The 53,504-nt window shown below is 33.9% G+C and overlaps 3 protein-coding genes across 6 annotated transcripts; 2 read left to right on the top strand and 1 right to left on the bottom strand.

Moving 5' to 3' along the window:
• Nucleotides 1-6,754: 6,754 nt before the first annotated feature.
• On the top strand, nt 6,755-15,025 carry LOC142637377 (uncharacterized). 2 transcript variants are annotated; one of them, XM_075811657.1, is made up of 10 exons: nt 6,755-6,994; nt 8,231-8,367; nt 8,477-8,611; nt 9,514-9,624; nt 10,318-10,602; nt 11,022-11,221; nt 11,966-12,263; nt 12,746-12,856; nt 13,452-13,643; nt 14,653-15,025. In XM_075811657.1, the coding sequence occupies exons 1-10, from the start codon at nt 6,808-6,810 to the stop codon at nt 14,998-15,000; spliced, it is 2,004 nt and encodes a 667-aa protein (XP_075667772.1). In that variant the 5' UTR covers nt 6,755-6,807; the 3' UTR covers nt 15,001-15,025. The 2 variants fall into 2 exon arrangements, with proteins under 2 accessions (XP_075667772.1, XP_075667773.1); XM_075811658.1 differs by lacking the exon at nt 10,318-10,602 and having other exon boundaries at nt 6,756-6,994.
• Nucleotides 15,026-23,298: 8,273 nt separating this feature from the next.
• On the top strand, nt 23,299-31,134 carry LOC142636602 (protein MEI2-like 5). 2 transcript variants are annotated; one of them, XM_075810873.1, is made up of 14 exons: nt 23,384-23,428; nt 23,476-23,523; nt 25,220-25,262; nt 25,352-25,495; nt 25,574-25,995; nt 27,268-27,426; nt 27,522-27,638; nt 27,749-27,900; nt 28,671-28,762; nt 28,854-29,814; nt 29,919-30,003; nt 30,126-30,194; nt 30,422-30,601; nt 30,860-31,134. In XM_075810873.1, the coding sequence occupies exons 3-14, from the start codon at nt 25,232-25,234 to the stop codon at nt 30,986-30,988; spliced, it is 2,541 nt and encodes an 846-aa protein (XP_075666988.1). In that variant the 5' UTR covers nt 23,384-23,428; nt 23,476-23,523; nt 25,220-25,231; the 3' UTR covers nt 30,989-31,134. The 2 variants fall into 2 exon arrangements, with proteins under 2 accessions (XP_075666987.1, XP_075666988.1); XM_075810872.1 differs by having other exon boundaries at nt 23,299-23,523.
• A 1,683-nt stretch (nt 31,135-32,817) lies between these two features.
• Nucleotides 32,818-42,330, bottom strand: LOC142636601 (phytochrome E). 2 transcript variants are annotated; one of them, XM_075810870.1, is made up of 4 exons: nt 40,130-42,330; nt 38,621-39,428; nt 36,954-37,250; nt 32,818-33,344 (listed from the first exon to the last, which is right to left on the bottom strand). In XM_075810870.1, the coding sequence occupies exons 1-4, from the start codon at nt 42,174-42,176 to the stop codon at nt 33,116-33,118; spliced, it is 3,381 nt and encodes a 1,126-aa protein (XP_075666985.1). In that variant the 5' UTR covers nt 42,177-42,330; the 3' UTR covers nt 32,818-33,115. The 2 variants fall into 2 exon arrangements, with proteins under 2 accessions (XP_075666985.1, XP_075666986.1); XM_075810871.1 differs by having other exon boundaries at nt 36,954-37,247.
• Between the last annotated feature and the right edge of the window lie 11,174 nt (nt 42,331-53,504).

The raw sequence follows: 53,504 nt of genomic DNA, 5'->3' as shown, positions 1-53,504 counted from the left end.
AATATTTTATTAGTTGGAAGGTCAGGAAGGATCATATCAGTCACCCTCTTAGTGAATTTAATAATTTCTCAAATCTAGCTAAAGACCTTGTAGCTGAATTAGCATATTACCATGTATAAAGTGTTTGGGATCTAGGGGAAGGGGTTCGAATTGTGGGGGTTAGCAGCATGTTGTAATTATTTTTCAAAAAAAAAATTCTCAAATCTAAGACCATTAATATCAGTGTGTAATAGAAAAATGTGTAAAATTTACACAGTTTTATTTAAAAATAATCAAAATTAGTCTATATATAATTATATAAATTTACAAGTTTACTATAATAACGGTGTAAATTTCATTAATATTATTCATTTTGTATTAAGTTCTTTATTCTTTCTTTATGTATTTCAAAGATGAAGAAAAAAAGTAGATAATGATTATTGTGTGTGAAAATAATAATAATAATAAAATATAGTGTCAAATAAAAAATTTGATATAAGATATTTTAAAAAAGTGAGTGTGTATTAAAAAAAAAATCTTATGAAATATAGATAATAATTTTTGCCCCGATGCAAATGCTCTGAGAGTGAGGCCAGTTACTCATGATCATACGGAACGAATAAAACCTGAAACTATGTCAAGTGAAGTGAATGCAATCCGATGGGCCCATCACCATCCGATGATTTACGTGATCCAATAAATTTAAAAAATCCTAGGGGCTTTAAAAGGCATGGCCTAGATAGGGTTGAGTCAACCAAATTGACCCAAAAAACTAAGAAACATATTGAAGTTTGAACCAATTGCTTTGTTTTTCTGTATGGTCGAAGGCCTTCACTAGATCTAGGAGAATATCGAGAGCACTGGTATGAAAGGGTATGAAGTAATCTAGACTCTAGAGGCTGACCCCTGCATATGGTTGTATACTTGTATTTTGTTTAGAGCACAAGTATAAAACCAAATAGATGCATAATTAGGTGGATGGTACAAGAGCCAAATGTGAATTTACAAGCCAATGTATTTTTCTTTCTCTTACACCTGCGATCAACTACCACCCACAGCCATTGGTTTCAACAATTTAAATAATACTAGTCTCTAACGCGAGTGTCCACAAAAAATAATTTACATTCATTATAGTTTGAAATACTATATTTTTCAATCACAAAAAATTCTTAGGGGTGTGATGAGTAATATGTATTTGTGAGTTACAATGCATTTTTTTTTATTGAAGAGTTTTTAAATGTGTAGTTATCCACAAATTTATAAAAAGAAATGGTCAGGGTAGGCTTTTTTGGATAGAGGGTCTGTTTGGATAGAACTTATTTTGCTAAAACTGAAAACTGAAAACACTGTAGCAAAATAATTTATAAAGGTGTGAATAGTTCTATGGGACTCATTTTTAATGAAAAAGTTGTTGAAAAGTGAAATTTGTGGGACCCGTGAACAGTGCATTTGTGCACTGTTCATGGCTGAAAAGTCAATATATGCTGCTGGGTAAAAAAAAAATCAAAAAAAAAAAAAAAACGAGACGTGGACGCACAAACGCGGATCCAAACGCCCTCAGAATGTGAGATAGTGTTTTTTTTTTTTTTCAAATTAAAAACGTGGGTTTTTTTTATTATTAGGTTTCTTGTTTTTAATTTTTAAAAAGAAGTTAAAAGCAGTTTAAATTGTAATCAAACTTGTATATATTTATTTAGTTTTTATTTTTTGGATAAACTTGAGGATGTTTAAAAAAAATGATTTGAAAATAAAGGTGAGGATTATTTTTTTTTTTATTTAAAAAAACAACAAATGTATAGTTGCTTTAAAGAAGTATGTTAGTGGGAGAGTGATTATGTTTTGTAGAAAATGTTTTAGGTGAGAGTTAGAGATATATTTTTACAGTGTTATCTTTCAATTTTACCCCTACTTAAACGTAAATTGTAGGGGTAAAATAGTAGTATAGATAGATACACCACCTTTCTTGAAATTATGACTAAAAATATGGGCAATGCTTCAAATGAGAGTTTGCCACCTCATTTTACATAAATCTCCAATGATTAATAAAAGGTGTAAGTAAGATCTTAACCATTGGTTTCCATCTTAAAATGCCAAGACCCACCCACATAAACAGATAGCCAAAAACACTAACTAATAAGTAAGCAAAAAAACACACTGTAACATCAAATAGCAAAACCCACGTTCCTATTCAAAAGGGAACTGTCACACCTATTTTTATTTACGCTACGTTTGTTTCGATGTAAAATATTTGCAAAAGTAAAATATTTTACATGTAAAATATTTACAAAAAAATATTTTTATTTTACAGTGTTTGGTATGAAAATGTTGTGTAAAATATTTTCCGTAAAATGAAAAAAAAAAAAGGGGTAAAAATTTAAAGTTGTACTGAGACATCACCAATGCCTAAATGAATGTACTCAATTACACACATCATCTACTCAATTACATATCCAGGTATTGAACATGTGTCAAAGAATGTACTAGATGAATCATTGATAACAACAAAGATTCAACATATCGATATATGAACGTGTCAAAGAATGTGCTAGATGAATCAATATATAACAACAAGGATTGAAGACCATAGCTGGCACCCAACGTGTCTGGCCCCATGCAGATATCTAGTGAGTTCACTTGTTGTAATAATCATGACTAATGCAGCTACATAGAGTTTAGCAAAGCAAAACATCATTTTGCCTTCTTCTAATAGCAAAATGTCCATTTGGGTCATGCAACATGTCCACAGTACTGAATTGAAGCCAAAAATTCTATAAAGCATTTGAGATGTCAGCGATCATGCTTTCTCTTTTTCTGGCCCTTGCCAAATGCCAACGGAGAAAGAATCAACTGCATACCGTGAATTAACAAAATGAAAGAACCTGCAGAATAGTTAGAAACCAATACTGCAAAACTTGCAAAAATATATCTGGACAAAATATAACATTATCATAATCCTAATGAATCCAATTATCCAAAATATAACACTATTCCATAATAACTCCAAAACATGTCAATCAGTGTTGCATAACCATCCATAAGCACACTTATAATAACAAACCCAAAGACTGACAATATAGCTAACATTAACACATAATCTTCCAAAACATGGAATTGTTCCATAATTATTAATAACCTAAAGAATACCATGATACCACTAACATGTTTCACATAACGTATCCAGCAACCTCAAGTTATAAGGTTTTGTTGAAAAATTTCTCCAACCAAAGCTTTCTCATCCTATCATTTTTAGCCATAAAGGTCCTTCCTGCCTTTTCATCATTAACCAAATGATTAAAAGCTTCATCAAGTATGTCTTCTTCAAAGCCTTCAACATTCATCACTATTTTATGAAGCTCATTTGTATTAACTGGGCCATGACTCAGAGCTGTGACAGCTACTACAATCTATTTGAGTTATTCAGTCATCTCACTAAAAGGACTATCTTCATTCATAGTTGTATAAGTTATCTTTCTATGGCTCCTTCCCTTAGATGAAGTTCCATTGGAAGCTTCATGGGCATCTTTTGGCTATGTATCAGAGTCACCTTCAAATTTTGGATTTTGGATGTCATTTTGTGGGGTCTCATTTTCAACCAATGGAAAGCATTCACTCCATTGCTTTGAAAAGCCACCAGTTGCCATGTCCTTACCAACAACAATAGCCATCTCATCACACTGTTCAATTTTTTTTATTTAAATATAGTGCATGAGTGGGATGAGCATGTTCAAAGAAATACGACAAGATCAATAAATTGGATGATTTAATATAATAAATGTATAAATCATTATTGATCCTAAAAAAAAAAATGCAGCTCAATTATATAAATTTCATACTAGCACTTTAGCATCATAAGTTTGCTTGTCACATGTGATCATTTTCAAATTATCATCCCAACCAAATCCACTTTTTTTCGAATCTCCTGAATGAGTTTCCACTCTTTTCTAACAATACGAAGACGGTTAAGCACATTTGATGCATGACACTTTACATTAAACTTCACACCAATTTCTTTTGCCACTTTGTCAAGGGATTGCGGCTTATATTTGTTTGAGGGCTTGTTGCCTTATTCAGCCTCAACAACCAACATTTTAAACAGCATGTCACACATTGGTTGTGTCCACCTAAGTTGAGATCCTGGTTCTTTCCCCTTGTTCTTGGACATTGCTATAACCAAAAGGACAGTCTAATGAATCCCAACCATTATGATAATAACAATATAAAACATTATTACAAAAATAAAACCTGAAACTATGGAACAAAAAATTCATTATCCAAAAACAATGCAAAGCCATGTTGACTTGAACTTGAGGAACCAAATAACAATTTTAAGAGCAACCATATCAGTTCTTTCATTTTATACATTCATTTTTACACTAAAAACCTACTTTTTTTTATTTTACACATCCAATTTTACAAAACACCTACATCAGTTCATCTATTCTACACATCTTTTAATTAAATAATCAATTTCTTCACATTTTTTATTATTTCTCTAACTACCCGGATATATATACGCGCCTCTCTCTCTCTTTACCCATTTCTGTTTATTGCTCTCTCTCTCTCTATACCCATCTCTCCCTTGAAAAACTCTCCCTCTCCCTTGAAAAACTCTCCCTCTCGATCAACTCTCCCTAGCTCCGATCCGCAAGCTCTGAGCTCCGATCCACGAGCTTCGATCTGAGCTCCGATCCACAAGCCATGAGCTTCGATTCGAGCTCTAATCCACGAGCTCTGAGCTCCGATCCAATCAAGCACCGATCTGTGTTTGTGTATCTCTGTTTTTTTTTTTTTTTTTGAGCAAGTGTATTTTTGTGTTGATTTGTCTGTGTGGATGTGTTTGTGTGTAGGTGTGTTTGTGTGCATTTGAGGAAAAAGAAGAAGATGAGCAGTTAACTGGGTTTGTTGAGCACGGAGAAGAGAGAAAAAAAAGGAGCGAACGGAAATTAATAAAATAATGTATAAACGAGCTACAGTAATCGTGTAAATATACACAGTTACTGTAGCTTGTGGATGGATTTGCATAATTTTGCATATTTTTACACCCACTAATGTGAATGTTTTTTTTGCTCAAAATGTGTAAAATTTGTAGTTTTTTATTTTTATTTTAGAAGATTTTAGAGGGACTGATGTGGTTGCTCTAACTATTTTCCCACAAATAGAGCATTATAAATTTTCAATGCCATTTCTCTTTGATTTATCGGGGCCAAAAGGTGTTTCTACTTCGTTTAGCTATCCAAACGCCCTTTCCCATTCTCTCTCACCAATCTACATTCTCTCTCACCAATCCAAACTAGAATACTAATAAAATCACCCAGGACACAAAAACATCATCTTTAACACTTTAGCCTGCACCAACCCTGTCCCGGTTACACCTCATTTCCCTAGCAAATTACTCATATCCGTCTTTAACATTATGCTTTTGTGTTGATTATCATATTTTTCTTGCTTTGCATTATATTAGTAAACATGATTGCTTGTAGATTGATTATGCAATAATGGCGAGTCGCAAGTCCAACCATAAAGGGAGGGTTAGATCCGACCAATACTCAGAAAAGTGAAGCTTTAAACGTCTAATTTAACCCAAGCTCTCCACGTCAAAACTCATCCGCAACCTCTTTCTGTTGTCCTGTTGAGTTCTCATTAATGGGTTATCTCTGGTTGTACAAGGTTGCCATTGGATGAGTACTTTGCCACTTTTTTTTTTTTTGAGAAGAAAGTACTTTGTCACTTAATAGGTAAAGCCAAATTTTATTGCTACAAAATGCACTGCTCCACCCCTAAATGATGCTTTCTTAATGATTTTTATTTTTATTTACGGGAAGCATGCTTTCCTAATGATTTAAAGGCTATAGCTAAACTGCTTTCCACAAGTTGCTAGCGCCCTATTTGGTAGAGTAATTAAAACACACTTTTTTAATTTTTAAATAATGTTACATATTTTTTCACTTATACGTATTTCAAAAAATTACAAATAACATTACTCAAACTCCTCTACCAAATGAGCTCTAGATATCGTACACCAAAGCTTGTCAACACACATAAAATGCATTATTAACATTAGTGCCAAAATGCACCTAACCGGTATATTTGGTATATAAACTTAAAAACATGTTTTCAATTTTTAAACAATATTACACGTATTTTTATACACTTTGTCACCTATACGTATTTCTAAAAAAACTAAAAATTATGGTTTAGATAAACAAGTACTATGACTTTTTTAAAATATGATATATTAAACTTGTGTCCAATGCATCAATGTCCTGAATATGTTGAGATTCCGACACTTGTCTAGTGTATTACTTTACTGAACATAGATTTTTTTTTTGATAAACCTGAACATAGATATATTATTTCAACCACCTCAATCTTTTAAATCTATCCAACAATTTGGTATAAGTATTTTAAATTATTTTCCTCACATTTACTAAATAGAAATCCTATTTTCGTTAGTGGACAAAATAATAGTCTTTCTCAGAGCGCTCGACATCAAAGGAATTTCGATCTCGAATCAAATAATTTATTAACTACATTTTTTTAAAATGAGTTTCCAAGTAATTATCACATAAGGTAGAGGGGTGGACGTAATTAAAGAAAATATATTATTCTAAAACTGAAAAAAAATACCAAAAAAAAAAAATCTTATAAAAATCTTCTCTTATCACCCAAAAAAAAAAAAGAAAAAAGAAAAATCTGTCCACTCAGAAAATTCAAAATTCTAAAAAAAAAAAAAAAGTACAAAAAGTTAACTAGTAGCAGTAAATCAAAATAGCAAGTGACAGTGTGACACACACTGCTAAACTCAGACCAAGCAAAAAAAAAAAAAAAATGATGCAGAGAGCTTCTTCAGCTCTCTGTTCTTCAAACCCACTTCCCTCTTTACCAACCACTATTCCGACCCGTCATCTCATCGGAGCTCCGTTCCATAATCGAACAACCCGTCCCTACTATGTTCAATTGCCCTTCAAACCCCACCAAAATTTCCGACTTGCCATCCCTGCTCCACACTCCACTGGTAATTTCTACTTCTTCCTTTTTTTTTTTCTTTTTTTTTTTCTAATTTGCCTATTCTCTTTGGGTTATTATGGTCTTTTGCAGAGTGGGTTCGTTTTTCTGTTCTATTTATTTGTGTGTTTAAGTTGGAACAATAGTCCGTTGTGTTTGTGAATTGGCTGTGTTTTAAAGTTTTGTTGAACATTCACTGCTGTATTTAAAATACTTTATTTTTTGATAAGTACTACGTAGAATACTTCAAAATGTAACATAAATTAAGAATCTTGTTTGGTCTGTTATCTATGTGGTGGAAGCTTCTTAAATGATTGTGTCAAAGTTTTTCATGTTTGGAATGAGAAAGTGGGTTCCAGGTAAAATCTTCTAACTGGTAAAATCTCTTTTTGTCGGATAAGAGATTTGGTTTTCAAGTTTGGAATGAGAAAGCGGGTTCCAGTTAACTCAGCCAGTAAAATCTTCTAACTGGTAAAATCTCTTTTTGTCGAATAACACCATAGGTTGAAACTATCTTTAAAAAAAAGTTTGGAATGGGAAAATCCTCTTATTGGTACAAATTGGTATGATGGGCTTGAATTATAGTTTGTTTATATTCAGCTTTACATACCCAAAAAAACACAAATAAATTCAAATCAGCAAGATTGTTCAGAACTCTTTGTGATTGGACACGTACTTAAATGAATCTTCCTGATTGATTTGGATTCTTTGGTCTATTTTGTGCTGGTTTCGTGGCATTGTTTGTTTAGACTTAAAGGTCTTTCTTGTAACACATTTATTGTTCATGAAACTGTTCTTTTGAGGGGATTGATTATTTTAGCTTTTGTCTAGTATTTCATTTATTTGTAGCTTTTTCCACTGCATGATTTGTAGACTACAAAGAATATGTATTATGACCCGTGTAGTTTTTTTTTGTGTCTTGAGTTTGTGAATTCTGATTTATTTCACTTGGGCATCTTAACCCTTTGAGACATTGTTTAAATTAGTTAATCTAATATAGAACTTATCCATTTTAGATATGTATGCAATGCTTATAGAAATATTATTGCCATTGATGGTTTTTGAGTACCTTTTTTTTGTTTTTGTTTTTTTGGTTTCCTAATGCAATTTTGGTGCTATTATGTTATTGTTTACAATTCCGCTTCAGCTACTAAAAGTTTGTTAAGATCAATATTCAAATCCCATGATGAGTTTGAAATAGTCGATGATATAACGGGTTTATTTTATTGTTTGTTTCCCACTTCAGCTACTCAAGAGACATTGGAAACCTCCAAGACTGAATCTGGATTTGTTGAAATTGGATACATATCTAATGTTCATGGACTTGAAGGAGAGATTCGTGTCAGAACCAGCACTGGTTTTCCTGAATTGCGATTCTCTAAGGTAAAACAAATATTATTTTTCAGAATACTTCTGGAACCTTTTGATATGGTCACTTGTCACTGAATATTCTGTATAAATATATTATAAATAATAATTACTATTATCTTAGCCTGGGATAAGATGGTTGAAGCAACGAGTTTCAAGTGGAGAAACAGTTCGGGAAGTTGAGCTGGTAGAGGGAAGAGGACATGCTGGTCAGAAGAGTTGGATACTTAAATTAAGAGGAATTGACACGGTGGACCAGGTGAGCTTTTCTCTTGCAATTTTTTTTCTTGCGTTGCTTGTGTGCTAATTTATACTCACATTCACTTCTCTTAGTTTGTGTGCTTCTATTGTTTTGAATACGTATAGCGGGGTATTTGGATGACCTTGTTTAGAGGACTCTTGATGAAATTTTGCAATCTGTTTGAAATGAGGAATAGATACAATTTTGAGCCTTCTTCTGAGAAAAATTAGTAAAAACCAATTTGGATCCGTTAGATTGTTGAATTTTACTCTTAGTCTTCCCTCGATACATTTATTCAAAACTGTTGGAAGTTATTTGCTTTGATTAAAAAAAATTATGGGTTAGTGACTTAATAACCATTCAACTTCCAAGTTATGAAAGAAAAAAAGAAAAAAAAGAAACAACTGCTTCAAGTGGAAACTTGATTATTAGTATATTTACAGAAAGATTGAGTCTTTTCCAAATCAAGAACCTATATGTTGTGTTCAGTTTCATGGAAAGGTTTTGTAGAAGCTTAGAGCAACTTTCAACTTGGATGGTGTAAGGATGCATTGTGTTATTCAAGCTTCTATAGAAAGGGGAAGTCCCTTTAAGATTCTGAACTTACCTGGCTTCATAGTAACAAGCTTCATTCTAATCAAACTCAACTTGACTCAATAAATCCTATCCCAAGTGCTTCAGGTCAGCCATGATATTCTTTCCAAGATTCTTGCTCTTTTTGTTATGAATAATTAAAATTTTGGTACTTTTTTATTTAAAGAAAGTTTTGGTAATTTTTATTAAAAAAATGGTACTTTTATTGAGACACTCACAGTATTCATGTAGTGGTGACTTGTTTTATCATATTAACATGCATGCCTTTTCTTTATTGTTAATATTAACATTCATACCTGTTCTTCTGATTTTTGAAATATGTTCAGGCTAAGCAGCTTGTTGGTTCTACTTTACTTGTGAGAGAAGAAGACAGGCCAGAATTGGATGAAGGCGAATTTTATACTCCTGATCTTGTTGGCATGAGAGTTGTTCTTAAGGTTTGTGCTTATTATGATGTTTGGAAGATACATTTTCATGTGTGCTTTTAACAAGGTGGTTTTTGTTTGTTTGTTTGTGTGTGTGGTGATAAATTACCGATTGGGCCAAAAGCTTAATCTATTACGAAATGGTGAATTTAATCACTTAATCATTATTCTAATGTTCCCCCTCACATGTGGATCCAGACTCCCTCTTAAAAAATTGGGCCCAATGTGTGAGATTTTTAACTTTTTAAATGGGGAGTAGAGTGGAGGCAAGGCTTGAGCTGAAGATCACTTGTTCTAATACCATAATAAATTACTGAGGTCCCAAAAGATTAAGCAGTTAGGAAATGGTGATTTAATCAATTAACCATTATTAGTCCAAAATGTCTGTTTTAAGAAGTAGTAGGACAAAGGTTTCTTCCACATATAACTCGGAATTTGGGATTGTTTTTGGTTTGTGGTACAATCAACAAGGTGTGATCTTCTATAGTGTTTAAAAGATGATTTTTTACATGTCATATGTGTGTGTGCGCGCACACAAATATTCATTATGATATTTAGTCTGATACTACTGTGTATCCTTTCATTTGAAAAAATATTATCTTCTATATTTTTTTGGCAAATCTCCCCCCCCCCCCCCCCTTTTTAATCTGTTACCTATGGAAAGCTATGGTTTTTTCAAGTCATCAATTGTGATTCTCCTTACAGGAAACTGGTGAATCCGTGGGAACTGTCGTTAATGTTTACAACAGTGGGGCAAGTGATCTTTTACATGTTAAGCTTGATTCATCTGTCAATTTTCTGCCTAAAACCAGAGAGCTAAAGACAACAGAAACACGTGTTTCTGATCACCTAATCTATGTACCGTTTGTTGAAGCAATAGTTCCATATGTTGACATTAATAAAAGAGAAATGCAGATTACACCTCCCAAGGGACTTCTCGAGTTAAATTTACGTTTGGATGAGAGGTCCAAGAAAGAAAGGCGGCAGCTTGTGAGGCATACTCTTTTGTATTCTACTATTAATTCATTAAAGTTATTGGTTGATATCAACTTCATCTGAAGATTAGATACATGCAATCATTATGTCCATGTTACATGATATTTACTAGGCTTCTTTTGTGGTTATCGTTTTAATTTAGGGGTTTTGGGGGAAAAAAGAGTTGGGGGGGGGGGGGGGGGGGGGGCGTGTTTGGTAAGTGGGTTGAAATGATACTCTATATTTTAAATTGTTTCATATATACTTTTGCAAATGCCACTATCAATAACCTACAAATCAACAATCATATTATTTTGCATTAAATGGAGCTATGGTGCTTGATCCCATGTAGATTATTTGTTCCTTTTTTCTCATATACTTGCACATATTGGTTTGTGTACAATTAAGGTCATTCATCTTTTGATATATTTCAGGAATGGAAGGAAAGGAAAAAGTTCCAAAGGCGCCTCATAACAGCGAAAAAGAAATTATGTGAAATGGAGCAACAACATGTATTTCATGGGTTTAGATTTGGGGAGAAAGCCCAAAGGAGCTTGCTTGCTGATCAGATTGTTGGTGTCAATTCCAATTTGCTCCAACTGGCATTGCAAAATATTGAGATACCCTCTAAGAGGTGAAGTTGATATGAACTAACTACATTTTGTTAGTAGATCATTAGATTTATGTAGGAGTTGGAAAGGATGTTAATGTTGATCTTTCATATTTGATTTGGAGTTCATGGGAACTAAGCTGTTCTATAATTATATCATCATATTAGTCATTTCTAACATGACCATCCTGTGATTCGCCTGGTTGAAATAATCTATTACCTGTGTGACGCCTTTGATTGAGTAGAGTTATTTAGACTCTTCTTTGTTTGCATGCCTGGTTGATTGGTTGATTCAGCCTTTTTTTATTTGATAAGTAATAATGCTTCATTCAGATATATATATATATATATGAAAAATACAAAAAAACCCTTAGTTCTCAGGCAGTATACTAAGGGCAAAACAAAAATCAATCAAAAGTACATATCTCTGAAATGGTACATTTCAATTACGAACCTCATCTTGCCAATTCATGTTATCTGCCACCATGGCCTCTTTATTTTGAGCTATACTGAACAACACTGGGAAGCATCCTTCAAAATAGTATCCCCACACTAAGGATCAAACCAAAATCATACTTGACCGTGATTATCCACCCCATATTTTACATATTGTGAGAATCTTCCCCATCCTCTCTGAATTGCTTCAATATTTGGAAATAATTGATATAGTTGCTAGTTCATTACAATTTGTAGGACCAAGGGTGTTTTCTTTTGCCTACTCTGTCATAAGTGTTGAACCTATTACTTTCATCTTACATCTTGAATCAGATGGAATGCAACTGAGTTGTTCAGAGCCACAGAAGCCAAGCTAACAAGTACTCTGAAAATATCGGAGGAATGCCTCACTTCTTGTGCAAGTAAAGAAAAGCTGGGTACGAATTCAACTTTTCGAGAAAAGGGACTCCAGATCCTGTCTGAAGGAAAATCAGCCATTGTTTTAGTTGTGAATGAAAGTGACAGGCAAGGATGGGGCTATGACCCTGATCTGGTTGACTTTGAAAGCTTTGAGACTTCACCATCTTCCCTCATTCAGACATTGCTTTGTGATGATCAGAGATTTGTAAAGGTTTGTACTCATTTTTAGGTTTTTTTTAAAAAAATTTAAATTTGAAAAGTTCTTTTCTAATCAGATTTTATAAGGTTGAAGAATCTTTTAATCATAAGTTCTTTCTTATAGTGGTGTTTGTTACCAAATTATGATCACTTCACGTCCTGTCTATTGAGTTATTTATTGTATGTGAAGGGGGACTTATATTATATAACAGGAAGGCTATAAGTACTTCATACGAAAAATCTGGCGAGCAATTGTTGGAGACCCAACTGACTGAGCTCTCAAACCAACTGTGTCTTTAAATGGGTTAATGTGAAAATAAAACCAATTTTTAGCACTAAAATTAGAATTTGATAAATTTGAGGTCCCACTAATGTAATTCTTAGTTCTCTACTAATGTAACTAATTTCGTTTGCATTTTAAAAAATAAAATAAAAAGTGTGGTATTGTTTAAAGAATTTTATTCAACATAATCTAATGAACTGTGTCCTTTACAGATGGAAGACCGTGCATCTGTGCCCTTGATTTTTGTTTGCTCGGCTCCTGGAATCCGAACTCTAAGAAAGCTGTTCTTAGAGAACGATTACTTTGCGTTTGACTCACAAAAGGTCACCATTTACAGCCACATGAAGAATACCTCTTTTATTTTGAGATTTGCTGCTCCAGGAATGAACTAAATTGTATATTGAGAGTATCATTTTCATTTTGGTTTAGGTAATTTGAATGTTTTAAAATCATGGAACTATGTCAGTTGTTTCTATGGTTACTTAAGTTAATGAGGATATGGTTATCAGTTAACATGGAGAGCCAATGTTAAGCAGCTTAAGTTTGATAAATATCCAGGATTATGACATTATAAGGCATTCTATATTTTAGATTCTCAAAACTACAGAATTTCATAAATACTCTTGACAGCTTTTGACAACCTTTTGTGGCATGGCCTTGAACAAACATGGTGTGTGTGGTTCAGTCTGATGTTGTGCCAGAGTCAAGGATCCTGTGACCTCCTAAATAGGATGAATGTTTGATATTTATGGAGGGGAAAAAAAAGAAAAAGAGAGATAGCTGTCCTACTTCTATATAGAATGTATCTTTGTTCTCTAAGACGTCCATATTGACAGCAATAAATCACATTTCTTCTAATATTAATGATCTATTTTCAATATGCTGCTTACTTGTCCTTTATATATATTTCTCTCATAGGTCTGGTTTCTCGAAGAAGAGATGCTCCCGGTTGTTAGCAGTTCACTGGAAGATCAGAACAAGCATAAAATTCTGATGAAATCCCCATGGGAAATTCTCCAATCACCTGTTGGTTCTGGTGGAGTTATTAGCTTGCTTTCATCACACAACATTCCTGATAATCTTAGCGAAATTGGTGTGGAGTATGTTGAGGTTAGACATTCATTGCATTGTTCAGATTGTGTGTTGCGACACTATCTAAATTTTATATGTTGAGGGTGCTATGCTACACTAGCCTGTTGTTAAATTCTCTAAGACTGCTTCATTAGGCAGGGGGAACGCTACCCCTGTAGTGTAGCATATGGTCATATTGGGATCCATAACTTTTCCCAAGTCAGAGATAAAATGAGATATAATTTCTAGAATTTGCATTTTGTAGAGTAATCTCTCTCTCTCTCTCTCTCTGTCTCTCTCTCTTTAAATATTATTTTCTGCCCTTTTTCTCTGTTGCTGAAAGCACAGAAGAAATACTAATGAATTGTGAAAATGTCATTTATGCATCTAACTTCCCTCTGGCTACTGTAATGTCTAGGGGTTTATGAAATTTATATTGCTAAAGTCACATGTTTTTCATGCCTTCTCTCTTCTTTAGCGTCTAACATTCAACCACCAACACATGTAACCATAAAAACATTTTCCTATGAATGGTATAACAAAGGATGTGCACATGCAGTGTTACACCTTCTGTTTATATGTGCATGGAGAGAAAAAATCCGTATCTTGAAAATGATATGCACCATTTATATGGTCAGCCCTTTTATTATGACTCAGTGCAAATCAAAAACCCTATGTAGCTGCTTATCAAAATAAAAAACCCAAACTACTGTGTGCATTATCATTTGTCAAATTGCAAAATATTAGAACAATAGAGAAAGTAACCTTGAATTTTTGATGAAGTAATGGGTTTCCCTTGTCAAAGTCTGTGCCCTTAGTCATGTTGGTTGGTGACTCGGGTGATATAAATATAAAACTTTGTGCTGAAGGGAATATCAATTTATTAGTTTGGATGTTCTACTCTTACATGTTGCCTTGAGACAATCTGGAATTTGTGGTATGGCTACATATCATATCATGTAATATTTCTCGTGCGGTGTGCTTTCCTGTGTGCCTCTTTCCTAGTTTCATACCTCAATTGATTTATTGATGCTTTATGTTGTTGCAGATATGCAGTATCAGTCAAAGATGCATTGGTGCCAACCCGCTTCTTCTTGGATTTGTTAATTCTCATGAAGCAGATATTGGGATCCAAATATCAAAAGATGTAGAAAATTTTGAGGGAAATTTTGACATGATATTCTCAATGAACTTTATGAAGAAGTTGATGAAATGGATCAATAAGCTCCAGTTCTTTGTACTCCCAAAGCCAAATTCACATGTTGAGTTGATTGACAAAGAGTGGGTTGATGTTACACCCTCATCTCCCAACTCATTTGAGCTTTGTTGTACAATTTACAGTTCCTTAAATGCCTGTTCTTCTGAAAAGGTTTGTATAATGGAGATCACAGAGTAATATATTGATAAATTAAATTTACAAACTTCTCCCGTTACAACAAAGCATATCATTGGCCTTTTTTCTTCTTGGTGTGAAGTATAGGAAGCCTTATATTTTCATTATTTGTGAAGAGATAACATACAGAATTAAAATGTGTTAAATCAATCTCTGGCGCTGTGGTATAAATGGGTTATATGCAGAATAGACTGTAGGTTCTTATGTTTTTCCTTTTTCTCTTTTAGTTTTCTGAAAAGTTAATCAAATGTTTGTTCATCCATTTTGTTTTGTTGGGTTTGTAAATCTCTTTGGGAAGAATATACTACTAATTACCACTGTGGATTTCACAACAATTAATTCCTATAAGATACTGTTTTATGTGTAAACCATTAATTGTGTAATACTTAACTCCTTTAGAGGTTTTGAGTGTAACACAAGTCCTCCTATGATAATAATTTACGAAAAAATAATATAAATACGTGTCATCACAAATAACTCATGGTCTAATTTTACAAATGTTTGATAGTTTACGCATAATGCAATATTATATGAGGTTTTAACTTATAAAATTTACATTTAAAATTTCGGGCGAGTTTCGTTTTTTACGTAGAAACCTCGAGGTTTTGATTCTATTTTTCTTCCCTTATTTTTTGTTGTTGCTTTTGAAATTTTTTAATTGGAAAAAGACAATAATGTCAAAGTGCCAAAATTTTATAAACTTATTTTTGGAGGGGAATATGCACCAGAAATAGTCATATTTAAAATTAGCATTTTCTTAAAAAAAAAATATGGTCAACTGTTGAAGTTGAACTTTAAAAAAATAAAAATTAATATAATAATTTTTTTTTTTTGAGAATGAAGTATAATTAAAACTGGTTATATTGTTTCTAGTTGGCCAGATTATACTAAAGCAAATCCTAAGTTTTTTTTTTTTTTTTAATTTAATTTTTTTGAACCAACATCCTAAGATTTAATACATGGTGGGAACCCACGTGAGAGGAAGACATGTTTCATGCATTCAGTTTAGAACGTACCCATATGCTGCTATGCATGATGTGATTTCCTGGATAATATGCTTTATATAATCTGATAGACTATTTTAGCTGCCTTTGATAATAAACTAGTATATTAACTCTTTTTTTAATAGGATTTCAAACTATGGTGTCTATTTTTAATGATTTTGCTCTTTATCATCAGCTAAAAGTACCAATCAGTTTTTGGTGTAGATGAGAATTGAATCTCATATTTCTTATTCAACTATCAAAGATTTTATCAGTTGAATTAACTAGAACTCACTATATAGTATACTTAATGTTCATTTTAAAATAGTGTAAGAAATGATCTTTATAATCCATATTTGAAGAATTGGGGTTAAATTATAAGGCATGGTTTAAGTGATAATTCAGTGGTAATGTCATTTTCTATGATGTTCATCCATTCTTTATAAATTGATGATAATTCCGATTTTATTAATATTTTCAATATATTAACAAATTCCTTATATGAACTAATAAGTCTTTTTATGTATAATAATTTTTTTAAGTACTCAATTTTATTTTATTTTTTGAGAATCATATAATTAGTCTTTTAATAAATATTATAAAAGCTATTAAGTCTTTTAATTTCTTTCAATAAATAAAAAAATTCTTTTCATAAACTAATACGTAAGTCTTTTTATGTAATACTAATTTTGTAAGTACTCAACTTTCTTGATTCCGGTACCGTGTTTGAGATTAGAAGGTGTAAAATGTGCAAAGTGTGAATGCTAAGTGAGAAGGTCTATCAATTAAACCAGTTGATAATGAATGGCATATTCCTTTTTTGATAATCATGAATGGCATATTCCTTTTTTGATAATCATGAATGGCATATTCCTAGTATACGTAAAAGGCTCCCATTTTATCTTTTGAAGACTTTATTTACTCCCAGCCAACAACAAACAAACAAAGATACACGTATGAAAAAAAAAAAAAATTTCTTTTTAAAAAAATTATAAAAAAAAGGTTTAATACCTTGTAGCATATCTGGTATGGATCTAGGAAACAGGAATTATATCACACATCACTCCTGACATCATTAGTTTCATATGATGACCAGCATCAAAGAGTATTATCCGTATAATTTTTAATTTTTATGGTTATTTTCCATATAATTGAACTTTGTCGGTTGCTGCCATAAATTATGGCTCAAAACTTAAATTCAAGTTGGTTTGGTTCTACATTAAGAACTGTGGTTAGCTCTTTACTAATATCAATTCAGTCCAAATTAAATATTTGGGATGGTAAGACTCGATTACACAAGTTTCTTTGGCGTTTTTTTTTCAGAGAAGAGAAAGATATAAAATATATAAAAAGAACATAATTTCTTAAGAGATACAAAGTTTTCCTTATTAAATGTGATGCACCTATAAATCATTTCATATTAGAATGGAAGTTGAAAGAAAGTTCAATCAATAATCCAAGTTAGATTCTAATTTTGTGCCGAATGTTTTTTAATCATCCTATAATTTGATGCTGAGTGTTTTTAAATTTTAAATACATTTTAAGTGTTTGTTCAATTATGCTCTAATAATGTATAGTTATATTTACATGCAAATTCATTTATCTATTCTAAACTAATTTTGTTCACGGGTCAATTTTGGACTCAACTTTGATCCGACCCACTTAAGTCGGGTGGAAGATGTCAAGTCAGATCAGGCCCGACCTGCTTAAGACGAGACTTGCCACTGACCGCCAATCATCACAACTATCAGGCTCTAGAAAATGATAGGTCAGTTCAATTAAAACCGATGAAGGAGCAGCGGTAGGTGAATAAGAGAAAAACTTGGCTAGATTTGAGTAGAGGAGAGCAAAATGTCATCGAGTATGAGTTGAGGAGTACCAAACATTGTCGGATTTGAGCTAAAGGTCACTGAATTTGAGAAAATTATAATTGAATTTGAGTGGAGGAGGGCTGATTTGAAGAGCTAGTTAGTCGAGTAGGGTGGCTTGAGTTTAGAGGAGGAAACTCATCATTCAACCCGCAGACTTGGGTTTTGAAGGCTAAGACCCAACACTGACAGCTAGAGTAATTGGATTAGGCGGTGAACAAGTTGGTTCGAGTGGTTTGGTTGAGTATTCGGGTTGCTTGGACACCCTTAATCTAAGCTTCGAAAAAAAAATCCAATTTATTATTATTTTATACAATACTATGAATATATACAATCCATTATATATTTGTTCATAATTGTACTAGTATATATGCATTGACTAGTATACCATCTGGTTTTTAACTTACATGGTGTATCACTTATTTACTTTAAAAGGGGCTTATGCATGATGCCAAATTTAAAACGTACAAAGAGTTTACTATTCATTTTGCACATATCACATGAAATTATTTTTAAAAACTCAATATATGAAACAATTATATGAAATTGTTTTTCCAAGCAAATTTACAATAAAAAAAGAGAGACATTTTAGGGTTCTAGCATCCTAGCATGGGAAGAAGGAAAACTAATTAAAGAAAAAGCCAAGGAAATAGTGTTCCCTATTATTTAAAAAAAAAAATAGTATACTAGTACAAATAATCAATCCATCTGGTCTTTAACCTGCATAGTGTATCATTTATTTACTTTAAAAGGGGCTTATGCGTGAAGCCAAATTTAAAACGTACAAAGAGTTTACTATTCATTTTGTACATATCGCATGAAATTATTTTTAAAAACTCAATATATGAAACAATTATATGAAATTGTTTTTCCAAGCAAATTTACAATAAAAAAAGAGAGACATTTTAGGGTTCTAGCATTCTAGCATGGGAAGAAGGAAAACTAATTAAAGAAAAAGCCAAGGAAATAGTGTTCCCTATTATTTATTTGTTGCCCTTGCCCATACTCTCACACATTCTCCATGAATTAGTATTGACACTCGATAAGCATCATATTCTTTCAAAAAAATCTTCTTTTTTGTTGTTGTTGTTGTTGTTGAGTATTTAATTTACAACATAATCACCTTTTTTCATCAATAGAGATTAAGGGATTCTAGTTTACTTGCTTTTCTAGGTCAAAATGAGAATATATCCCGTTCGGCAAAAAGTTCTAGCAAAATGCCCAATTTCTGAAACTATCTAGTTATATGTCCCTGTTTTAAAACTCGATTTTTAGAAATTTGAGTGATAGGAAAATTAAACTTAAAAAAAAATAAATTGTGGAACTTGAGTTCCATTCAAGGAACTTGAGTTCATTGAACTCGAGTTCCACTTGAAAATTTCCAAAAAACTCGAGTTCTACACTGAAACTTGATTTTGATAAAATCGAGTTTTAAAACAGGGGCATTTCCGTAAATAGTTTCAGAAATGAGGCATTTTGCTAGAACTTTTCTCAAAAGTGACATATCCCCATTTTGTCATGCTTTTGCCAATACCACACATTCCAAACATGAAAGAATATTGCATTTTCTCTTCCCATGGCCAAATAAATCCATTGTTCCTCCTCGTAATCTTCATATGTGGCATATCAATCATACTTATACTAGAAAAAAAAGTGTTTTATACTACTAAAAAAATTACAAGACCAGGTGGTGCAACCTATACTTGAGGAATCATAAGTTGAAGTTGGTTGTGTTTGATATTGGTCTTCACGGCCTTGGAGAGGTGGTTGTAGACCATGGCCATTGGTGGAGAAAGGGATGGAGTAGAAGGTGATGTGTGGCTATCGTGAGGAGGGCAAGGCCAATCAAATGGCTTAGGTGAAGACTAATGTGATTGTCCTGTGTGATTGGTGAAGATTGATTGTCTTCTCTTCATTTCTCTTAGGTTTGAGTGAAGAAAATAAGAAAGAGATGCAAAGTTATTTACATGGTATAAAATAGACTGTTGAGAAGTTGTTAGAACTTGCAAGGTGAATTTGTGAAAATGATTAGTGAAAAGAAAAACAATCATGTAAGGGGGCATGATAGTTCTTCATAACTTATAGGTGTCAAGTTATAAGTGATGCAACATCACTTCACAAGATTGTACTATAACATACAATTTTTTTTATGCATCAATTGAAATATATTAATTTAACTATTATGAAACAAAATTGTGAAAATTGTGTGTCCCTTGACTTTATTCATATCGTTAATGTATTGATATTACATACTATCAGTTTGTGACCCTTATATTTTTATATAATTTAGTTGAAGGCTTGTGCATTGCCTAATATTGGTAATAAACTTATAGAATCACACACACATACACACACATAAGAAGCACAATCAAAATCCAAAATAGTTTCTAATTGCTATCTAAAATTGTTTCACATATCCAATTTATTTTTCTTAATTCTGGTGCCAAGCAAGATGACAACCTCACTCACCAAAGTAAGATCATCTCATCATCACTACTGCTGAAAATTTCTGTATGTGAGCACATGTTACAACCCAGAATATAATTGATTTTGGGGGAAATTTCACTTTTCCACCATAAACTATCACCCCAATTATACTTCATCCTATGAACTATCACAATGCACAATCAACTCCCTAATTTCAAAAATACGTTACACTTAACCCCCTGAAGTTTGTTTTGTTATTAACTCTAATGTAATTTAGCATTGAAAACCCAATTTATCCTCAATTATAAGTTGTAAATGGGAAGAGGTTTAAATTTAGTATTGTTATAGCCTAATTTCTTTGTTGGAGAGATGTAAATTGGTCTTTTAATACTAAATTCTGCTAGACTTAACATCAAAACAAATAGTAGGGGTACATTGAAACAAAGATAACTTTGGGGGGTCAATCATGTTTTTTGATAGTTTAGAGGGATTAGGTGTGATTGGGGTGATCGATTAGGGTGAAAAAGTATAATCTGCTATTTATTTTGTAAACAATAACTCTATGAATGATTATTGCATGATTTAAGAATTCTCATCTAATACTAATAGTCTCATAATAACATTTGAAGTTGCTTGTAACAAAGTGTATGCATCTAAATTGTGTATGTAATTGCGATAAAATTTTGGTTCTACAATAACTTTGATTATATATACATGTATGTAAAAGTCTTATTATTAAGTTAGATGAGACATAATGTGATGCATCTAGATGTTTTAATTTGGCAAATGAGTGAATGACCTAGCAAAATAATAAAATGTATTATATTTTGTGTGATTACATCTAGCAAAATAATAAAGCTGACATATATTTGAAGAGAAAAACTATGTCTATAACATTTTCACAATACTTTAACAACAAATCATAGGTGGCAGGTTGTTAGTTGCTGTAACTAGTGGGCAAAAAAGTAATGTCCATGATATGGTTTTAAGTAAAACAAGTAATAACCTATAACCTATAATTTGTTGTAAAAATATTGTGAAAATATTATGGACATAACACTTCTCATTAGAGATGGTAATGGGGTGGAGCGAGGCCAAAGGATGAGGTCTTTGCCCCCGCCTTGCATGATTTTGTCTTACTCCATTCCTACCATGCCCCTCATGACGGGGAAAATTTTGTTGCCCATCCCTAACCCTGGGGGCTTCGAGAAGCCTTGCCCCTCTCCATAAAACCTATTTCATTAATAAAAATATACTTAAAATTACAAATAAATTTATCCCATCAAATCAAATTAATTTTTAGCAAAAATTAAATAATATTATCCAAGTGTTTAACAAAACAATATCACAACAAAAACAAAAATCCCATAGTACAAAATCAATGATTCAATAGTATATAATTTTGTTTCTAATAAAGATAAAAGAAAACTTTAAAATTGGTACATTATTTACAACCTTGCTAGAGAGAAAAAAGAGGTAGAGAGCCAGATTGGACAAAATAAAATAAGTTGATAATATATTTGTTTAAATAGTAGGGTTTTAGGGTATGAAAAAATTTACAATTTAACTTTTATCAATGCAGGCAGGGCAATATGGGTTTAAAAAGTCTTAACCCATCCCCGTCCCACCACTTTTGTAGAATGGGAAAAAACCCACGTGGGGCAAAGCGGGGAGGGAAAAATTTTCATCCCTACTTCTTATATTTGAATATAAATTAGGTGCATGCAAGTGTAAAAAAAAAAAAAAAAAAACACCAGCTTGGAGCTTAGTGGTGGTGGTGGTGGTACTCATCTATGGTGATGTAATTCTTGTTTATATTGCAATACAAATTTGTTGTTGCTTATATTACATATCATTAGGGTAATTGATGCCCTAATTATATGTAACAACCTTCATAAGATGAAAAAAAAAAAGAAGAAGTAGAAAACCTATTCTTAAGCCCGAATTTCTACTCTATAGTTTTTTTAGTCTACCTTTCAAGTATTGAGATTGATACTTTTCTCTCTCTTCAAATTTTTGTAGAAAAAGTGTGATCTCTTATGCAAACTAGGTGGACTTTCCAAATCTAAAAAAATAGGGTGGACTTTCCTTGTTTTTTGTTTTTGTTTTTGTTTTTTGTTTTCAGGCAATAATGCAAACCAGGTTGTTGAGAAAATTAACAATGGATAGTAACCAAACACATCACAATAAACAAAAAGCACATGAACTCAGATGTTCTATGTTTCAAATTGATAATGGAGAATTTGTCCCATGTCCGTGTCCTGTCGTGCAATTTTTTTTTCATCTTATAAATGTATATTTTATTATATAAAAAAAATTATCAAAATTCAAATAGAAAAATGTTAGGACCCCATAAAACTACATAACTTTTATCATAATTTAACATGTGATAAATTATAAATGATAAATATGTGGACCAATATAGACCTACTACCACATTTTTACCACCCAACTCGTCACGCGTCGAGTTGCAGCAAACTCAGGTAATTTTACAAAGTTATAGCATTACTTGTTTGGAATCATAAAATCCTAAATAAATGGAGTAATTGCATCATCATGCTAAGCTGGTTCTCTAAAAGAGTCCTTAAAAAGAACTCGGATTGGCTGATGTGACTCGTCATTATCCTCTTAAGCAACAAAACCAAATACCCATTTTTGTCCTCCTATTTTGGTCAAAATTTCCATTATTCATTCCACCCCAAATACAAATTAGTCAATATAGTAAATTAAGATCACCATCAAGGTCAAATTTTTTTGGATAAGGATCATTTATCCAAATAGTAGTAGTGTCATACCAATTATTTCATAAAGCTTCAAAATTTTCAAACTTCAAAAAAATTATAAATTAATTAACAAAACCAAAACTAATAGTACTAATAATTATTTTACAAAAAGAAAAAAGAGTAGCATTAAAAATTTTGGACACCAAAAGCAATTTAAATAGAGTTGAATGAATGAATCAGCCACATTCTAAGAAAGAAACCAAACTCTCTCTCTCTCTCTCTCAATCATTCTCTGCTCCTTTTTCACTTCTCTCCTCCAATCATAGTTTCTTTCTCTCTCTAAAAAAAAAATTGCATTCCCATTTGGGCTTATAGCGAGAGAAAGCTAGAACTAAGTACTAACAAAGAGTAGCATATTTCTCTCTCTCTCCCTCTCTCTCTCTCTCTCTCTCTCTCTCTGTGATCGTGAAGAGTCTCTCTCTCTCTCTTCTGTGAAGCTCTAGGGTTTGGTTCGCTGACTTTGTGGTAAATTACTGTGTCTCTGTCTCTGTGTTTCTTTTTCTTTTTTGTTTGGTAGCTTAGCGTAATGCGAAATTGTATTGGTGTGAATGGTTTTTTTTTACTGGGTTTGATCGGATTCTTTTCCCAAAATTAGTGTTTGGATGGTGATTGTGTGGAGTTTGATTGGTTAATTTTGTTTTGAATTTTGGGTTTTTTTTTTTGGCTTAATCTGTTTGGTTTGAATGGAATTTTTTTACTGTTCCGTATAGTAATTTGCTAAAAACTTTGAACCTCAGTGCTCATCCCACTCTCTCTCTGTTTTTACTATAATTGTTTAACTTAGACACTCAAGTATTTGTTTTTCTGTAATTATGGGTTTTATTTATTTTTGGGGTTAAGTTTTTTTTTTTTGTGTGGGAAGAAAGTATGTTATATTGTCAATATCATTTGAATATGTATGGATTAGACTTAATCACCTGTGACTTTTATTAGTCATATCTTTTGTAGTTATTTCTTGTGTATAGGATGCTTCGATTCGATACATTTTGCATATGGTCGTACCCAGTGTACAAAGCTCACACTTTTGCGGGGTTTGGGAGAAGTTTCAAAGTACAACCTTTTTAAGCTGTACCAAACGGGCACATAGGAGTTTTATTTTTTATTATTTTTGATAGGTACTTATAGTGCAGTTTTATTGATAAAAAAAAAAAAAAAAAAAAAGTAAAATTTTTGAATTCACGATGATGAACACAATGTAGCAATGAAAACAAATGGCTAGTCTAAAGAGAGACAAGGAACTACCCCAACACCTTGACCAATGAAAAAGAGTGCACTGGCGCAAAGCTTTTAGTTGATCCGAAGAGTTTTCGGTATCTTGATGAATGCTCAAACTCCTATTTCCAGTGGTTTTTGTTATCGAGGTTTAGAATGTGCAGCATGACCCTTTTTTTACTGGGGGCAGTATCATGAATGAAGCTGCCTAAAATTATTTAATACTCAGTGGATCTATTTGGATATTGTTGGGTGTTATATGTAAGGAAGGGCAATCATGTAACGTTATTTTGTTACTAACATGCACCATGACCCTTTTTAACTAGGGGCAGTATCATGAATAAAGCTGCCTAAACTTATTTAATACTAGGTGGATCTATTTGGACAATGTTGGGTGTTATATGCAAGGAAAGGCAATCATGTAACTTTATTCTGTTACTAACATGAATAAATAGTGAAGCCAGACATCTAGGATTGAGCTCTTTACAGTCTTTTCATATCTTTTTCCTCCTTAGCTTGTCAACAATTTATGTTTGGAATTTGCATTTTGTATGAGCCCTGAAGATTATAAGATCTATTAATTTATCTTTTCTAGTCTTTCATAACTTGAATTTCCATAGTTTTCTTTTTTTTTTCAAGTTTTATGGCTCTCTAAGTGTGTTGCTATTTGTCATGGTGCTTGAGTACAAGAGTTCATCATGTATGTGGCTGCTTTTTGTGATTTATTTTTTATAAGATAATTAAGTTTTGGCCCCATGGGGTGGGGGGAAGGGGATGGGTCCTCTTCTTGTGATGACCTGCATTCCCCAAAGCATATAAGATATTATCTTACCAGCCATTCACTGTAATAATTTACTTATCATTCTGATGTGCACAACTTTTCTCTTTCTTTCATATATCTTACCACTGCTGAAGTTGATTCTCACATATGTTATCATTTTTTAATCAGAAAGGTGATGCAATGAAGCAGTTTCCAAACCATTCATCTTCAGGTAATTTTCTAAAAAATGTCCATTGTGTTATGTGGGGAGTAGATGGCATAAAATTATGATGGACAAGTCTTATGAGCTTCTTTTGATAGGTCTTACTAAGATTCCACCAACAAATGTTCCTAAAGAGGCAGGCAGTGGTGCGTGGGGGGTCTTATCTGGATCTGATTCCTTCCATGCCTCTAGCGATGCTAGCCTTTTTTCAAGCTCATTGCCTGTTCTTCCTCATGAAAAATGTAGGTGCTGGAGATTTCTTATAGATTTTGTATGCCGTTTCATTGCATGAATTCTTACTTGATTTGTCCAACATGCAGTGAACTTGAATGAAACAGAACATGGATGTCAATCTATTGGTGATGATTCACTTGAAGATCCTGAAACTCATGCAATTGGAAGCTTTCTTCCTGATGACGAGGATGAACTTTTAGCTGGCATAATGGATGATTTTGACCTAAGTGGGTTGCCTGGTTCACTGGAGGACTTGGAAGATTATGATTTTTTTGGTAGTGGAGGAGGTATGGAATTGGAAACTGATCTACAGGAGAACTTGAGCATGGGTATTTCAAAGATAAATTTATCTGATGGTGTTGGGAATGGGATGCCTCCCTATGCTGTTCCAAATGGCGTGGGAGCTGTTGCTGGAGAACACCCATATGGTGAACATCCTTCGAGAACATTATTTGTTCGGAATATTAATAGTAATGTTGAGGATTCAGAACTAAAAACTCTCTTTGAGGTAATTTGAGTTATGCCAAGACCCTCTTAGTATAATCTGTAGTTACATTTTTGTTTTATCAAGAGATTTGGGACAGTTTCTTTCATCAATTTACAACTGCAAATGCACAGGTGGATATATACTTCATGGATAAACTTTAATGTTTTACATATTCATCCAAGAAAGAAGTTGACGTTTCACACGAAACATTGTTAATTTCTTTACTAGGTCACTTTCTTGATTTCATTGCTTGAGTTTGTTTTTGTTTGAATTCTTGTGACATCTATAATGCTTGAGGTTTGAACCATTTGAACGAAATTTGAGAAATATCTCCTAATCATCTTCCCTGCTCCTCCACCTCCCTCCAACAAGGAAAAAGAATTTAGATTGTGGCCCATGATCAATAGGTTTTACCTTTCTTCATTCCTAGTAATGCACTTGTTGTTTGCTCGACCTGTATCAACATTTCACATGGTTTTCCAGTGTTTTTTGTACAACTTCAAGATGCACATCCTGGTTTCAAATGCTAAGAAGGGCATTGCCTTGTTTTGTTTTTGTATAATATGAAGTAAATAGTGTCTGGCTTATAGAATACATACTTATGAATAAGTTGTTAATTAAGAGCTTATAACTTATCCTGGCGTCAATTTTACAAGGACTGGGGTAAGGTTTTTGGGTGCAGAAATTGATTAGCTTTCAGAATTGCATTTTTTTTTTTTGAAAACTTTGCACCATTTGGAAGTCACTTGTGCTCATATAAGTGTCTGTTTGCCTTCATTGTTGGGGAGATAGGGTTCTGTGAGGTGGAGCAAAGGTCTGGGGTTTATGTGGAGGTGGTGGTGAGTGTGGATGAGGTGGTGAGGGAGTTTGCAAGCACGGAGGATACGATAAGGCAAGGGGATTTTGTTGTTCGAAGTGAATTAACGAAACTCTTTTTTAAAAAAAATAAAATAAAATAATTAACTCATATCTATATTTCAACTGCAATTTTTCTTGAGTACTCAACTTATTATTGTGTTTGCCAAAAGGAACTCAACATTAGTTTATCGAAGCATGTTTCCTTCATTACCTGTTATCGACTAAATTATAGTGGTTTTCTCAATTGTTGTGCCCTGGCACTTAATAATTGTTGAGTGCAGAAACTAGTCAGTGAGTTCTGAGATTCAATTCAGTATATATTCTTATTCTTTATTAACTAAATACTAATGGTTTCATATCCTTTCTATACAAATTATGGTGCAAAATCATATTTTAGTATCTTTCTTCTTATTATTGTTTTGTTTCTTTTTGTAGCAATATGGTGATATCAGAACTCTGTATACTGCATGTAAACATAGGGGTTTTGTGATGATATCGTACTATGATATCCGTGCTGCTCGAACTGCTATGCGTGGATTACAAAACAAGCCACTGCGAAGGAGGAAACTTGACATCCACTTCTCAATTCCAAAGGTTTAAGATAAATGCCAATTCCAAGTAATCTACTTTTCTGGTGTTGATACTTCGATCATCAGCTGATTCTATTTTTTTTCCTTGTATTACACCAGGATAATCCATCAGACAAGGATATTAATCAAGGAACCCTGGTAGTTTTTAATTTGGATCCATCAGTTTCAAATGAAGATCTCCGTCAAATATTTGGGGCTTATGGCGAGGTCAAAGAGGTGATAGGTTCATCTCTGTTTAAATTATTCCTTTCCTCATTTTCTACTGGCATATTTTTTTTGCATATATGGTTAACATCTGTACATTTTGGTAATTTTGTACAAAGCAGATAAGGGAAACACCACACAAGAGGCATCATAAGTTTATTGAATTTTATGATGTTAGGGCCGCAGAAGCAGCACTTAAGTCATTAAATAGAAGTGATATAGCTGGTAAACGCATAAAGCTTGAACCTAGTCGCCCTGGTGGAGCTCGTCGAAAGTGCGTACACTGATATGTTAAATTTTTTCATTTTAAATATAATCTGTCAAAACTATTAATTCTCATGTAATAGTCGTTTTAATACTTGATAAAAATAATACTTCACTTTGTTTTTGGTAGCAAATTAATTGTGTGCAAAAATAATGTTTTTCTTTATTTTTTTGGTGTCGAACTCTGGTATCTGACATCCATCTATTTGATGGGACAAAAGAGTGCACATGATTTACTGCAAACTTACGTTCCTTGTCTCTGTCTGTGCTGAGATGTCGACCATCAAACTCTGCCTTTGACTTATCGCCGCTACTCTGCTTGAGAGAAATTTGCAATATTTGGTCTTTTTGTTTCTTGTCTTTGGATGTTGTGGCCAATAGTCTTGTAGCTCAACTATTTGGCACTTCCTAGTGTTTGTAATGGAGACATCCAAGGTTTGAATGCCCCACCCAAACTATCAATGTATCAAAAACAATGTTGTGAGAATTCGTTCCTTGATGCATTAAGCTTCTTCCTAAAAGACAAGTTAACAGTAAGGAAGTGGAAATTGTTGCTAGTAGAACTATTATTGTCATGGGAGTAGAGTAGTCTATTTTCTATCGACTCTTGGTGTTTCCTGCAAAGCATCAGTGGCATTTTTTTCATCCACTATTTATTATTAAATTCAAACATCTTAATAGCTGATTTTTAATTTCCCCTTATTTTTTGTTTCTTGTTTTTATTTATTTATTTATTTGTGGCTGAATATTGCTTTATTATCAATGGAATATGTTTTTTAGCTTGATGTTGCAACTGAATCAAGAGCTTGAACAAGATGAATCTCGGAGTTTTCGACCCCCAGTGGGTTCACCAATTGCCAGCTCTCCACCAGGTAGAGTCTTCTGTTATTGACTTCTCATTCCTTCTTCTTTTATTACTTCTATTTCTTTGACAAACTGAGGTCAATGCAATGTTCATGACAGGTAACTGGGCACAGTATAACAGCCCTATTGAACATAATTCTATGCAAACTATCAGTAAATCCCCTGGTTTCAGGACCATGAGTCCAACCACTAGCAACAATTTGCCCGGATTGGCTTCAATTCTTCATCCTCAACTATCAAACTCTGTGAAGGTTGCTCCTATTGGCAAGGACCAAGGAAGGGGCGGTCATGTGGACCATATGTTTACCAATACAAATGCAGCACATGGAGCTGCCTTGCAACAGTCAAATTCATTTCCAGAGCCCAAGTTGAGCCAATACCATCAAACAATATCCTCTTTTGGCCCTTCTACTTCAAATGGATCTGGCATTGAAACATTATCTGGACAGCAGTTTCTTTGGGGAAGTCCAAATTTGTACTCAGAGCACACCAATTCTTCGGCTTGGCCAAGACCATCTGTGGGACATCCGTATACATCTAATGGAAAGGGCCATGCCTTTCCATTCTCAGGTCGGCATGGCTCTTTGCTTGGCTCATCCCAGCCACTTCACCATCATCATGTTGGATCTGCTCCTTCTGGTGTTCCATTTGAGAGGCACTTCGGTTTCTTCCCAGAGTCACCAGAAACTTCATTTGTGAATCCTGTAGCTTATGGAGGCATGGGCTTGGGCCCTAATGATGGAAATTTTATGGTAAATATGGCTGCTCGTGCTGCACTTAACCCTGGAATTAATATACCTGGGGGCATGTCTGAAAATAGTTCGTCAAGTTTTAGGATTCGGTCCTCACCTAGGCTTAGCCCTGTATTTTTAGGTAATGGCCCTTACCCTGGACTGCCACCTACCAGCATGGAGGGCATGACTGAGCGAGGGCGGAACAGAAGGGTTGAAAATAGTGGGAACCAGGTTGATAGCAAGAAACAGTTTCAGCTTGACTTAGATAAGATTAAAAATGGGGAAGATACTCGGACTACTTTAATGATAAAAAATATCCCAAATAAGTAAGAATTAGCTCTATGTTTCTGTTATTTGTGAATAGATAGCCATATAATTGCATTATTGAAAGCCTAGTCATAATTATTTTTTTGTTATTGCTGTTCTACAGATACACGTCAAAAATGTTATTAGCTGCTATTGATGAAAACCACAGGGGTACTTATGATTTTCTCTATCTACCAATTGATTTCAAGGTAATTATATATGGTGATAGTGAAGGAGAAGCTTCAACAATTCTTTCTAGTTTGTATTTGTATGTTTAGCCATTAATTCTTCTTCAATTGGAGCTGATTGGCATTTCTTTTTGTTGGTGCAGAATAAATGCAATGTGGGCTATGCATTTATCAATATGCTGTCTCCTTCTCACATTATTCCATTCTTTGAGGTTTTATTTTTAATGCTCAAGTTTTTTTTTTTCTTTGGATCAGTTCCTTGGGTTCTCTTAGTTGCCTGCTATTTTGAGTCAAACGTTATCCTTGACCTCATAAATGTTAGCTTTGGCTTCGCAACTGATGAGGTCCTTGCATGTTATAAAGTGAAAGGGGCTTCCGGGTTAATAATGTACTGAAAGACAAATTATAGATCTAATTTAATGTTTCTAATTTTATGCAGGCGTTTAACGGAAAGAAGTGGGAGAAGTTTAATAGTGAGAAAGTTGCTTCCTTGGCATATGCTCGAATCCAGGGTAAGGCTGCCCTTGTGACCCATTTCCAGAATTCAAGCTTGATGAATGAAGACAAGCGATGCCGTCCAATTCTCTTTCACTCAGAGGGTTCAGAGGCTGGTGATCAGGTAATAAAGTTTTAACTGCATAACATGCTAGTGGATTAAGCTTGATTGTGGTGATATTAGTCTCAATGACGGATATCTTTAATATTCAGAAATTTCTAGCATGCAGGAATTTCCTTTACATATCTTTGTCTTATGTTTATTGATGTGACTTCAATAGACAATTGTCTGTAAATCAATTTGAATAAGCACTAGCAGTGTGGTCTAAATGGTCAGGTCATGGCTTTTGCTGATTTTTTATTCACATGGTTTTATGTATAGATTATCCAAGAACATCTTCCCTCCAACAGTTTGAACATCCAGGTCCTTACACCAAATGAGTCACACTTGGTTGATTCTTCAGGAAGCCCGACAAAGGTTGGCCCTGGTGATGGGCCAGAGAATTGTTAACAGTATATAATGCAGATTGTGCTCAGCCCAAATTGATGGTGGCTGGGAATGCTAACTTTGGCGTATATAATCAAGTGTATAAATTTTAGGAAGAAATGAATCCTATTAATAGAGGAAAGGAAAAGGAGGTATGGAGATTTTGTATCCTAGGGTCCGTTTGGATAGAGCTTATTGTTGAAAACTGAAAACTGAAAACTGAAAACACTGTACCAAAATAATTTTAAAATGTGTGAATAGTACCGTGGGACCCATTTTTAATGAAAAAGTGGCTGAAAAGTAAAATTTGTGGGTCTGTGAACAGTGCACGAATGCACTGTTCACGGAAGAAAAGTCAATAACTACGGCTGGGAAGGAAAAAAAAAAAAAAAAAACTGAAGCTGGACGCTGGACGCAGGCGCTGGACGCTGGACGCCCAATCCAAACACACGCCTAGTATTATATAATGTTGCTAGAAAGCGCTGGAAGAAACTGTAGCCTGTAGGAGCATTTTGGTGAGATGCATCACAGATCACTGGCTTGAAATATGAGGGAGGAGCAAAGTTGAAGCGTATGAGTAAGCATAACTATCTGAGCTGGCAAATGCAGTACCAGTTGTGCCATGATTTCTCCACTGCTCTTTTCATTTTGGGCTCGTTTTTGTTTTTGTAATTGGGTGTTGGATAAATTAAATCTGCAAATATGATGTTTATATGGATATATGTGTATCGAGGGTGGAGGTTTTTGAGGGTTTTGTGATTTAACATGGGGCACAAAATTGTATAGTGGGGGAGACAGAACAGATTTTTTTTTTTCTTTTGCTCAATCCTTTGTATTTGGTATTCTTGCAATGGAAATTTGCATGTCGTATTTGAAACATGACATTGTACTGATTGTGGTGATACTAGCTCCAGTTTTTTGTTGTTTTGAGGCAGGCATGGTTTATAATTGGCACAACTATATCTGTAAACTCTTAAATACTGGAGGTGACTTAAATCCAGATGTGAGAAACTCCCAACTTCTTTTAGGTGGCTTTTGAACGGTTCCAAACTATTTTGTGCAGCATTTGGAAGAAATATTGCATGGGTAGAGCCATTACTGTCTAAACTGTATTGGAATGTGTAATTTACCTTGTTTTATGAAGCCTTCAACCGATCTACTGGTCAGGCTATGCATGATGTTTAGTAAATCGCATCAACTTAATTCTCGATGCTGACGGGTTAGTCAAATGAAGATGTTGTACCAAGGGGTGATGTGAACCCAAGAGAAGGGCCAAATCCAGTTGGATGGAATGTCACTGATTAAGCATATAAAATATTCATCATCATCTTACATGGTCTGTTTGGGGCATGGTATATAATAGGCAGGGCCAGCCTGACTTGCATGAGCCACGCAAGATTCAGACTAATGCATAACCGCTCCAACCCTATCCCATGCAGTTGCCTTACCAAACCCAATGGTCATTTTAGTTTAACCAGACCAAAAAAAAAAAAGCTCCAAACTCTACAAAAAAGTTGTCTGGTATTGGCAACTCAGCTGCTAGCGAAATAATTTTGTCTCTATATTGTGCAGTTACAGTATTCATTTATTTATCATTGTGTACTTTTATTATTCATGTTGTTCTTTGTTCTTTTTCCTAGAGATATTTGGGTTCATGAATTCAATCTATGACCATTGAACACAACAATTACGATAGCTCAAAATGAATAAGCTGGAACAAAATAAGAAAAAAGCAATTTTGATTTTAAAAGCCCCAACCACAATTTGTGAAGCTTACAGATTTCTTTAATGGAAAGCAGAAGCACTGTAAAGGTGAATATTAAACTAAACTCATCTACTAGTAAACCCTCAAATTAAAGAGACACTCATACTACACGCCTCGAATAGGGAATCTGACATGTAGCCCGCAATACATTTATTTAAGCTGGAGAGTCAATATACATACTGATACTACCTCAACTTGGGTGGCATACAGTGAGGAATCAGTTTGTATGGCAATGGATAGGCTTAATTGTCAAAACTAACCAAATGGGAAGAGCGTTTGACAAACCATGAAGAGTTTACCAGAAATTTGTTGACATATCTATGCACAATTGAGGTGACATATTATAAGAGTAGTTCAGGAAATGGGAAAGTTAAGTTGTCCTGCCTTTAGCTGTCCGTGAGTCTCTTTTGCCTTTCTTTACTTGTTTTAAGTTCCAGGTCAATGAGGAAATAACAATGACTATGCTCTCTAACATAGCGAACCTGACCATTCATCCCGTTGAGAAGTTTTCGAGACAGGTTGAGCGCTAAGCCTTCCTGTGTTGAGCACTGGTTGCCTCCCTCAAACATATCTTGGATAAGAGCAGAAGGAAGGCCTTGACCAGGGTGAGTCATTCTGCATGCACAAGAAAATGGAATTTTAGTACGCACAAACCATCTACCTGTTTTGTTTTGTTTTTTTTTTTTTTTCTTTTCAAAGTGATTATGGTACTAATTGTAGCAAAAATGAGAAAGACAATCACGGGTACAAGGTTATCATTGCACAAATTGGTCTAAAACATAGTATAAAGCGTGCGCATGAAATGAAGATGAAATGTTAGGAGGGTTTTTCTCTCTCTCACTTGCCTGCTTGGAGCTAAATGGTATCATGTGCAATATGGATTTTCCAGTTTGAACTTTGCTGCCTAAAATGGCAACATGGTATATTAGAGAAGCCTATTTTAGATACAGTAACTGGAACTAAAAGATCTGGGAGGAATGGCGCAGGAGAAACAAGTTAACTATTATTTTAAAATTTGGCCTTTTCACATACATATTCCCACTAAAATTAACTTTAAAATCTGTTTCTTTTTACTTTCATTCTGAGAATTTTCCATCCTAAATATTTTGGACTCTCAAACTGATACAAAGCATATTGAAGAAGGCTTTGTACAAACACTTAGCATCCAAAAATGAACACTAAAGAGAAGCCTAAAAGCCCATAAGCTATCTATGTGATCCGTTTGGTTTCTTTTCGCAGCTGTTTTGATGTCTTTTAAGTTTTTATAAAATGAATCATATGACTTTTTAATACATGTGACCAATGTAGGATAGATTTAGTAACTGTTAAATTAAATTAAAATTATTGGTTGTGATTGTGTCTTTACTAAGACAATAATATTGTCTTATTAAGGATTTTTTAAAGTTGTAATGATAGTTTTTTGGTGAATTACTAGAAGAAATTTCAGCTAACATATGTGGTTTTCTCTCCTTTTCTCTCAGGAATTGAGTAGAAATTTTCTTGCTAAATTTATAGCTTGAACTAGCTTTTTAATTTCCCTTCTTTAACTCTTTTGTTCTCTCAATCACATTGCATCAATTGGTATCAAAGCTGATAAGTGATGTTCAACAGTTTATTGATTGTTGTCACATCTGTCAAGTGTGAAAGGAGCTACCAATGCTGGTTTGTACAGACCATTGCTCAGTCCAACTAGTTCATGGACTGGTGTTAGTACAGATTTCACTCTTGGGTTGCCTTGAACATAAACGAGTATGGATTCTATTCTAGTAATTGCGGATGGATTTTATACCATGCTGGAAGACTTTGGATGCTTCTCATGTAGCTAAATAGTATTTCAAAGAGATTGCTTGCCTGCTTGGTGGGCTGAATTCTGTTACTTTTGATTACGACAAATTTTATAAGCCATGTTGGGAGAACATTATGGAAATTATTGAGATATATGTTAGAATATGTTAGGATATTATCATAAATGTGTAACCTATAAAATATATCAAGATATTACCATAAATAACGTAGACCAAGGTTTTCTATAATACCATGGGTTACTATGGTTTTAGGGTTAGTATACTAAACCTAATGCACCTAATGTATTCTTATATATACCCTATATTAGATTCATTGTAAAATACAATTCAATAAGGCAAAGACGTAGCCACCAAGGGCTTTTGGTAGTGGACTTAGGTCATCAAATTGAACTACTTTATAATTCTCTTGCCTCTGTTTTCTCTCTCTACATCATTTTATTTTTCCTCTTTCAATTTCGACAATCTAAACTGAATATGTACTGCAAATTATCTGCCATCCAATAGGCAGACGAAACTTATCAATAAAACCCATGGAAATCTGATTAGACAGTCAGTGGGCAATAATCCTAAGCAATGGGTCCTCTGTCATGCAGGATTTTCATATAACCAATCAACTAATACAACAACGAAGATGAACTTATTCAAAAATTTCTAAGGCAGAATCCCAACTGTGGTATAGATCTGGTTCCTTTGACATTGAAGGATTGTGTGAGCTGTAAAGAAAAAGAAATGGTTGAACACATAAAACACATTCATGAAGACAACAATAGGAAGTGAAACAAATGAGTGGACTGGACAGGGACAAGGGACATGTAATCTTTTAAGCTAGTGACTATGGTTGTGGGCTGTTTTAATTTGAGATGGGTAATACAACAAGGTCAGTGAGGAAAATTGGACCTTGTAAAGTGTTAGCAAGAATCAATGACAATGCTTATGGATCAAAGTTGTCAAATATTGTAGTGGAATCTGTTTCGGTTTGGACCCCGAACAAAATATTTTAGTATCAAATTAATACTGACTTACCGTTTTAGGGTTACCACTATGTGTGTGTGTGTGTGTTTATAAACATAGAAGTCATTCCAAATACATTAGCCAACATATTATCCCAAATTGCATGTGTTACAGCTCTTTTAATTGTTTTTTCTCTTTTTTTTTTTGGTTTTTTTTTTCTTTTCTTGTATTGACCGAAATATCAACACCGGCCAAGACACCTGACAAATTCCTGGTACAATCAATACAGATAGGCACACCCTGGTATTTTATCCATAGATTTCAGGGGGTTATTCTTACTGGTTTAGTGGCCAGTACAGTAAATACCATTTGGTACAGTATGGGTTGGTACAGTCTGATATTGACATCACTAGTGTGAACAGGAAGACTGATGAATTAAGCAATAATCGTCAAAGAATTGATTCAAATATGTATGAAAAGAATTCATGAGGATTATCAGATCTAAAAACAAGAATTCAAACATCAAACTTATTATTTATTTCAATGTAAAAAGATTGATAATTGAATATAACTTTGATATAACTTTCATAAGATAGAACTAAGTGACTCGAGAGTAATTGACTAATCATCAACAAAAAAATGACAAAAAATCTAAATGCCAAATAAGGCATAACTTTTATTGGACCCCAAATGTCTGAATGAACTAAATGGAATGGACTACATGACTTTCAAGCCTAGTCAAGAAAGACACTGGTTACTTAACTAACAGACTTTACATGGCAAGGACTCAACTCAACAGGTATCCTTTCTATTCTAACGTAATATATTTTTAAGAATAAATAAAAATTAATATTTTAAAACACAGAAGTTATGATAAACAGATAATAAGATGAGAGGTGTTGTGAGATATTTCTCCATTAGGAGATTTAATGTGGCCCATATAGGGATTTATCCTAATTATCAATTATTGAATGTTCATGTTTATATTATTTATTTAATATTAGTGTGATTAAAAATAAAAAAAAAAGATTCAGCCTATTTGGATTCTATTGCGAAAGGTTGTGTTGTGAACAGTTACATGAAGTATCTGCTAATAATTATTGTTAACTATCTCCAAGGAGTTTAGAAAAGAAACTAACATAAAAGAGGTGTCCCTAATCTAACCTTTTGAATGAGTATATGGTTCCATCTAAAGGTTTCATAAAGGTAGGCCAAAAGCTAGAAGGTTTCTCTCTGAAAAATCTACCACAAGTAAAATTTCTCTTCAAGAACTTGAACAATCACGGCAGGAGGTTAGTCTTTAATTTTTGTGCTGTTTTACAATTTGTTACAGGTGTAACTCCTTAAAAGCTCATATATTAACTCAAAAGTAGTTTATAATGTAATGAAAATAGCATCAAAAGAAATAGCAGGGATTTTTAAATATACTAGCTGTGCATTAAAAATTAATTAGTCATGGTTGGGATACCTGAATTGTAAACGGATAAATTCATTGCCATCTTGTATAACCTTCAGACCAGGTGATATTTTGATTTCCACCCAGCCCTCTTGAGAAGGTGCATGATGCACCACATTAAGCAGGAAATCTGACAGGACCAGTTGAAGCCTAATTTGATCACCATATAGAAATAGTGTTTTGATTTCTTCTGGAATCTCATGAAAAAGTTGTAAGTTTCTTTCTCTGAGCAATATCATAACTTGACTAACAATGGCATCCAAAACATTTCCCAAGAGAAAGTCTTCCATGTTTAACTGCAAGCTACTGCTGTAACCAGGATTAGATATTACACACTTGGGGGTATTTCTAAACAGGTACATAAGTGCAAACAATGACTAATCTGAGTCTATGGAGAGTGGTGTCTAGGTGTTTAATAATAATTTGAAAGAAAAAAAAAAACAAAAAAGAGAGAAGTAAATATGATTGAGATGATAGAATGAGATCATTTATAATCAAAGGAGTAACAATATATTTCCAAATATAATAACACCAACTAATAGAAAGAAAATTTTCAATTTGCATAATCAAAGAAACTATAGTTAAGGAAAAGTTAAATCTGATTAACGTAGTACATACAAATGTAGGAAGAATGAATTCAATTATCTTTTCCTATGTTAAAGGGGGGGGGGGTATGTCTTTCTCTGACCTTATTTAACAACTGTAGTTAAGTACATGGTAACAACAGAACTTGGAAAGCTTAAACAAGCATGTGTGTCAGTGTCATGCATCCAAGATAGAGAAATAATGATGGGGAAGGTCCTTCTCCTGAATCTCTAATGTAATTAATTGCTTTTCATATAAAGAATTTGGTCAAGTTCTATAGCTTATGGTGATGTTTGACAATGAACTATAAGAAGAGTTGGTAAACAAAAAGAAGAATAAAAATGATAGAACCTAGGAATCAGCACCTATGGTTACTCGGAGTTAGCACCAAGCAGAGGAAAACGAATAGAATACCTAGGAATCAGCATTTAGGGTTGCTCAGAATCACCACCAAGTAGGGGGAAAATGATACAAAATCTAGGAGTCAGCACCTAGAGTTACTTAGAATCAGCATTGAACGTTGGAAAGAAAGATGCCTCCATGCAAGGATATTCTCGATTTTCAGTCCAAGTATTTGTCATGAAACTGCACCAGCACTGATTGAGAAGCATTCTCAGCCCATTTCCACTATAAAAAGTCATTGCCATTAAAAGATCTTTGCCAGTCCAGGCCCTTGATTAGGATAAGCACTTATGCATGGGGCAGGTGGTTGCTAAAAGCATGGCTTCAACACCAAGAGTTGCTTAGAAACAGAACCAAGCATTTGAAGGAAATTGCCATATAAAATTTTATGAATCCATGATAAGCCGTCTACATTAGAGAACCCTGGGGCCTTTAAATCATAATCAATTACATTAAACAAGAAAATAAAAGCTAATAAAATTAAATCCTAAAAAGTCTTCAGAATCAACATCACTCAGCATTAATTATGCTCAATCAGGTCAACTGGAATCAATCACCATCAATCAGGTTCAACAAACATATATGGTGTCTGCACCATATGGGTTGCAGACGAAGAACTTAAAGAACCAATAAAATATAACATAGAATTTAAAATGTAATGCATGTCATGGGCCTACATTGAGAAGCCTTACCCTTCCTCTACACTTCTGAAATCAATGTCGTCGATGAGTGTCATGATCTGTCTTTCACATGCGTCACTAGTGTCAAGAAATTGCTTCTGATGTTCTGAAACAGCTGTAGTTTTAAGAAGGCTGTGGGTAAAGCGAATACCATTTAGAGGATTTTTCATCTCTTGTCGGATGTAAGCCAACTCCTTTGATTTTAAAAAGCATTCTTTATCCTCCGGCCTGCGTCCTTCTAAGGCCTGCTGCAGGTCAGGCACAACAATCTGTAAGAAGCAAAAACAACCAATTACATTTCCACCTGCATCAGTCCTCTTGTTTGCTGTTAAAAACACCTCCACAAATTTTCCATTTCTATCAAAAAATCCAAAAGGGAACTTCTCCGTTTCTTGACCACTAATTCCTCGATACAATAAAATCATAAATTTAGTCAGTGTATCTTGATCTTTTAGCTGACAGAAACCATCAAAGATTTCCCCAGGGAGCATTTTACCCATAACTTCATCTCTCGGCCAACCGGTTAGCTTTTCCATGGCTGGATTCCATTCACAGCAGCAGGCATTCTCATCAGAAGCAAATATGGGCGGAATCAATGGATTCAGACTTTGTATGATAGCCTTATAATCACCTTGCAAGCGGATGAATTTTTCCCTAACAACTTTCTCAGATGTAATATCTTGACCCACAAAGCACACTCCAACAGCATTGTTTTCATAATCCCTACTTGTGCAGGCATTAGCCATAATGTATACAACTGACATTTGCTGACCAGACCTAAAGTTTTTCAACTTTAACTCAATGTTTTTGTCCTCCTCACCTGGATAGTAATAAAAGTTAAACTAAAATTATACCATTAGGGTAATGTTATGAAAAATGAAGAAGATGAGCAGGCTGAATTCTGGGAATTTCTTGAGGAAATATAAAAAGAAGTGACATGCAAGACTGCAAACTGAAAGGCAACCCCCATATCTTTGCAAATATATAGCCTGAATAACTTTGTACAGTATTACAATTCAAAGTAATACTCATAGTTCACAACAAAAAAAAAGAAAAAAAGAAGAAGAAGAAGTTTGTTCTGTGCCCCAAAGCATTCAATAAACAGAATTTAAAAATAAAGTCAGACGAGGTTTCTTTGGAGGCTTAGGCATGGCAATGAAGAATAAGAATTGCCACAATTATAAGAGTGATTTGGTAATGCTTCTTTGGCACTTAAAGCACTGCAAAGGGTCAAAAGGAATGTGATCTGATGATTTGAGAGAAAAGATGGCTCAAGTCACTATAGAATGGACAAATTTATTCATGCAACCACACCATGTACTTAAAATGTGCGTCTGTGGAGTTGAGTTGAATGAATAGGATTTTCATGCATTGAATGCCAACACAAGTCATAGAAGTTAAATCAGGGAGCTATTGTGTCATAAAGATGTTATGAAATGCAATGTACTTTACTATGATATTTGAGTTATATAATAAACTCAAATTCAATGAATGTCATTGTTAACGTAAAAAAAGATTTACCTTGCAAAGCTCTGGATAGAAGATTTTCAACCATTCTGCATGAGTCCTCATAAACCACTTCATTGGCCAGGGACTTCCCTATAGCATCACTAGTTTGTAATCCTGTCATTTCAGCAATTTTTAGATTCCATCCATTAATGAGACCGGCTGAATCAACCCCAAAAATTGGAGCTGTTGCTGTTTCAATCAATCTGACCATTTCACATGCCACTGAACTGAGTTCATCTATCCCCTGCATCTCAGCATCATTCTGCTGAATGAACTTCAATGCCTTAGAATCGCTGTCCTCCATATCCTGAAATGAGTCTCTCATAATAAGCTGCAAAGAATGAATTGCATTAATTTCTGAAACCTCCCAAGGCAAGCTTCTACTTTTTACTACTTCAAGAAAAGCATTAAACGATAATCTTGGGTTCATTTTTCTGCAATCATCTTTTTCCTCTGGATGATGCTTGGCTCCTCCCCATTTTACTTCCTTTGCAGTGTGAGACCTGAACCAGAACAAGAAATCCTTTGAAGTGATTCTTGCAGTAGCCATGCCACAAACTTCATCACCCAGTGAAGCAGCACCTGGGTAACCAGCATCGGCCAAACTATCTGTGCTCAACCCGGTAGAATCCCCATGATTAGTGAGCAGCCACTCTGCAATATCTTTCACCTGTGATTCAGTTGGAGTAACACCCAATAACCAACATTTCCTGCCATAGTACAATGCAGCCCCATCACACTTAACAAGATCCATGATACTAGGAGATTGTGTCACAATACTAAATGGAGCATCCCGGAGGAGCATGTCACATAGTAAGGTTTGTGTTCGGAGAATTTTCTTCTCTGCCAATTGTGATGCCAGTTGAAGCTCCATGTATAGCTGAAGCCCAAATGCCTGCATAAGGAACTCACAAGCATACCGAAGGGGGAAAGGGACATAGCGGGCGGAGGTGTGGTGGCACACTACCAATCCCCAAAGCTTCGATGAATCATTACCATTGATGATAATTGCCATTACCAATGAGGCAATAGAGCCCATATTATCCATAAATTGCGTGTGGCATTCATGTGGGGAACGAAGAGTTGAATTGACCAAGCAAAGAGGCTGCTTTAGTTCTTCACTCTGAATGATCCTTACAGATTTTGCATGGCAATCACAAATCATCCTTACTCGATTCTGCTTGAATAAGAAGCGGGCAGCTTGAGGGATATCCGTAGCAGGATAATGTAAACCCAAGTAGGAATCTAAATCCGACCTTCTGATTTCAGACACAACTTCACCATGATCATCATCATGGAACTTATAAGCCATAACCCTGTCATACCCAGTGAGCTTTTGAACATCCTCCACAACTGTATCACATAACACACCAATATCTCCCCCAGGGAGTGACTGCAGCCTAGAAATCGCCCGAACCGCCAGTTTCTGTGACTGCACTGCCCCTGCAAGGGACAATACAGGATCACCAGACTGTGCAGGCTCCAAGTCAATCACAATCCCCACATCAATTCTATGCAATATAGCATAAAATGGCTTCTGGGTACTCCTGGAGTAAACCCAAACCGGGTTTAACAGAGAAATCTCCCTAGAAGAGGCAGCTTTCGTCAGAGAAGCTCCAGAAGAAGGCGTAAACAAGGTTCTAGCATCGGTTCCAATCAGACCCTTTAACTGTTTTGACTCAAATTGAGTGTCTAAAGTTAAACCCAACAACTGAAAGCAGTTCTCACTATAACTGATAATTCTAAAAGTGGGTTCTTCAATTGCAAGCATACAACCAAAGGGCTGAATATTACCACCCCTTTGGATTTTTGTGAGATAAGCAGTTATTTGTTGTTCAGGCACAGATTGTGGACCATGCAATACTGATCTTGAGTAGTTGAAGGACTTACCAGACACACCAGACTGCTCAAACTCAGCCAACAGCCCAGCATCAGCATTGTAATGAGCAATTGCTTTGTCTCTTTTATCCTTGTTGTTGTTAATGTTTGGCTTCATGATGTTGCTTGCAGCTGAAGATGAAAAGGTTGCTGTGCCTTTTTCTCCACTTCCTGGACCCATTTTTTTATATTTTGAGATACATCGGCCTCTGCCTCTGCCTCTGCCTCTTTAGCTTGGCTGCATAATATGACTAGAACTAGCAGAAATATTAAGAGCAGGAGTAGTTGGATCTTTATCATAACTGTACTTGCCGCTTCTGTTGCTTGATTCTTCTGTCTGTACCTTCCACAAGTCTCTGTCTCTTTCATTTTTTGCAGTTTGTGATTATCTTCTTCTAAACATGAATTACTCATTGCTAATCCAGTCTTAAGTAGTAACTAGTGGTAACTCTTTATTCTTTCTTTATTCTCTAATCCAGTCTTAGCATTAATGATAATGCTTCTTTTTGTTATATAGATACACGTACAACATAGAAATTTTACCATAACTTAACCTAATGTAAGTATGCATGTAAACTCGCAACTTATTAAGTCAATAAGTTATAGTAAAAGTTGTAGTCTTAGCATTACTTTATTGCTAATTCAATAATATTATTCTCTTATATTATTTTTTTTGCAAATGTGATAAGGGCACGTTGATTTAGAAAATATTTTTTAAAATAATTATAAAAAATTTAATTTTTTGACACATTTTTTATATATTATTTTTATAAAAATAATATTATAATTTTTTTAAATAGTTTATTATCAATTATTCTAGAAATTACTCTTTCAAATTATTTTTTTAATTATGATTTTTTAAGATTTTATTAACATTTGCCTTTAAGACACACATTAATAAACCATTTTTTTATGAAAAAATTAATATTTTTTTGAGATCTTTTTCAATTTCTCTTTTCTCTTATTTTAATAGCTATGTCTTATTTTATAGTAAATATTCAAATTTAATCCAAAATTCCTGAGTGTCTCAGTTTTTTTTATAATTTTTATTACATTTGTTTCCATTAATAGATACTGACCACATGTTTGACTAACTTTTTGTGGACAACAAAAAAAGAAAAAAAAAGAATAAACAACGTAGGTGCTTACAAATCAGTGTAAAACATATGAGTGACATGACACACATATCCCAATTAAAATGTTGCCAAAAAGTTGTCCTTATGTTTTTATAGCATTCTTAAAAATGATGATTCTCATGGTGGCCCATATCAGCAAAGGAGCCTATAAGATGTATACTAAAATTTTGGGTGGAGGAGATTCCTCTTAAGATGTTTATTTTCTGTTTATTGTAAATTCTGTCTTGATTCAATGAAATTATGGTCTTTCTATCAAACATTATTGGGAAAAAAAAAGGTCTTTCAAAATAACAAAACAATAATGATGATGATGATGGTTCATCAGTGCAAAGGCTTTCTTATCTACCATAGCATTTGGCCATATGGGGACCAGCATGAAAGCCCAATACCTCGAATGCACTATTTGAAATACCCCACTTTTTTTGGGGGGGGGACAAAATTGTTTGGATACCATACTTACACAAGTTAATGGAGCATTATGGTGCAGCTAATATGCAAAAATAAAATTGAACTTAAATGTGCTTCATACAATATTTTCTTGAGATTGTACAATTCTTTTTTTTTTTGTCAAAGTCTGTATTGTAACATCTGCTTGCCCACAAAAACTTTTTTTTATGGATAAACTTCAATATATATATATATATATAATCAAACCGAAATATGGGCACTACAATTAGCCTTACAAACTATCCTTAAAACATTTGGAAGACTGAGTTTATTGAAACAAAACGACTTAAAAGATGAAAGGGAGAGTTTTGCAGCAATATGAGCTGCTGAATTGCATTCTCTCTTGACCTAATAGAAATTACAATTAAGTAAAAACTCTCTAAAACTAAGGAAGTTACTAACAGTATTATTGATAGTCCAATCTAGGATGGTTGGCGAGGATAAAGAATCAAAGCAATTTTTCGTGTCTCCCTCAATGATTATACATGGCCATTTTTTAACCTTAGTAAGCTGGATAATAATATACTAAAGTTGAAGTACAATCAAAATTCAAATCAAATCCAAATTAGCTTCTAAATATGGTCTAATTTTGCGCCCAAGTGTCCATTTTATTTATTTAATTTTTTTATGTGTATACGCGTGCTTGCTAAATAACCCGTTAATCACACTCAGCATGAAAGCTGAAAGAACTACCACAACAGTACTATTAACAGAGAACTATGGAAAGCATGTAAATTGTAACTCTAACTAAACGAGTACCAGCCCTAAATTCTAAGGGAGATCCAAAGCCATTGAGTTTAAGTAATCTATGATAATTCCAAGTATCAAAGCATCATAAATTTTTTATGCCTAGACAGTTCTAAACTAGTAAACAGATCGATGCCTAAGTAAACAAAATAAGCACCAAAGTAGGTCGATGATAATGCTTTAAAGATCAAACAAGATTAACAATTAAGAACTTGAATAAAATTAAAGGAAATTTGTATGTACAAGATTAATCAAAGTAACATATTATAAGGAAATGAACTTACTGACATGAGCACCTTCTAAAGCCATATGAACTAAAAGGGTCTATTAAGGAACTACAATTACAAGCAAATGATCTATATAAGCAAGTTTGTCAATGGAGAGTGGTTTATTTTCTTGATAATGAGTCATTTATTTATACTTAAAACATTCAATAGTTATACTAATAATTGTGTTGTAAGGACACAATTTGAGCCCAGACCCACAATCAGAAGGGAATGGGCCTGAAAGCCTTTTTACAATGAAATTTATAGAGAGTGAGTTTGAAATCTAGATTCTAATGATGTTTAAATAACAAAGAATGATGGACTTTTGGCCCAATGGCACTTCAAGGAGTGGTTTAAATGAATATGAATGAAAAACTTCTTCTTGGACACAATCCGAAGATAGTTTATATTACTGATGCTCAAGATAGATTACAATTGTGGACAGTCAGATTTACAATATACTTTTCTTTCTTTTCTTTCCAAAAGAGCCTCCCCTTTACCGAAGGTCCCTTCTCTCTTTTATACTCCCTTCCTTTTTCCCTTCTCATCCTCCACTTCATGGTTAAACTGCTGGTTTAGATACTTGTCTCATCCATCTTCCTTGAAGTCTCAGGAGATAGGGACTAAGTTTCAAACCTGATATTCAGGTCTCACTTCCCTGTTAATGTGGCTAAAATATCATATGCAGAGCATTCAATGCGGGGCAGTGATAAACAGTTTTATCTCAGATATTCTATTATCCTTCTTCTTATCTTCCACGTGTACCGTATCTAGAATATAGCCTGTGGATTTTAACCAACCTTTCTCCCACCTTGGCTTCATATAGCCGATGACACAATTTTCCTCAGACATACATTTTCAGACATTATCTCTCCTTTGTTTAGTATTTTCTTATGGGTTAACATTCATATACCCTCGGACCATTCTGTGTCCTCGGACTGGGCTTTTAGCCCGAAGAACACTCTTTGGGCCAACCCAAATATATTCCTAGGCCCAATGGCCCTACATGTGTATTTTACGTGTCTCTCTTTCTTTGGGCTTGAATGACCCTTATTACAGTGTTAAATGTTGTTTTTAACATCTTAAAACTGCATCGATGTCACTTTTCTTATTAAGTGCATTATTACATGGATTAATAACTTACATTGGGTCTACTTCTACTTCCCGAGTCTTTTTTCCACATTCTTGTGCTTTTACATGTATGAACTCCCTGTTGCGCCACTTGTTGCACTATTAACATCCTAAGAAATTTTAATTTAATGCAAACAGATATAGTAATATTTAAATTTTCAAGTACCTATTAAGGCATTTTCAATAGGTACTTGAAATTATATTAATATTAAACTAGTGTCTACATTAGTGAGTATATTAATATTAAACTAGGGTGGGAGGGCCAAAATTTTTGTAGTTTATGATAGACAGATATCCACTAATTTCTTAGATATAGACAATGATTCGGATGGTGGGTAGACACTGTAAATTAATCTTAAATATTTCTTTTTTTCTGATATTTCGGTAATTACAACCGAAAAATGAAAATTTAAACTTTTAATGTATCTTTTGAAATTACGAGAATATGTCAATTAATTGAGCTACAAGCTTACAAGGCTTTTTAATAAAACTTTCAAATTGAGTTAGTTTGAATACCGCTTATTTTGTTAAAAATTAAAAATTTATTATTAGAAACACGGTAATAAAATAATTTTTAAAATATAAAATACTGTAGCAGTGAGTGATTGCTGCGTTTTTCATAGGTTTGGTGGTCCATGAACAGTGCCATGGGACAAAAAAAAACGCAAAATGCAACTTAATTGCTGGCCCAATCTCACGCTTAGGGTGCACCTTACCAATGCCCCATATTTTAAAGTGTATATCCATAACGCCATAACAATGCCAATGTCATGTGAATCCCGAATGATCACTACCTTAATGCCATTGGAACTTAGCATCTTTGAACTGAACCACAACCGCATTTGCTTTGTAGTAGTGGCTAGACTAACTGTGTCTGTGTCAAGCTCTGTCTCTACTCTCTAGCCTCTTAGCCATTACTACAGTAACCTTAATCTCTGTTTAAAGCTCAAGAGATTTTCTCGTCAGAGTTAATGGCACAATCCACTCTGCATTGTACTGAATCTATTTTCATTTCTATGGGTTCATAATAACGAAAGGAATCGTAAGAAACATCTCCAAATGCTTTAGAACGTAGGTAGTATGGATATTTCATTGAGGTGCCCTGTTCATGTCGTACAGTTGTTGTACTCGTATCATATTAATGTCAAATCTACTATGTCATATCATAATATTTTAGAAAGGGTATGACTTGTGTCCGGTGGAAGTTTTCACTGGACACGTGTTTGGATGTGTCTAGTGAAAATTTCCACTGGACAGAAGCTTTATCCATTACTTGTGTCATTGTGTCATATCTGCAATATGAAAAAATTCTTAGGGGGTTTTGGAGTATAGTGAAATGGTATTTCTTCCTTTCGCATTCATGATGGACCCTATTTTGAATTTAATGAACGGACTCCACCATAAATATGAAAAGAAAAAACACTATTTTTCATACTTCGGAAGTAACTAAAAATTACTCCGGCGTCTGTTTCATGTCTGTCTATGTGTTTCTTATAGTTTAAAACCCATTCCGCCAAATTACGAAAGACCACATGTTTGCTTAGAGATCATCATAAAACACTTCACTTCCTCGCTAAACCTCAGCAACAAATTATGCATAAGCTGCAAAACCACAGTGCATGAGCACGTGATTTCGGTTTCCGCATCACAATTCTCGCATGCTTGTTTTCCTTATTATTCAATATGTACGTCATGTAGAGTGTAGACTAATATATATTTTTTTCCCCTTGTGAAGAATTTCAGGTTTTCTTTATGGATTAATTTTTTAATGAGTTTAGTTTTAATTTCTTTTGATGTAATGGATGACATTACTGCATGGATGGATTCAATTTTGTTTGACAATGAGATTCCTTTGTTGACCAATTCCTAGGGAAATTGATTAGGTAAGATGAGTATCTAATAGCTTCTTATATTCTCACTTAGCCTTCGAGCTTAAATCGATTGATCTAGATTAGTTATTGGCAATGTATTTATTATTTTTTAGGTTGTAACTAGGAAATAATGCATTGTAGTTTCCACTTTTAATAAAATCTAATTTGTAACCTCATGCATATGCATAAATACACTTAAAGATATACAATAAGATGCATAGTATAATTCTTATATATAATATAAATATTATTAATAACTATTCTTATATTTTGTTAACTTTTTAAAAAGTCTTGTAAGAATATTATTAAGTATAAAATGTAAACTGTCTATATTTATTTATTTATTTAGTACTTCTTAATTTTTGCTATTGTGAAGTACTTTTTTAAAATGATTTATTAATTCTAGGCTTTTTGATTTTTGTACTCAATAACTCACTTTGATTAATATTTATGATGCGGTCTCACATTTAATTCTAAAATTAGGAAATAAAATTATCTAAAAATAAATAATTTAGGACACATGGCACAAATTGGATTCTAATTTAAAATTCTAATTGGACTTTTTCTAAGTTTTGCAAATATAAATATGTGTGTGTGTGTGTGTGTGTGAGATCTTAATTTAGTAGTAGAAGACTAAAGAATATTTTAATAAAAATGTGAGTGATCTTAATTTAGTGGTGGAAGACTAAAGAATAATTAAAAGAGACAAAATTATTGTTAAAAATTTTGAACAAGATACAAGCAAGGGATAGGCAAAGTATGTACGAACTTTTGGACTTGAGATTTATTAAGGGCTTGCTCGAGCGGGATGATTAGGTTCTGTTTGGTAACAGTTTTTGTTTTCTATTTTCAAAAACTTGTTTTTGGGAATATAAATAAAAAAGCAATTCTCTTGTATTTTTGAAATAAAAAACATGTTTAATTAGTTGAAATTAAAAAAAAATTGAAGAAAAAAATAGAAAATACTAAAATATGTTGTTATTAGGATTTGAACTCTAATGCTAACTCATTATATGAGATAGATTCATTAAATTAAATGCATATTTTCATTGACTTTTATAAATTAAAAACTGAAAACATCATTTTAACTATTTTCAGTTTCCTTCACAAATTGAGTTTTGAGAACAGTTTTTGTTTTCTGTCCATTTTGAGTTGCCAAACAAGTTTTGTAGTCTCAAAAATAGAAAATTGTTTTTGAAAACATAAAATAAGGAGAAAATGTAATTACCAAACATTCCCTTATTACTCGAGTGAACAGTTGCAGTAATTGTGTTTTGTACAATATTATTGCATAAAAATGAGGGTAAAGAAGCCTTTTGAGTCCCTAACAACTAGTAATAGTGAAGACAATGTTTTTAGATAATTTGTTCCACCTATAGTGACATTTCAAAGATGCATTTTCAATGGCAACTATTCATTAGTTATAAATAATCATTCATATATAGTTATTATAGCTTTTAAACCTTTTATAGATTTTATATATTATTGGTTTGTTTGGGATCCGTTTATTTTGCTGAAATTGAAAAAAAAAAATTTGTTGGACTGTAAATAAAAGTAAAAGTTAACTTAAATAGTACAGTGAGATCCATGAATAATACAAAAAAGTGCAATGGGGCTATGAATAGTAGCAAAAATAAGCTAAATAGTAAAATAAATAGACTTTTTAATCTGAAGCCAAATGCACACTATTAGAGAAAAATTCTTAAGATTCTCCGAGGTTATTACTCGTAAAATCCATGCTTATTTGTACCTTGAAGACGATTTACTTACAGCCCGATAATAAACACAATCAAATAAGGGCAAATATCATCTTAAAGAAAATAGTTGATTTGTACTTCTAAGCCTACTTTAAGTGGTGACTCTATGCATAAAACCCTCAATTTAGGGGCATATATGTGAAAAATCTTAAAACAACAGAAGGAAATATAACATAATCATTGTTGTTCATATTTATATGTGAGAAATTTTAAAACAACCGAAGAAAATACAACAATAATTGTTGTTTTCAAGTGATTTATAGAAAAAAAAAATCCTAATGTAAATTATTGAAATTATTGATGATGATACACGAAAATCAGTAGGCTAAAATATTTCGGGCTATGACAATGGTTGTAAGTCCTGAAAAGAAAGAAGGAAATGTCAAAGGTGATCGGTATGACTCGGCTAAGGACCCTCCGACGGTTGAGTCAGTTTTCTCTCTAGGACACAAGGACAGAAAAATAGCAGATGGTTAGAACTTACCTTTGGTAGATGGGACCTACTCCTTTTATAGAAAGTTTGTTGTGGGTCTACTTGTTTGGGATCCATCATCATCGTTGGTGATGTTGGTGGTTGATGAAGAACATGTCGTATGTGGAACGAATTGTGTGGAATTCATTTCACATACCAAGCAACGTGTCATGTTTTGCTTATGTAGAACCTTTTGAGAATTTCTTGTAGAATTTACCAAGTACAATTTTTTCGTCCATGGGTATGATCGTCTATACCATGCTCGTCCATGGACGAGTTCTTTTTGGCAGATCCCATTATTCTTAATGAAGGGTCTTGTTCATGCTTTTTGTCATTCTGTTGTGGTTTTCCTTGGATGTGATCAAGTTATGGACGACAACCAAGGACGAGCTATATTTAGTTGATCCCCATCAGAGCTTTTCTATTAAAACGGATGATAAAAGTACATAGACTTTCATTTTCTCCCTGTTCTATGTTCAACAGATTGGACGAGGAACGTTTTGCCTTTGTCTCCCAACAAAGTTATTGACGAACAACTTGCTTAACTCCTATAACGAAGTTATGGTGTTTGGTGGTAGCTTTCCAAACCACACTCTAGCAAGTCCTTTCAACATGGTAGGGAAGGCTCTGCATATAATTTTATCTAGAACACCTTGAAGATGCTTAGTCGTCTTGAATGTGGCAATGTAGGGATCACGCGTCTCATTATATGAGTCCAAGGTAGGCATTTTGAACTTGGAAGACAAGGGATGACTGGTGATGGACGCAATGAAGGGGGGAATCTGTCTTGTGGACGAGATCATCCACATGGTTTGCTCTCCTCATCGAATCCTTCATCTCCTTCATGGCTCTTCTCATCTGGTCCTCTCTCTCCAAATGTGATATCCTACGAGTAACGGTACCCCTAGACTGGTCTCCTTAAGCATTATTCTCCGTACCTTCATTTCCTGAATTCTGACACCTTTCTCCACCATGTTGTTGACGTTGTCTGTTAACTTCCCTAGTTAACTATTGGTTCTGTTTGTCAATTCTATCATCACTGCTGCCATGGACTGTAACTGTATTTGGACGGTCATGGGTGGTGGTGGTGCACGATTTGGATGATTGGAGGTGTTTCCACTTTCCTGATGTCTTGGACTAGTGGCCATTGACCTAGTTCAGACCATGCAGCCTTTTTGTCTTTTGGAAAATGAAAAAGCTAAACTGATGGTATACAAAAATTTTTAACTTCTCTAACATATATTCCCACAGACGGCGTCAACTGATGATGCACGAAAATTAGTAGGCTGAAATACTTTAGGCTATGACAATAGTTGTAAGTCTTGAAAAGAAAGAAAGAAACGTAAAAAATGACCGGTATGACCCGACCAAGGACTCTCCAACGGTTAAGTCAATTTTCTCTCTAGGACACAAGGACAGAAAAATAGTAGATGGTTAGAACTTACCTTTGGTAGATGGGACCTGCTCCTTTTATAGAGAGTTTGACGTGGGTTTACTTGTTTGGGATCCATCACCATTGTGAGTGATATTGGTGGTTAATGAAGAAAATAGGGTATGTGAAACAAATTGTGTGGAATTCCTTCCACGTACCAAGCAACGTGTCATGTTTTGCTTATGTAGAACATTTGGAGAATTTCTTGTAGAATTTACCAAGTAAATTTGGTCGTCCATGGGTATGGTCGTCTTTACCATGCTCGTCCATGGACGAGTTCTTTTTGGCGGATCCCATTATTCTTAATAAAGGGTCTTGTTCATGCATTCTGTCATTCTGTTGTGGTTTTCCTTGGATGTGATTAAGTTATGGACGACAACCAAAGACGGGCTATACTTAGTTGATCCCATCAATTGAAATAATACCATTTGATAGATAACAAAAGCTTTTAATTTATGAGACTAGACTAGGGACTCCTTCAATTTAACGTTAGTTCTCTATTTATATTCCTTTCATAAAAGAATATATATATCAAAATACGCATTTTTCTACCAAATAATGTTACAAGTATCTGTTCACAAAAAGAATCTTAATAAGATAGGTATTTATCTATTACACTTGTTATAAAATAAAATAAATTTGAATAAATAATAATTAAAATAAAATATACTTGGACCACGTTAAATCTTTTAGTGAAAATAATTAGCAATTTATGATTAGTTGATCCTCCATTTTGGAACATGTATCTAATGGAATTCCCAAAAAGTCCCTATGCTTTTAAGTCTTAGTTCTCACTTATGGTCAAAATGAAACACTGGCTAACAAGTAGATGATGAATTAATGTGTCGTTCACATTTCTAGCACTATTTTCCTTTCACATTTCCTCCCCCATGCATTCAAGTTGATTTTAATTCATTGGACTCTAGTGGAAAACAAAGAACACCAAAGAAGCAAAGACCACCATTTTCTTTTCCGTACATGTTCTGCTTCTGCTTCCCAAGTCCCAACAAACAAAGTGAAAAGAACTCTCTCTTTAATTCCCCCTTTCTATTTTTCTTGCCTAAATTCAACCTAACCAAACGGTCCAAACAACCTAGTCCAAATCATTCCAGCCAAGTAGTAGATTCTAATCCAGCATTATAAAAATTAAATAAATAAAAAAAGCTGTAGATTCTTAGGTTTAAAATATTTGAAGTGGTTGCCACTTGCCATTGCCATACTCAACCATACGCCCATGCTTGGCTTACATTGGATGTACATCTCTTTCTTTTCATTTTTTTAATCATGCGTAAACCCATTTTAACTAATCAAAGTGAAATTACTTTTGAGTATTGTGAGGTTAACAACATTTACACAAATTTTTTACAACAAATCCAAATTAGCCCGTACTTATTGGGTAAAAAAGAAAGAAAGTAGAGAACTATTACGTCCATAATATTTTTACAATAAATTTTAAAAGGTAAATTATTATTTATTATAATTTGAACTCGTTATTCAAATTACTTTTTTCTCTACCAACAATAATTGACCATTTAGAATTTATTGTGAAAGTTGTAAGTGCACAGTTGCACCTGACTCCAAGAACAGGTATGGGCTCAGGCCCAATGAGCCTTAAACAATATGAATTTGTAGAGTGTGGGCTTGAAACCCAGGTTAGAAACGTGTGAGGATTAAATGACAAACTAAAGATTGCAAATAATTGGAAACAACAAGGAGTATAGTAAATTAGCCTCCTCGGACATAAGCCGAGAATTGTTCTTATATTATCTCTCTCTTTGTTTCTTTTCTTTTTAGGTTACAAAAAGTTCGTCCCCTTTTTCTGTCTTAGATTGCTCTTTAAATACTACTCTTTTGAATAATTTGTACACGTGTTGCCTCACCTCCCCCTTAGCCTAGATATTTCTTTTCTCAGTGCCTTTGAATAGTAACCAGAAGTTTCTCTTCCGCTGTTCAGGTGTCACTTCCCCATAAATGCGGCCAGGGTGGTAGGTGCAGGGTCTTTAATGTGGAGGTGGCAGCCTTTATCTTTGACATTTCTTCAACACCGGTGCTTCTGGGGCATTCTAGGGTTTACCCCTTTTAACCATTGGCCTTAACCGTGTCATCTCCTAATCTTTACTACGAAATCCCGAGTTCTTCGGTGTCCATCCGAGGGTAAGTTCACCCTCGGCTGGATCCTCGGATCCTCGGCGTATGGGCCGACCCATAGTACTAACAAATTCTAAACCCAGGAGCAGGTCGGCCTTCCTT

The sequence above is a fragment of the Castanea sativa genome, chromosome 5, assembly GCF_040712315.1.
Source record: "Castanea sativa cultivar Marrone di Chiusa Pesio chromosome 5, ASM4071231v1".
In the NCBI taxonomy this organism is placed as follows: domain Eukaryota; kingdom Viridiplantae; phylum Streptophyta; class Magnoliopsida; order Fagales; family Fagaceae; genus Castanea; species Castanea sativa.
The sequence above is the reverse complement of the archived record's forward strand: the minus strand, read 5'-3'. Positions and strand labels throughout refer to the sequence as shown.

What these genes read in the sequence shown, in the direction of transcription:
- LOC142637377 (XM_075811657.1), top strand. Translation starts at nt 6,808, where the DNA reads ATGATGCAGAGAGCTTCTTCAGCTCTCTGTTCTTCAAACCCACTTCCC. An exon ending in AGAAAGAAAGGCGGCAGCTT is followed by an intron (nt 10,603 to 11,021) that starts GTGAGGCATACT and finishes GATATATTTCAG; the next exon opens with GAATGGAAGGAAAGGAAAAA. An exon ending in ATTGAGATACCCTCTAAGAG is followed by an intron (nt 11,222 to 11,965) that starts GTGAAGTTGATA and finishes ATCTTGAATCAG; the next exon opens with ATGGAATGCAACTGAGTTGT.
- LOC142636602 (XM_075810872.1), top strand. Translation starts at nt 25,232, where the DNA reads ATGAAGCAGTTTCCAAACCATTCATCTTCAG. An exon ending in AACTAAAAACTCTCTTTGAG is followed by an intron (nt 25,996 to 27,267) that starts GTAATTTGAGTT and finishes TTCTTTTTGTAG; the next exon opens with CAATATGGTGATATCAGAAC. An exon ending in ACATTATTCCATTCTTTGAG is followed by an intron (nt 30,195 to 30,421) that starts GTTTTATTTTTA and finishes AATTTTATGCAG; the next exon opens with GCGTTTAACGGAAAGAAGTG.
- LOC142636601 (XM_075810870.1), bottom strand. Translation starts at nt 42,176, where the DNA reads ATGGGTCCAGGAAGTGGAGAAAAAGGCACAGCAACCTTTTCATCTTCA. An exon ending in TCTATCCAGAGCTTTGCAAG is followed by an intron (nt 39,429 to 40,129) that starts GTAAATCTTTTT and finishes ATTACTATCCAG; the next exon opens with GTGAGGAGGACAAAAACATT. An exon ending in TTTATCCGTTTACAATTCAG is followed by an intron (nt 33,345 to 36,953) that starts GTATCCCAACCA and finishes TTGTGCATGCAG; the next exon opens with AATGACTCACCCTGGTCAAG.